Here is a 72,089-nt window from a genome sequence, read left to right as displayed (position 1 = left end):
AACCGTGGACATCTTCAAGAGGAAACTAGATTTATTCCTCCAATAGTTTTTTTTTTTATTATTATTATTTTCTACCACAGACGTAGCCACACATTTACAATGCTAACCAGCATATATACATTTTCTTCTGTCCTCCGTGGACAGGGTTAGAGAAGTGTTAAACATACAGTTCAAGGGTTTATTGAACACTCAACCACAGAAGGTGATTCGGTGCTTTTAAAATGCTAAGCTAACCTACATACGTAAATACATAGATACACAGATTTACGTATGTCCTACATAAAGTGTTAGATGTGTCTTTTACATAGTGTCATTAATGTACATTCACAAAGGTGAAATGTAATTCTGATCAGCTTCCATATATACTTTATACCCATACATATACATACACACACACACATACACATACATATATACACACACACATGCATTCACATACATTTGTCTCATTTACCCTGACAGGGTGAGGTAGCTGATAAAGAAACTAGTGCGCAATTAAGCACTTAATCACTGAAGGTGATGAAGGCTCTCCAAGGAGTGCCGGACCAACCGGGCTGTGGTGGGTATGTGGGCCTGCGGGCCGCTCCAAGCAACAGCCTGGTGGACCAAACTCTCACAAGTCAAGCCTGGCCTCGGGCCGGGCTTGGGGAGTAGAAGAACTCCCAGAACCCCATCAACCAGGTAATAAGGCTTAATCGAAATCCTCAGATTAGGCAAAATTGTAATTGATTTTGTCAATAAAGATGTTAATAATAATAATAACACGCTTCACAAGTACAACTGCTGAGGGCCTGATGCAGAACACCACCTCGTAAGAGTCAGTAAAGCTTCTGGCGAAGTGAACGACAGAGGTTGTGACTTCGAGATGTGTTGGTGGGACGACATATTTACTGACTGATAAATTTCCTACTCAAATTCGGCACATTTCTTTCTATTTAAGTATCAAATAAAGTACAGTGATTTAAAACATATCTGACAGTTTACATACAACATTTACGGATATTTTGCAACTCCAAAGGAAACACTGGCCTAAGATTGAATTAAATATATTTTTATTACCTGGTTGATACCTGGTTGATGGGGTTCTGGGAGTTCTTCTATTCCCCAAGCCCGGCCCGAGGCCAGGCTTGACTTGTAAGTTTGGTCCACGGCCCGCAGGCCCACCTACCCACCACAGCCCGGTTGGTCCGGCACTCCTTGGAAGAAACAATCTAGTTTCCTCTTGAAGATGTCCACGGTTGTTCCAACAATATTTCTTATGCTCGCTGGGAGGGTGTTGAACCGTGGACCTCTGATGTTTATACTGGTACAGTATATGGAATTAACTTTATAATTAAGCTAACAATGAAATATCAAGTTGCTCCTTGCAGATTCAGTATTTAAACTAATTTTCCATTGAAAACAGAGTTTAGGCTTCTCCAGGTGCAGATTCCATGCCAGTGCTACATATTCCAGCATTAATCAAATAATTAAGTGCAAATTTTGCAATTTTTGTTGGATTCGACTTTAAAAATAATCCATAATAATATGTCTTTTGCAACACATCTTTGTGAGGTATTATTTTCTCTATATACGGCAGCAAAAAAACTAAATCCAATATAGAAACAGGCTGAATGCATAAGACTCTGCACTTGCAATTAAATTACTCCAGATATTTATTAAACTAAGTAAGGAAAACAATTGTAACGAAGCATTTAACCATTAATTTTTTTTTAAATATTAATATTCTTCTATTTGTCGTATTTCAACAATTGTGAAAGTTAAAAAAAATAAATGATTACAAATAGCTTAGGGCTAGTGATCTGAATTTCCAATTTAGGTTTTCCATAAAGTTCATAAAATATGTAAATATAAACTACACTATCTATGAATTTCGTATTATTACCATCTGTCTTACAACCTTGAAGGATTCCGAGGCTTCAAAAATTTCGAAAACGTTTGGCCTAGACCAGCGATCCTGGCGATGGCTGATCGATAATGCTGATAGAAAACCCAAGTCGTGCCTTCTGATAGTCCTAGCTTCCTTGAGGGAGATATTTTCCTCATATACATATACTGTTTAGAAATGCAATACTGTACTGTATAGCAAAAATGATTGAACTGTGACGATGTGAAAGCATTCGGGATTTTACTCACAAAAAACGGTGATTCAAATAAGCTATAAATAGAAAATACCTAAAATCATGTTCATTAACTTGCACTATGTTGACCAAACCACACAACTAGAAAGAATTCTCATCGACTTGAGAACGGTGCAGAACGGACCGAAAACCCAATAAACTCGCCCCTCGCGGCAAAATTTAATCGGACCGAAACGTCGTCGTCCCTTCACTTTCTAGTGTGTGGTTTGGTCAACATATTTCAGCCACGTTATTGTGACTCCTCGTTTGCAACTTGCCCTATGCTTAATGAAGTGTCCATTGCCATTGACTATGAACCATTGATGTCTGGGGCTCATAACGTAATCATGATCTGAGTAAGATCAGTTAACTTCGGGGCTCAGTAATACTAAAGACGACTCAATGCGATCAATGTTACCTCTGTGGCTCACTCTAACACTAAAGATGATCTCAATGCAAAGTTGGTAATACGTTTTTTATTAGCATACTTATGTACCTGGTGATTTACACAGCTATTTGAAGCATTTATATAGATATTTGAAGTTATATAATCTGTATCAAGAGTGATACTAAGTGATACTAATGTACCTGATCATTTATACAGCTGCCCTAGACAATATGAAGGGTTACAGTGTGTCAAGAGCCAGCTGTGTGATACTAAGGTACCTGGACATTAATACAACTTCCCTAGACTATATGAAGGGTTACATGGTGTGTCAATACCTAGCTGTGTGATACTTCGGTACTTGGACATTTATACAGCTGCCCTAGACTATATGAAGGGTTACATAGTGTGAGTCAAGAGCTAGCTGTGTGATACTAAGGTACCTGGACATTAATACAACTTCCCTAGACTATATGAAGGGTTACATGGTGTGTCAATACCTAGCTGTGTGATACTTCGGTACTTGGACATTTATACAGCTGCCCTAGACTATATGAAGGGTTACATAGTGTGAGTCAAGAGCTAGCTGTGTGATACTAAGGTACCTGGACATTTATACAGCTACCCTAGACTATATGAAGGGTTACACAGTGTGTGTCAAGAGCCAGCTGTGTGATACTAAGGTACAGTACCTGGACATTTGTACAGCTTCCCTAGACTATACATGGTTGAGCCTGACCCCAGGCTGGGCTCGGGGAGTAGAATTCCCGAAACGCTCTCCGGGTATATGAAGGGTTACATAGTGTATGTCAAGAGCTAGGTGATTACTAAAAACTCTCGTGGTAATTTTCTGGTCTTTGCAGACACCATGATGGTAACCAAGAATTCCCACAACTCTTGCCTGCCTGCCTGCCTCCCTCTCTCTCTCTATACATACATATATACATACATATATATATATATATATATATATATATATATATATATATATATATATATATATATATATATATACATATATATATAAAATTCTTCAACTGTAAAACCAACACTGAAAACTTAAAATACAGCTGGAGCAGATGACGGAAAACCCAGCAGATATATTTTTTACTCGGATTCTTATGTGGATATGTTTAATTCCCTTATGACGTATATGGACTGGAAGGAGGAAAAGGGAGGGAGGGGAGGAGGGGGGAAGGAGGTAGGAGGGAGGAGAAAGAAGGAGGATGGAAGGAAGGAGGATGGAAGGAGGGAGGAGGAAGGAGGGAGGAAGAAGGAGGGAGGAGGAGGGTGGAAGGAGGGAGGAACAGGAGAAAGGAAGGAGGGAGGAACAGGAGAAAGGAAGGAGGGAGGAAGGGGAAGGAGTAATGAGGAATAGGAAGGAAGAGGAAGGAGGGAGGAGGAAGGTGAGAGGAGGAGGAAGAAGAGGAGGAGGAGGAAGGATAGAGGAAGAGGAGGGAGGGGTAGAGTGAAGGATAGAGGGAGGGAGGCAGAGTAAAAGATAGAGGGAGGGAGGATAGAGTGAGAGAATGGAAGGAGGGAGGAGAAAGAAGGAGGATGGAAGGAAGGAGAGAGGAGGGAGGAACAGGAGAAAGGAAAGAGGGAGGAAGGGGAAGGAGTAATGAGGAATAGGAAGGAGGGAGGAAGGAAGATGAAGGAGGGAGGAGGAAGGAGAGAGGAGGAGGAAGAAGAGGAGAAGGAGGAGGAAGAAGAGAAGGAGGAGGAGGAAGGATAGAGGAAGAGGAGGAAGGATAGAGGAAGAGGAGGGAGGGGTAGAGTGAAGGATAGAGGGAGGGAGGCAGAGTAAAAGATAGAGGGAGGGAGGATAGAGTGAGAGATATAGGGAGAGGTAGGGTAGAGTGAGGGATAGAGGGAGGGAGGTAGAGTGAGGGAGTGCGAGTCAAAGAGACTGAAGTATAAGACACCACAGCAGGATGAGGGAGGACACAGGTGCCAGAGGTGCCAGAGGTGCCACAGGTGGAGGCAGGACTCACCATCATGCCGACGAGAGGTGAAGGAGCAGCAGGAGGAGGTGCAGGAGGAGGAGGCTGTAGGTCCCGCAGGTCTGGTCGGCCACAAAACACTCCGGCCTCATCACTCCCCCTCTACCTCATCACACACTGATCACAACACACGCCACCACTAACAACCTCAGGGGTCACGCACGCTCGTAAAGGTGGTCTTAAGAGCTCCCGGGAGAGTGTACTGTGAGGTTAGAGGAGGACCGTGGAGGTTAGGAAACACTTAGAGTACGCGCGGAGTACACAGACACACACCCGCCCTCCACCACGGACTGTACAACACTACCCGTCGTCGCCGCTCCCGGGATGCGCCACCACACCCGAGTTGGATCTCCAACCCCGCTGCCGGACCTATGATGCGCACACGCCCAAACGTCTATTTGTAGAACCTAAATAAAACTTTTACGAAAAATGGATACTAATAGAAATTTTGTGCGTTGTTCCGCGGGCCAAGACTTGGCTAGAGAAGACAGTGGCGTGACAGTACTAGACGAGGGTTGATGGACACTGTACTCACACGACCAACACCTGAGCCGGCACGTGACAATGCTCACCTAGTTGTACTCACCTAGTTGAGCGTGCAGGATCCAGCCTCTGCTCTTAAGCCCCGCCTTTCGACCATCATTAGTTCAATGCAGTGACTCATTTCACTCGTTTTTCTTATCACATTTACATTTAAAGTGTATCAAACTGGCTTCGACAACTTGCTCATCTAGTCTGTTCCTCTTATTTACGACTGAGAATGAAAAAGGTTCTTTCTGACATTTCTTTGACTCATCTGTGTTTTCAGTTCCAGTTATGTCTTTTCTTTATACTGTTCTTTAATTGAACATTGTTTACATCTGTTTTGTCAATCCCCTTAGTATCATCCACGTCGTTATCATGTCTGCCTTATTCCTTCTTTCCTCCAGTGTAGTGAGATTCCTTCAGTCTGTCTTCACAGCTCAGTCCCCTTAGCTCAGGAATCACCTTTGTTGCATATTTTTGGACCCTATCTACTTTTTTTGTACTTCTTTATGTAGGGGTTCCACGCTAGGGCAGCATACTCAATAACAGACCTCTCAACGGATGTACACAGCACTAGAATGGGATTTTTGTCCAAGTTCCTGTATGATAATGGAACATTTGCTAGTATGGCGTATGCTGCCTTCATAATTCTGCCGATCAGAAAGAACTTTTTCCGTCTCAGAGTCGTAAATAACAGGAACGAACTAGACGAAGATGTCGAACTCAATTCTACACACAACTTTAAATGTAATTATGATAAGAAAAACAAGAGAAAAGAGCCACTGAACTGACCTAATGCTGTTCCAAAGGTGGGGCATACGAGCCCCGCCTTTTTTATGCTTTACGAGTTGCGACTTCCAGGCCGGTGCTACTTGCTCAATCCTGCAAGTCCAACGTGAGTACAAATAGTTCAACCCGTTCTCGCACTTGCGTATAGTCAATATTGGCTTATTTAATAAGTGCATATGTGACATACTAATTGATTGTGAATATTTTAGTTTACCTTGAAAAGCTTCATAGAAAACACCGACCTCACCTAACCTTCTTAGTATGTTAAGATAAACTTATTATTGCTTCTTATTTACAATTATTACTTAACCTATCAACGGTATAGGTTAAGTATTAATTGTAATTAAGAAGCAATAATATGCTTATCTTAACATACTAAGAAGGTTAGGTGAGGTCGGTGTTTCCTATGAAGCTTTTCAAGGTAAACTAAAATATTCACAATCAATTAGTATGTCACATATGCACTTATTAAATAAGCCAATATTGACTATACGCAAGTGCGAGAACAGGTTGAATAGTTTGGTATCTCGTGTGAGCACCTTGAGGCAGGGAGGGAGTGTCTTGGAGCCCATCAGTGCCAGGAAGAAGACACACGGTGTCAAGGTTGCCCATTAGCAAGGCACCAGGCCAACACCAGTGCCAATGCCATCTCATCAAATCATTAATAACTCCGCCCCCCAACGCCCCCCATCCAGGCCAAGCCGTCATCAACTACCCCCCCCCCCCCACAACCCCCTCCACGACCTCCACAACACGAACGGAGGAAATCACTCCCCCTCCCCCTACACCCTCCCTCTCATTGACGCGGCCATCACCAGCTTACGGGTTAACAGTTAATTGAATAATCTGTGCCTGGTCTATTACAAGTCCAAACCAACCATTCTTGCCTCTCATACTGGTCCTAACTAACCCTTCTTGCCCTTATACTGGTCCTAACTAACCCTTCTTGTCCTTATATTGGTGCTAACTAACCCTTCTTGCCCTTATATTGGTCCTAACTAACTCTTCTTGTCTTTAGACAGATCCTAACTAACCCTTCTTGTCCTTATACTTGTCCTAACTAACCCTTCTTGCCCTTATACTGGTTCTAACCAACCCTTCTTGCCCTTATATTGGTCCTACCTAACCCTTCTTACCCTTATACTGGTCCTAACTAACCCTTCTTGCCCTTATACTGGTCCTAACCAACCCTTCTTGCCCTTATACTGGTCCTACCCAACCCTTCTTGCCCTTATACTGGTCCTAACCAACCCTTCTTGCCCTTATACTGGTCCTACCCAACCCTTCTTGCCCTTATACTGGTCCTAACCAACCCTTCTTGTCCTTATATTGGTCCTACCCAACCCTTCTTGCCCTTATACTGGTCCTAACCAACCCTTCTTGCCCTTAAACTGGTCCTAACTAACCCTTCTTGTCCTTATACTGGTCCTAACCAACCCTTCTTGCCCTTATACTGGTCCTAACTAACCCTTCTTGTCCTTATACTGGTCCTAACCAACCCTTCTTGCCCTTATACTGGTCCTACCCAACCCTTCTTGCCCTTATACTGGTCCTAACCAACCCTTCTTGCCCCTCATACTGGTCCTAACTAACCCTACTTTCCCTTATACTTGTCCTAACTAACCTTTCTTGCCCTTATACTGGTCCTAACTTACCCTTCTTGCCCTCATACTGGTCCTAACTAACCCTTCTTGTCCTTATACTGGTCCTAACTAACCCTTCTTGCCCTTATACTGGTCCTAACTAACCTTTCTTGCCCTTATACTGGTCCTAACCAACCTTCTTGCCCTTATACGAGTCCTAACCCTTCTTGCCCTTATACTGGTTCTAACCAACCCTTCTTGCCCTTATATTGGTCCTACCTAACCCTTCTTACCCTTATACTGGTCCTAACTAACCCTTCTTGCCCTTATACTGGTCCTAACCAACCCTTCTTGCCCTTATACTGGTCCTACCCAACCCTTCTTGCCCTTATACTGGTCCTAACCAACCCTTCTTGCCCTTATACTGGTCCTACCCAACCCTTCTTGCCCTTATACTGGTCCTAACCAACCCTTCTTGTCCTTATATTGGTCCTACCCAACCCTTCTTGCCCTTATACTGGTCCTAACCAACCCTTCTTGCCCTTATACTGGTCCTAACTAACCCTTCTTGTCCTTATACTGGTCCTAACCAACCCTTCTTGCCCTTATACTGGTCCTAACTAACCCTTCTTGTCCTTATACTGGTCCTAACCAACCCTTCTTGCCCTTATACTGGTCCTACCCAACCCTTCTTGCCCTTATACTGGTCCTAACCAACCCTTCTTGCCCCTCATACTGGTCCTTACTAACCCTACTTTCCCTTATACTGGTCCTAACTGACCTTTCTTGCCCTTATACTGGTCCTAACTTACCCTTCTTGCCCTCATACTGGTCCTAACTAACCCTTCTTGTCCTTATACTGGTCCTAACTAACCCTTCTTGCCCTTATACTGGTCCTAACTAACCTTTCTTGCCCTTATACTGGTCCTAACCAACCTTCTTGCCCTTATACGAGTCCTAACCTTTCTTGCCCTTATACTGGTTTTAACCAACTCTTCTTGCCCTTATACTGGTCGCAACTAACCCTTCTTGCCCTTATACTGGTCATAACCAAATCTTCTTGTCCTTATACTGGTCCTAACTAGCCCTTCTTGTCCTTATACTGGTCCTAACTAACTCTTCTTGCCCTTATGATTGTCCTAACTAACCCTTCTTGTCCTTATACTGGTCCGAACTAACCCTTCTTATCCTTATACTGGCCCTACCCAACCCTTCATGCCCTTATACTGGTCCTAACCAACCCTTCTTGTCCTTATACTGGTCCTAACCAGCCCTTCTTGTCCTTATACCGGTCCTAACTAACCCTACTTGCCCTTATACTGGTCCTAACCAACCCTTCTTACCCTTATTCTGGTCCTAACTAACCCTTCTTGTCCTTATACTGGTCCTAACTAACCCTTCTTGTCCTTATACTGGTCCTAACTAACCTTTCTTGTCCTTATACTGGTCCTAACTAACCCTTCTTGCCCTTATACTGGTCCTAACTAACCTTTCTGGGTTATACTACTCCTAACTAACCCTTCTTGTCCTTACACTGGTCCTAACTAACCCTTCTTGTCCTTATACTGGTCCTAACTAACCTTTCTTGTCCTTATACTGGTCCTAACCAACCCTTCTTGTCCTTATACTGGTCTTAACCAACTCTTCTTGCCCTTATACTGGTCGCAACTAACCCTTCTTGCCCTTATACTGGTCCTAACCAAATCTTCTTGTCCTTATACTGGTCCTAACTAACCCTTCTTGTCCTTATACTGGTCCTAACTAACTCTTCTTGCCCTTATACTGGTCCTAACTAACCCTTCTTGTCCTTATACTGGTCCTAACTAACCCTTCTTGTCCTTATACTGGTCCTAACTAACCCCTCTTGTCCTTATACTGGTCCTAACTAACCCTTCTTGTCCTTATACTGGTCCTAACTAACCCTTCTTGTCCTTACACTGGTCCTAACTAACCCTTCTTGTCCTTATACTGGTCCTAACTAACCCCTCTTGTCCTTATACTGGTCCTAACTAACCCTTCTTGTCCTTATACTGGTCCTAACTAACCTTTCTTGTGTCCTTATACTGGTCCTAACTAACCCTTCTTGTCCTTATACTGATCCTAACTAACCCTTCTTGTCCTTATATTAGTTCTAACTAGCCCTTCTTATCCTTATACTGGTCCTAACTAACCCTTCTTATCCTTATACTGGTCCTAACTAACTCTTCTTGTCCTTATACTGGTCCTATCCCTTCTTGTCCTTATACTGGTCCTAACTAACCCTTCTTGCCCTTATACTGGTCCTAACTAACCCTTCTTGCCCTTATACTGGTCCTAACCAACCGTCTTGGCTCTGTACTGAATGAGGGACCTACCAACACCTGACGTCATTTTGGCCTAAGTCCTGTAACATACTGTCCCAAACAGCATTTGTGACATACTGGCGTAACTAACACGTGACATACTGGACTAACCAACACCTGTGCCATACTAGCATAACCAACACCTGTGCCATACTAGCATAACCAACACCTGTAACGTACTGGCCTAACCAACACCTGTGACATACTGGCCTAACCAAGACGTGACATACTGGGCTAACAAACACCTGTGACATACTGGCCTAACCAACACCTGTGACACACTGACCTAATCAACATCTGCTATGTACTGGCCTAACCAACACATGTGACATACTGTCCTAAACAACACCTGCAACATACTGGCCTAACCAACACCTGTGACGTACAGTCCTAACCAACACCTGTGACATTCAGGCCTAACCAACACCTGTGACATTCAGGCCTAACCAACACCTGTGACATTCAGGCCTAACCAACACCTGTGACATATAGGCCTAACCAACACACGTAAAATACTGACCTAACGAACGCATTTGTCATACTAGGCTAACCAACGCATGTTACATACTGGCCTAACCAACGCATGTTATATACTGGCCCAGCCAACACATGTTACTTACTGGCCTAACCAACGCATGTTACATACTGGCCCTAACCAACACACGTTATATACAGGCCTAACCAACACATGTTATATACTGGCCTAACCAACAACCATTAATCACATATAAGCACAGATAATTGAACACACGCATATGATAGGCTCTTAATATCACTTTACCTTAAATTTAATGGACTTGTCAAGAGATATATCAAGTGGAGTGTGTGTGTGGACTCACCTACTTGTGGCTGCAGGATTGAGCGTTGGTTCTTGGACCCCGCCTTTCTAGTCGCCGTTTGTCCAATGCAAGGACACCTGATTTATTTCCCTGTCAAATCTACTTTTAAAATCTATGACTGGAGTTTGCTGCTACAATCTGCTCCTTTAGTTCGTTCCATTGTCCTACTACGATTACGCTAAATTAAATCTTATTACGTCTTAGATAAACCTTATCTTTATGTCTCATCTGAGTCTCATGCTTTCATTCGTGTCCTCGTATTCTGTTGGTATTCATTGTGAATATTTCCTCTTTTTCCACTCTGTTAATCCCCGCTAAGTGTTTTATACGCCTCTACATCTCTATCATGTCTCTCCTCTCTCGCCTCTTTTTCTAGCGTCAAGTTTAGTTCCTTTAGTATTTCGTCATATCCCATCCCTCGCAATTCTGGGACGAGCCTCGTCGCAAACTTCTGAACCTTTTTGAGTTTCCTTGTGTGTGTATTTTTAGTATAGGGCAGCATACGCTAAAACTGGTCTGATGTAGGTGGTGTACAGGGAGATCTATATGCTTCCTTATTTAGGTGCTTGAATGATGTTCTAACATTTGCTAGTGTTGAGTATGCTGCTGACGTTATCCTATTTATATGGGCCTCCGGAGTAAGGTCTGGTGTTGTGTCCCAACGACACAAAGACTTCCAGGTCTTTTTCTCTAGTCGTTACTGGGAGGTAGTTCCCCTTTATTGTGTACTGTCCCTTTGGTCTTCTGTCACCTGTTCCCATTTCCACCACCTTACACTTGCTGGTGCTGAACTCCAGTGGCCATTTTTCAGACCAACTCTTCAGCTTATTTAAATCATCTTGGAGAATCTTACAAACCTCATCTGTCATAACTCTTCTCAATCATTTTGCATTATCTGCAAACACCAACATATAAGATTCCACTCCTATAGGTAGATAATTTACATAAATGAGAAATAGTATGGATCCAAACAATGATCCTTCATGTACTCGGCTTGTTTCCCTATGCCAGTCCCCATTCTCGCCCCTTACTGTTACTCTCTGACATGGTATACCAATCTGTTATATCACTCCTAATCCTTGTTAGCGCTTTTCCTTACTCCTGCCTGCCTATCGAGTTTGAACAATAATATCTTGTGAGATACTTTGCCAAAGGATTTTTGGCAGTCCAGAAATACACAATCTGTCCAACCTTTTCTTGCCTTATTTTCGTTACTTTATCACAGAACTCTAGTAGGTTCGTCATGCACGTTTTCCCTTCCCTAGTGTCTCTCTTCGTGTTTGTTTACATTCCTAATTCTCTCCAGGTGAGTAACTAGTCTTATTCTTATTCTTTCGAGTACTTTGCAGGGGGAATGCTTGTCAGTGCACAACCCGTTCTCGCAAATTTAATAAGTCAATATTGACTTATTAAATATGTGCATAGGTGACATACTTAACATAATAGATACCCTTAAAAAGATTCATAGAAAACACCGACCTTACCTAACCTTGTTAGTATCTTAAGATAAGCATCTTATTGCTTCGTAATTACAATTATTACCTAACCTATAATAGGTATAGGTTAAGTAATAATTGTAATTACGAAGCAATAAGATGCTTATCTTAAGATACTAACAAGGTTAGGTAAGGTCGGTGTTTTCTATGAATCTTTTTAAGGGTATCTATTATGTTTAGTATATCACCTATGCACGTAGTTAATAAGTCAATATTGACTTTACGAATTTGCGAGAACGGGTTGCAGTGCATACCCTTTCGTGTGTGTACTCACTTAGTTGTGCTTGCAGGGGTTGATCTTTAGCTCTTTGGTCCGGCATCTCAACTGTCAATCAACTAGTGTTCAGATACCTGAACCTACTGGGCAGTATTCACGTAGTTGTGCTTGCGGGAGTTGAGCTTCGGTTCTTTGGTCCCGTCTAACTGGTGTACAGATTCCTGAGCCTATTGGGCTATATCAAATCTATTTTTGAAACTGTGTATGGAGTTTGATTCCACCACATCACTGTCTAATGCATTCCATTTGTTAACTACTCTGACACTGAACAAATTCTTTCCAGTGTCTCTGTGGCTCATTTGAGTACTCAGTTTCCACCCGTGTCCCTTGTTCATGTTCCACCCATGTTAAATAGTTTATCTTTGTCCACCCTGTCAATTTCCCTGAGAATTTTGTAGGTGGTGATCATGTCTTCCCTTACTCTTCTGTCTTTCAGGGACGTAAGGGTTCGCTCCCTCTGCCTTTCATCGTAGATCATATCTCTCAGTTCCGGGACTAATCTGGTGGCATACCTCTGAATCTTCTCTAACTTTGTCTTGTGTTTAACTAGATATAGACTCCAGGCTGGAGCTGCATACTCCAGGTGTACTCACCTAGTTGTGCTTGCAGGGGGTTGAGCTCTGACTCTATGGTCTCGCCTCTCAACAGTCAATCAACTGGTGAACAGTTTCCTGAACCTACTGGGCTATCATATCTACATTTGAAACTGTGTATGGAGTCAGCCTCCACCACATCACTGCCTAATGCATTCCACCTGTTAACTACTCTGACATTGAAAAAGTTCTTTCTAGCGTCCCTGTGGCTCATGTGAGTACTCAGTCTCCACCTGTGTCCCCTTGTTCGAGTAACACCCGTGTTAAACAGTTTATTTTTATCTACCCTGTCAATTCCTCTGAGAATGTTGTAGGTAGTGATCATGTCTCCTCTTAGTCTTCTGTCTTCCAGTCTCGTGAGGTGCATTTCACGCAGCCTGTCCTCGTAACTCATGCCTCTTAGTTCTGGGACTAACCTAGTGGCATACCTCTGAACTTTTTCCAGCTGCGTCTTATGCTTGACAAGGTACGGGCTCCATGCTGGGGCCGCATACTCCAGGATTGGTCTTACATAATACACTTCTACCGTCCAGTACCCCTGTCCACTCGTACTGACAGACACTGGTGAATTCACCTTTTACGTGGGCCAGTCCACCAACACAGTATCACGATGTGCCTACACAACCCGTTCTCGCACTTGCTTATAGTCAATATTGGCTTATTTAATAAGTGCATATGAGACATACCAATTGATTGTGAATATTTTAGTTTACCTTGAAAAGCTTCATAGAAAACACGACCCCACCTAACCTTCTTAGTATGTTAAGATAAGCGTCTTATTGCTTCTTAATTACAATTATTACTTAACTTATACCGTTGATAGGTTAAGTAATAATTGTAAATAAGAAGCAATAAGATGCTTATCTTAACATACTAAGAAGGTTAGGTGAGGTCGGTGTTTTCTATGAAGCTTTTCAAGGTAAACTAAAATATTCACAATCAATTAGTATGTCACATATGCACTTATTAAATAAGCCAATATTGACAGTAAGCAAGTGCGAGAACGGGTTGGTCTACACCCCAACTTTGCTCTCCAGCTACCTACTGGCAGAGGGCTTCAGCAACACGCTGAGAGGGGGGTCTCATACAACCATATACAGGGGTAGCGAACACATTGGCAGAAGCCTTTAGCAGCACTTCACAATAGGCACATCACTGTCGTCCGCAACTGTTACAAGCCATTCCCGGGTACGCCGATCTACACCAACACTGCGTATATCAGCAGTTAACACACTGCTCAGATCGACGGCGGCTTACTTAGTCTTCTTGCAGGACCAAGCTACAGGTTCGTGGACTGCCCAAATTAAACAGTCTTCCTCAGTACAACCGCCTCCACATGTCATCTCTGTGGACACAAAGACGTCATTAATTAGATGGACAGTACACTGGTGAAACCATGAGGTAACACTCGTTCACCGGGGAGTTGACATTATGCTCTGTAGCTACAACCTAGATGGCGCTGATCGTGACACGCCACCCACCAGAGGTCGTTCACATCGACCTCTCTTTCTAACTAAGGCAGGAAACAGGAGCCATTCATCGCTGCCACGCAACCACCAACAGATGGCGTTGTCCACATAGCATCCAATATAAGGGGAGTCAGAGTGCAGACCCATAGATGGCGCTGAAATCGCCACTCCACACTTCAACGATGATGTTGATACCGTAACATAGCTACTCTTAACCCCCTTATAGATGACTGCGGCAGTTCTGTTATTAAAATAATCCCCTAATCCATTTCAACAAATCTCCCCTGACTCCAAAAAATGCTAGTTGCTCTAGGTTGAGTTCCCCATTAGCTGTGTCAAAAGCAGCTTGGAGGTCAAGAAAGGCTAAGTGTTTGGCTCCTGTTTGATGAAGTACTCAGCAAAGCAAGATTGTGTACTTCTCCTAGAGAGAAAGCCATGCAAGTTAGAAGTAAGCTGACTTTTGATTTTCAACATTAGCCTACTGAGAACAAGCCTCTCAAGGACCTTGTACGTGGAAGAAGTTAAAGATATCGGTCTAAATTTATTCAATGTTTGACTTAGGTACAGGGATTATGAGGCTCTTCGTCCAACGATCTGGTTGGACACCTTGGCGTAGACTTTGTCTGTACAGTTCTAGCAGCGGACTGTTAGGTATGTCGGCGAGAAGCCTCGTGGTACTGTCCGTTATGACATCGTCTCCAGGAGAAGTTACTCTGCTCTTCTCAAGTGCAGTTTCAAGCTCAAATAGAGAAATGTCATAAGTATCATCTGGACCCGTTTTATTACAGCCAATTTCAATATTAAAACCCCTATTAAAATTAGTATAGCAAGATGTTGTATATTTTGGAGCAGTGGTCTGAAAGGATGTTACGGTTTCAATAATAGTCTACATAAAATTGATAATTGAACCTTTATCGTATAGATTATTCTCAAGCTATAATTTTAATGTTATAGAAATTGTTAGTCTAAAATCTAAAAAGTGCGCTGAAAATATTTCCTTTGAGAAATTTTGTTTTCTGTAAACAGAATTCGAGGGCACACTGAAATAGTTTTCGAATTCTATATTTCACATTATCGTCAATAATACATATTATTAACGTAACCAAACGTAATGAAATCCAATCTAACCTAACCAAACCTTAACTTAACCTACCATGGGCAGAGAGTAGATAGCACAAATTATGTAGTCGTCCCCAATCTCTTCCCTTGAGCGGACACCCTGCAAAGTCGTTCTTGACCCAAGGTTATCATTGATATAAAACCCTAGCAGCGCGGAGCTCTTAAAATGTGTAAAAAATGCAAACTAAGCTGCGATGATCGAGGAAACATACACAGGTTTCGTAAGCGGTCACTTAAGTGCTTAGTGAATTCCACAATAACACAAGAATAACACTGGAACAAAGATGCGAATTACAATATTATTATACCCCAAGAGTGACCTACTGCAGGATAGGCGAACCACAAACAACGGAGACGGAGACGATTTGGTAAATTTCGTGCACCTAATACCTCTATTCATCCATCACAAAATAGACTCCCCCGGAATTAGACAATTGGGAGAGGACAGCCGCTAGTTTAGAGGGACTTCTATAAACGTATCCGATGCTGGGCGAGAAGACGTCCCCACCCTCTGGAAGACATCCCCACCCTCTGGAAGACGTCCCCACCCTCTGGAAGACATCGTACTGAGTGAGACAGGTGGGAGAAGACGTCCCCACCCTCTGGAAGACATCCTTCTGAGTGAGACAGGTGGGAGAAGACGTCCCCACCCTCTGGAAGACATCCTACTGAGTGAAACAGGTGGGAGAAGACGTCCCCACCCTCTGGAAGACATCCTACTGAGTGAGACAGGTGGGAGAAGACGTCCCCACCCTCTGGAAGACATCCTACTGAGTGAAACAGGTGGGAGAAGACGTCCCCACCCTCTGGAAGACATCCTACTGAGTGAGACAGGTGGGAGAAGACGTCCCCACCCTCTGGAAGACATCCTACTGAGTGAGGCAGGTGGGAGAAGACGTCCCCACCCTCTGGAAGACATCCTACTGAGTGAGACAGGTGGGAGAAGACGTCCCCACCCTCTGGAAGACATCCTACTGAGTGAGGCAGGTGGGAGAAGACGTCCCCACCCTCTGGAAGACATCCTACTGACTTGAGTATAAATATAGGTGAGTGTAGCGACGCCTCACAACGTGTCCACACACTTATCACCAGTCTATAAATATTGCTGGAGTGATAGGGTGGGAGGAGCCGGGTGGGAGGGGCTGGGTAGTAGTCGGTGGGAGGGGGGTGGGTGAGATGGAGGGAAGCAGAGAGAGAGAGAGAGAGAGAAAGAGACAGACGGTCACAGAAGCAATTGGCAGATGGAAGGGTATGACGGGCCTGAGGAAAGGGCAGATGGAAGTGACAGACGCAAGGGAGTGACGGACAGACGGGAGGGAGTAATGGATAGAAGGGAGGGAAAGACGAAAGGAGTGATGAACACAAGGAAGGGACAGACTGATGGGACGGGGGGGGGGGGGGAGTCAGGAGGAAGGCACAGACGAAATAGAGGGACACACGCAAAGGAGAAATCTATTTTTCAACCAAGAGCGAGAGAGCGTGCGTGTGTGAGTGGGCGTAAGGCAGGCAGCAGACACACACCATGTGAGGGTAGTAGCATTGAAAGGCTTAAGTGGCCAGACTGGCGAGTGTGTCAAGGGCTCGCGCATGCACGCACGCACACCCCGATGACAAATCCTTTATACAAATAACAATACTCACATGCACATTGTATATATATTTGTTCTATATATATAATTTCTCTCTCTCTCTCATATAATATATATATATATATATATATATATATATATATATATATATATATATATATATATATATATATATATAAAAGGCTATTTCCATCCCCCCCGCCGGCACTCGGTTGGTAATCTTGGGCATGGTATTTTATTAAATCACCTCATTCTTTGGGGGGAACACAAATAGTGCTCAGTTTTCAACGGAAAACTGAGCACCATGCACCTTAGCGTATCTAGTACTTTAACCGCTAGACCAGAACTAACTGTACACAAGTGTTGGAAGTCGTGAGATTTTTATCCAACTTTATATTTTTTAGTTACTGCGCCATCTGCTGCTGTTTCTTTGTTAGAAAATTTGATTAGACATGGCTGCAGCGTTGTTTCTGAGAGACGAAGCATCCATTAATTTTTTTTTTTACTGACGTGGCTGAAAAAGTCTTTTCACGCAAACAGGAAGTCAAAAAATATTGCCAACAATTTGGTAGCTTCATAACTCACGAGATGGATATTCCTTTTCGAGTGATGTCCACAATTGAGACAATGATTGCATTTTATGTTTGGACGTCAGTGACGTCACAAGATACACGATCAGTTTTTCTTCTTCACGAGGATCAGGAGCGCATGGTTTTATATCTTCCAGGAAGGGATTATTAACCCAGAGATTATCTTTACGAGGATCCTCATTTTCGGGGAAATAATTGTTCAACTTTTCAGCTAACGCCCTTAAATGTTGACTTATTATGTTAAATATGACTTTCTGGTCCACATCACCAGCAATCAAAAAATCTCTCAAAAGTGGAAATATTTCTATATCTCCCTCTTGTACGCGACTATCCCAAAGAGCTAGTTTTTGAACGCATTAATTATATTTCTTAGTGTACAAATATTTCTACAAGACCCGTTAAGAGAAATATTAAGTTCGTCAAGACGGCTAAATATGTCCTCCATATACGCAAGCCTAGCCATCCATTCCTCAGTCAACATTTTTTATTTTTTATTTTTTTATTAATACATGAGGTATATCTGCATTTGTGCAGCTACCCTAGACTATATGAAGTGGAGTACAGTGTGTCAAAAAAGCTAACTACGTGATGCTAAAAAATCCCCATCACACAGGATAGGTTAGTCATACAGAGGCATGTGATAGACAGTCTGCACTGACAGACTCCGGATGCATTTTGAGGATATCATCAACACAAGAGTGAATAAGGCAGCAGTGGTAATAAAAGTCCCCATCTCGCAGGATGGTTAGTCATACAGGGCCATATGTTTAGTAGCCTACACTGGCAAATTTTGGGTGCAATATGAGGATATCCTCAAGAATACGAGAGTGACTAAAGTAATTGCAAAACTCCAGGTACCTCATGCCAACTGGTCTGAAAGGTCTAATAACTGGGCATTCGGTGATGTAATGTGGGAGATCATGCCGTAGTTCCTGCTCACAGCGTTTGCAACTGGAGTGCTCAGGATTGGGAGACCCGTCACCTGTAGCCACCTGCCACAGGTAACGGTAACCCAACCTGATCCTGGCAACCACTGTGTCGCACAGTCTGATGGACGTTTTGTGCTGCCCATAGATATAGGTTTGAGATCTGAACAAATCATAGCTTTTAATACTAGTACTTTCAAGTCGTTGGGAGTCAGTAAGTTCTTTCCTATCAAACCTGAGTGTTTGAACCAATTCAGTTTTGACAGTAGAGATGGGGATACCTAGATCTAATTCAACTTCATCTTTGTTGCACGCTAATTTGGCTGCACTGTCTGTCTCATTATGATGGGTTATATTTATGTGTGAAGGTATCCATATAAAAGAGATTCGAGACCCTTTACTCTGTGCAGCAATTAGCTCAGTCAACAAAGGTTCTACTAGATCAGAGTCATGCAGAAACTGCTTTACTTCTTCCCTTAGTTGGAAAAGGCGTGCAAGAACCCTTCCTCTCGTTAACGACCTCACTTGTGCATGGAGATGTTAGTAGTGAGTCCATACTCCCGGTGTGGTGAGAGCATCACTACACCGCAACAATGTGGCGCCAGAACCATGTAGCGGAATCTTATGATTCCGGCGAAAGTTTTTGCGGACTAACAGGAAAGGGCGGTGGATTCTAACTCTAATCAATGATTCTAGCACGAATCTTCTCTATTTTTCTCATGTTTTTCTTTCTTTATCTCGTTAACATTATTAAAGTTCAAGTATGTTTATTGAGACAAGAAAGAAATACATCTCAAAGGAATAGAGTAGCTTAGGCTATTTCTACCCCCCCCCCTTAACAACAACAAGGCAGAATTTTAATGGTTTCAAGATGTTTATCAGCCGGATATATGTATATATTTTGTATACTTAGGCAGCAGGCCAGCAGGCCTTCCTGTAAACATATTTGGTTAAATATGACCGCATTACTGGTGGTGTTGATCTTATAGTGTAAGGTTTCTATACTTCTATTTTCTTACTATCAGTAGTACTAATAAGAACAATCACGTTAACAAACTTTATGGTAAAGAAAATCTAGTAATTATTGAAGGATTTATTTTCTACAACGTTTCGTTCCACTCTGAAACATCTTCAGGTAAAGAATGAATACATGAGATTGATGAAGATTAAGCCACCCAAGAGGTGGCACGGGCATGAATAGTCCGTGTTAAATTATCCCGCAATTTAACCAAAATTGGTTAAATATTCGCGAAAGAGTCGAAGAAGTAAGGGGGCCGAGGTGATGGGGGCAAATAAACAAGGTAAGGAGGTAGGGCCGATCAATCATTGGGTAAAACACAGGTACAGTGCTCTGGGTGGGTGTAGAGAAGTCATTATCTGGTGATGTTTGGCGAGACCTAGATCACAGTGTTGGCACAGAAGCAAAGTCGTTATTCTGTATATTTAAGAAGGGGTCTTTTCTTATAAGCATAGCTTCCAGGATTTGTAATCTTATTTGGTCAGTGGTAGATTCCAGGAAGTTTGTATTATCTACTAGCACCTTCCTAGTCAGTGTCGTGTTATGTTCACTTTGCGTATGTTTACTGGAGGCTCCTGATTGTAGATGGCAGGTCAGTCTTCTCAAAAGCTTTGTGGTGGTCATTCCAATATAGGTAGATCGAAGGTGAGATCCTTCACTGTGGCGTGTGAAGTGGTATACCACGTTTGCTTTTTGGAGAGGGTTGTATTGTTCATTATGGCTGTTCTTGAGTATCAAAGCTGCAGTTCTTTTTGTTTGGTAGTAGATAATGAAGTCCAAATCTTGGTCTGGGGCTGTGGGTTTCACTCTATTTTGAATTATATTTCTTTATGATTCCTTCTGGTTTATACTTTGAACTCATCGTGGATTTGTAATTGAGTTTTATGGGACGGGTTTATTACTGTTGTATTTATTGTTCTCTGTTGTACCCATTAATCTAAATATCTCCTGATATGGTTACTGACTTCTCTAATTCATTAATGAACCCATTGTTCATTAATACTTGAAGGTTCCTGTGCAATTCTTTATGCATGTTATGCCAATCAGAAATATAAGTGAGGGCTCTGCATATATATATACGAGTTTATCACACTAGTTTTATATCTGGGCATTCTTAGTGACCATTTACACACCATCCAGTGCTGGTGGGTTTAGTATGAACTTGTCTGGTGAAAGTGTTGTCTTTGATTATCGCGCAGACATCGAGGAAAGGGAGTGTACCATCAATGACTAGTTCATGAGTAAAGTTAAGCACTGAGTTTTGGGTAAGTACATCCTTTAATAATATTAACAATTCCTGGAGGTCTTTCTAAACAGGAGAATGGGTTGTGTGATAGTACTTTTGTAACAATGGGGACCATCCTACAGATATTGATGTAATGGACAGTTAGATCCAGAACAAAAAATAAAAACCATACTTAAATATTCCAAAGCTTAGTATAGCACATATATGCATTATATTATAGCTCATACAGCTGCTTAGAAATGTTAAATTAGGTTTTATTAGCAGCATTAATACAAAACCTTATCCGGTTTGTCCAAATTGAATAGTACCAAATTCTACTTTCTAATTGTTGATTACGAAATATATGTACGATAGTATGAGTACTATCTAAACAGGAGGATGGTTTGCTTTCACACATCGATGTACCTACAGTAGAAGCAAGGTTTCCCTTGTGGTTTTGAAGATGATGTCTTCTAGTATTCCCATACAGAAGTTAGCAAAGAGGACTCCTAGTGGGACCCCCGTGGCTACTCCGTCTATCTGGGTATACATGTCTCCCCAAGTGGTTGTGAATGGGGCCATTTTGGTGCAAATCTCCAGGAGATTACGGGGGTGCAGCTTTGGCGTAGAAATGTCACAGTAGATTCTGTCTAACATTAAATTGATGGTGATGTCCTCTGGAACGTTTGTAAACTAGACAGAATCTGTTGAGCGACAAAAAATCATTCCAAAACGAAGTCGACTCTGTAGCAACACTGCAGACCAGACATGACGGAGCGGATATCGAAACTTGGAAAATACTGAAAATTTGGAGGATACCGATCAAAACAACGTCTTTAAAAGGCCAGATGTAACACAAGCAAGGAGCAACGGTTTAAAGCTAAACAAGCCACAATGTAGGAGGACAGCAAATGGAGAAACATTTTCACACACAAGATTATAAACTCAAGGGCACCACCTACCCACAGAAGTCGCAAATGCAATGCAAAAAAAAAAAAGCTGAAATTCAAGATCAAGCTCAATAAAATCATAAGAACAAATATGGGGGGACGTTTGACAAGCTACCGGCTTCCTGTCATCGTTGAGGCCACTAGTAAGATAGTAGCCCCCAGGTAAAATTCAGGTAAATAACTAGAAGCTGCAGTTAAGACAAGAACCTGCAGCTGTAACAAGAGCCTGCAGCTGTATCACGAACCTGCAGCTGTAACAAGAACCTGCAGCTGTAGCAAGAACCTGCAGCTGTAACACGAACCTGCCACTATGATAACCTGCAGCTCTACTTCACAGCAACTCCCTTCAGATTGGGTCGTTCAAGATCGAAGAGGAAGCTGGGAACAGGAGCGTAGTACTTGTGAGCATCCACGGAGGAGAAGCCAGCTCTCTGGATGTTGGGCAGCATGTCACGGTTGAGACAGCAGCCGTCGAAGATGAAGGGCCACACCCTCAACCATGTGAAGACGTCTTGCAGCCGCCTCCTCAGACTGTGCCTCTCCAGATCAAATTCTGCGATGTGCTCCATGAAGTAGAACTTGCCGCCCTGCAGATAATAATAATAAGAGACAGATGACAAGGAATGGGTATCTGTGGAGCATCTCTTATTATAATTGCAGTTGTTGATAGCCTCTTAGCTCAAGCTACTGTCCGTTCTCAGGATGCAACCCATGACAGTTGCCTAGCTACGAGGTACTTATTTAGTGCTATGAAACATGCCCAACTTGTTTTTGTCCTGCGCTGGGATCGAACCTCAAATCCTCAGTTGGGAGTCGAGACGTAAAGTATTGTACTACAGGACTCTATCTGTAACATCGTGATGAACAAAAAGTTATAGGGTGACATCTCTGTTATGGTTCTGGCAGAACATTTGTTACGACACCAACAGGCCCGGATCTAACTGTTTTTGGCCGACCCCCCCCCTCCTTCAGGCCAAAACGGCTAAATGGGCCCCACCCTCTGGTCAGTGAGGCTGTTCAATAACTGAACCCACACTTGTAGACAGCTCATATCATAGTAATATGTAATGATTAATAACCAGTTATGTTAAACTTAGTTTTGCAGAAGAATACATTGAGGCCATATTCCTATACTTTTATAAGTTTCAATTCCTTTTTGTCCAGAAAATAACTATATACATAAAAAGTAAAAAATCATGACGGCTTTAAATAAAATATTAGTACGTATTGAAATATTTCACACAATATTTATCATACTTACATTATACATAATGCATACTTTTCCATCCAAATACTTAGTGGCCAGGAGTTATACAAGTTCTAATTCCTTCATCCAGAAAATAACATACGATGTTATATATACATACAGAACATAAATACACAAAAGTAATCAAATCTACTTAAAAAAAACACTAATACTTACTGAAATAATTAACACATTCACTGCATAAAAACTTTGACACACCAGTGATTACTCAAATCTGTGATGACTAAATATGAAGGTGGCACTTAGTTTAAAGAAAAGTAATACAAAATTAATTACAGGAAAGTATTTTCAATATATATGTACAAAAATGTTAGTATTAAGTAAGCACAACCCCCACATACACAGCTCAAACATATACTGAACTGACTGAAAATACCATAAAAAAGTACTTGACCAATTGGGTAGTGAAGCTCTGGACACCAGCATTGCATCCGGAGCTTGCAAAGACATTCATAATTGCAACTTCAGCCCTGCAAGCATTATGCTCTATCTTGCATGGGTTAATCATTCATTAAGGTGTCCAATAAATGAATATAAATGGAAATACTGTTGTTAAAAATAAAGTTAGCAGAATTAAATAAGGGTTTTATTTATGTTACAGACATGTAGAAAACAACACAGTACACTTAAATAATTGGCCAAACACATTTTAATATAGTTCTGTATTTATTTTAAAGATTACCAGAAAAAAATAAAAACATCTCAAACTTCCAATACACTTTCAACATTTACAAATCAAAGACACGTGCATTTTATAAAAAAACATAAGTTACTAAACATTTATCAATGATGAAAGCAATTTCCCTTTAATATACTTGAAATGAATGCAGTATACAGTAAATCATTTTTTACCTCAATTATTCAAAGTTTTGGCCGAAACACCTTTTGTAGTAGAGGCTTCATATTTATGTGTAACCTTATGAAAAAAGGTGCACATTCTAATAAATAAAATTGTTATTACTCTTATTATTGTTGTTGTAGACAGATTTACGAAAAGACCGGGTGGATAAGAAACCAATACTTCGGCCGTCATGCTCTATTTTAAGAGAGAATTCGCCAAAAAGAAATTGGCCAGTGTGATATTTTCAAACACCTATAATGTCTTTTCTTCGGATGATGGAGCCATCGTCTTTGTAGGTCCCTGAAACATGGCATCAGACACAAACACAATAAATTTATCATAACATGGCAGCTGTCAGGATATCTGGTTGGAAACTGTAGTGCAGAGGATTTCATTAAAAAAAAACAAAGAGTTGTGTGATGGTAGTGTGGTCATTGGTAACCTGCTTGCATACTAAGCTTTCGTCGTCTGGTCATTGGTGACCTTGACCAGACCACACACTAGAAGGTGAAGGGACGACGTTTCGGTCCGTCCTCGACCATTCTCAATCGAATTGAAAAACGTCGTCGTCCCTTCACCTTCTAGTGTGTGGTCTGGTCAAATTACTTCAGCCACGTTATTGTGACATATCGCCTGCATTGGTGACCTGCTTGCATATTAAGCTTTGGTGGTATGATAATTGGAGGCCTGGGTCCCGGTAGTGCAGTCTGATTCATTCTCGACTTACAATCGAGAAATCACAGTTCTAATTCCGGGTGGAACAGAAATGGTTGGCCACGTTTCGTATCACGTAATGTACCTGTTCACCAAGCAGTAAATAGGTACCCAAGAGCTAATCAGCTTGTTGTGGGGATGCATCCTGAGGATGGACAGGGGGGGGGGGTCAGTAATTCGACCTTGGGGAGGAGGGACTTTGATATAAGCCTAACATGTATATATACACTGGCTGCTTGTCCTCCAATGAATTTTAAACTATTAGCCCAAGCTATGGAAGTAGGGTTAATAAATGTGGGAAGAAATAACTCACCGGCGCCAGTACGCGAAGAACCTCACGAAGGATCTGGTCGGCGTTGTCCACACTGCAGAGGACGAGCGTCATCACCACCACGTCCACACTGTTGTCTCCGATCATCTCCATGTTGTCGCCTGAGGAAGTACATCACACTAGCATGATCAGGGTGTTGCACCAGTGTTACTGTGTGGAGTCTTGTCCCAGACTCCCAGTACTAGTAAGAGTGTGCAGTGAGGAGGGCGTTGCCCCCCGGTGTTGCTGTGACGGAAGGAACATACTGACCACATGACCTTGAAGAGGGGTTCGTAGAATTATCAAAATCTACCTAAAACATCTTGCATTTCCTTTATATTACCATAATCCTAGGATGTTTTCTGCTTATAATGTTGGTGTTGAATGTAACACGAGGAAAAACGCAGTTTTACTAGAAAATCTGTTAATTTAATAATGAAATAAGAGGGAAATGTGTGGCAGGCCGAGGCTTGCCATTCGCTTATCAAACAACATTACTGCATGTCCGACTGTAAGGGTCGTATGCTTGAGTGAAAATTGATTTTTTTTATATCTAAATGCGTTAAAATTGCTTTGAGGTATGGCAACAGTCTGATGCAAACCTTGTGTCTTTCTAATAAATACTAACGTAATTATGGATAAAATTCCAACCCGCCCCCCACCCCAAACCTACTAACCTCGGGTCAAGATGACTCTGGACATCATCTTGTTTGGATAATTTTTTTTTTATTATTTTCTACCACAAACATGGCCACACATTTACAATGCTAACCAGCATATATACATTTTCTTCTGTCCTCCATGGACAGGGTTAGAGATGTGTTAAATATATAGTTCAGGGGTTTGTTGAACAATCAACCACAGGTGATTCGGTGCTTTTAAAATGCTAAATGTTGGGGGTAATATGTAATTTTGTCCAAACATCCCATTTTTATGTAATAAATTATTTTCTTGTGTTTTATGTATATTTCTGGTGTTCACTATAACAACCCAATGGGCGTGAGAGTTGTCTTCAGTGTTGGCCAAGCGCCTGGAGGGGAAGGGCGTGCTATCGTATCGTGCCACATTTTATTGATGTTATTTATTCCTGCATACCTCGTTTGTTTATTTGAACTCTATTAACAATGACTGTGTATTGTAAATATGTACCGTGGAAGGTAAGCTCAACGTCACGTTAGCAGAGAAAGGTTTCCTGCTAACGTGATGATGAGCTCACCTTCCATATTTACAATATGGAATGTTTCAGAGACATTGTCTCTGAAACATTGTAAAATATTGTTTCTTGGAAACAACATTACTGATAAACCCATATCCCAACTGACGTAAATTGAGGGCCATAAACCTGCTCCGGCCCCGGCCATGGACCGGCTCTGGCCCCGGCCATGGACCGGCTCTGGCCCCGGCCATGGACCGGCTCTGGCCCCGGCCATGGACCGGCTCTGGCCCCGGCTACGGACCGGCTCTGGCCCCGGCCATGGACCGGCTCTGGCCCCGGTCACGGACCGGCTCTGTCCCCGGCCATGGACCGGCTCTGGCCCGGCCATGGACCGGCTCTGGCCCCGGCTACGGACCGGCTCTGCCCCCGGCCATGGACCGGCTCTGGCCCCGGCTACGGACCGGCTCTGTCCCCGGCCATGGACCGGCTCTGGCCCCGGCTACGGACCGGCTCTGTCCCCGGCCATGGACCGGCTCTGGCCCCGGCTACGGACCGGCTCTGGCCCCGGCTACGGACCGGCTCTGTCCCCGGCCATGGACCGGCTCTGGCCCCGGCTACGGACCGGCTCTGTCCCCGGCCATGGACCGGCTCTGGCCCCGGCCATGGACCGGCTCTGGCCCCGGCCACGGACCGGCTCTGGCCCCGGCCACGGACCGGCTCTGGCCCCGGCCACGGACCGGCTCTGGCCCCGGCCATGGACCGGCTCTGGCCCCGGTCACGGACCGACTCTGGCCCCGGTCACGGACCGACTCTGGCCCCGGCCATGGACCGGCTCTGTCCCCGGCCATGGACCGGCTCTGGCCCCGGCCATGGACCGGCTCTGGCCCCGGCCACGGACCGGCTCTGGCCCCGGCCATGGACCGGCTCTGGCCCCGGTCACGGACCGACTCTGGCCCCGGCCATGGACCGGCTCTGGCCCCGGCCATGGACCGGCTCTGGCCCCGGCCATGGACCGGCTCTGGCCCCGGCCACGGACCGGCTCTGGCCCCGGCCATGGACCGGCTCTGGCCCCGGTCACGGACCGGCTCTGGCCCCGGCCATGGACCAGCTCTGGCCCGGCCATGGACCGGCTCTGGCCCCGGCCACGGACCGGCTCTGGCCCCGGCCATGGACCGGCTCTGGCCCCGGTCACGGACCGACTCTGGCCCCGGCCATGGACCGGCTCTGTCCCCGGCCATGGACCAGCTCTGGCCCGGCCATGGACCGGCTCTGGCCCCGGCTACGGACCGGCTCTGGCCCCGGCCATGGACCGGCTCTGTCCCCGGCCATGGACCAGCTCTGGCCCGGCCATGGACCGGCTCTGGCCCCGGCTACGGACCTGTGGTACAGAGGTATTATGAATTCTAAACTAAATAATCACGCTTTGTAAGCAAACTAGATTTGTTGCTTGCTTCCAATGAAGTAATGTAATAAATTTGTATAAATTTTAACCTGTTTATTTTTTGTATTGGCCTCTTATGACCAGTTGTTTGGAATGCCTATTATATATACTTATGACATCTGGATTTTCAGTGTTGGAAGTATAATGAAATGATCAATGCCTTCCGTAAGCACATTGTATTCTGTAGTTCGTGGTGTAGTGTCCTTCAGAGAAGAATGTTACCTTTATGTATCACGTGAGAAGGCGGAAACACGTTCATGTATCACGTGAGAAAGCAGAAACACGTTCATGTATCACGTGAGAAAGCAGAAACACGCTCATGTATCACGTGAGAAAGCAGAAACACGCTCATGTATCACGTGAGAAGGCAGAAACACGCTCATGTATCATGTGAGAAGGCAGAAACACGCTCATGTATTACGTGAGAAAGCAGAAACACGCTCATGTATCACGTGAGAAGGCAGAAACTCGTTCATGTATCACGTGAGGAGGCAGAAATACATGACTGGCTCACTGTGTCGGGACTGGTCCCGTTATTTTAGCAGGGAAATACATTTTTTGATTGTTGGAAATGCCTGTGTTATATTTTGTATAATTTGTTTTAATGTACTTACGTATTTGTAAACGTTTACATCGTTTTGCAAATTGACAGATAAGCCCCATAACTTTAACTTTTTCAAAATCAAAAGATAAACCCATTTGTGGTTTTTGCAGTTGTTCGGATAATCAAGTTAATCAGGTTTGAATTGGTGAAGTCAATTATAATTGTTATTATAATACAAATTAATAAGAATAATACCAATTAGATTATATGATAACTTTGATACATTTCAGTATTAAGTGTGTTTGGCTAATTAATTCCGAGTCAGTTATATGTAATTTGTTAAAATTTTGAAAATGTTATATATTATATAATCCAAAGGTAGCTATATATATAACTGGGGTCCAAAATCCCATCTTTCATTGGATTTAAATAAAACCTTAGATATCTATGAGAAATAAATGCCAATAATATTTACATATAATAATTCTTGCACAGAAGTTTGGGGTTCGAATCCCAAAGGTATTTAGGTTACATTGAACTTGCAGTGATAAGTGGCATTCATTGTACTCTGAATAAATTTTGCTCATATTAAAATGAAGGCAGGTCAGCAGGCTTATACACATCCTATGCTTACCTGATGCTACTATAATCTCGTCAGAGTAAATGTTGGGGAATTTCTTTCTGTTAGCGTCAAAGTATGACTTGAAGTATGGGTTTGGATCCACCACCACCAGCCGGCTGCCGTCAGGGTAGTGGGCCAAGTTGACGCCTGTCAAAACATTAGGCTATCTAATATATTTAAGCAGCAAATAAAATGTGTAAATATACTAGGTACCTATATATATTGTCCACATGAAACCTCCCATTAACAGATCACTCTACTGAACAAACCAAATGAGTCCACTGGATCCTCCCTTCGAAATTTTCATAAAAAAAATATAAAATTTAGATTTAGGAGAGAAACGCAGTAAAAAAATCCTGATTTAAGTTCATCAAATAGAAACATTTGCAAAAATGTGTAAATATTATTTAAAATAATTAATTTATACATTAGAAATAATTTACTAAGTTTATGCTGTATTATAAAGTGTGCAAATGAGTTTTCTATTGGGCATTTTGGATTAGTTTTTCACCGTTTTGGAAATTTTAGTGAGTTTTGTGCTATTTGTCTCCATATTTGAGCGTGTTTCATGCTTTTTTCCACCACATTTCAGCGTGTGTTTTGTGCCATTTTTCCTCCATACTTGAGTGGGTTCTGTGTTATTTTCTCAAAATAGCACAAATAAAGCAACTGTATAGTGAAGTGACATTATATCTTCCGGTCAGCACCACAACACAGACGCCCGGGAGCATGCCATGCGCACACGCCCGGGAGCATGCCATGCGCACACGCCCACCACGACACACATTCCTTGTGTATGTAAGTAAATGGTTTCTGTGTCCGGATAAACATGACAAAACCCTATAGTATTCCATCCAGATATATATAAAGTTGTAAAGCGTCAGATCTAGCTAATAAAAGTGATAAAGATAAACTTATGAAAAATAACAAATAAAGCTGAATCAACATGTCAAATATATGGATATATGTTTGTGCTAGGTATATCTTCAACTGAAACTGAAAACTAAACAAAATCATAAATTAACCGCCATTTGACTGAAATCGTATATTTCAGTGGCAAATTTTATTTTAGTCATTTATAAGTACTATAAATTTCAAGTCGCTAAGATGAGGCATTCCCAGAATAACACAACAAAACACAGATTACATAAAAACCACGATAGAATCCTCAACAATACTTAATTATTTGCTCCAGCAAACATGGGAAAGCTGCTGTAGATATAAAATCACTAAGCTTTCTAATGTGATTATTTGACTACAATAAGACTTGATCAATTTCACCTACCAGTACCAACACCAATTTCGAGGATCTTTATGGCATTCTGTTTGCGAAGTTCTGGGTCGTGGGAGACGACGAAGGAGAGGCTTGCAAAATGGTCTTTCTTCACCTCCTCCAGTTGCACGAACACGTCCTTAGTACACATGTGCATCACGTACGCAAACCATCTGCAAGATCAGGAGGAGGTAGTAGATTCCATGTTGAGATCTCTGTTTACACGAAGAGTAGATTACAAAACGGATTGCAACTGTCGTTAAAAATAGGGAATAGGCTACAAACGAGTTTTTATTATTATTATTATTATTATTATTATTATTATTATTATTATTTTCTACCACAGACGTGGCCATACATTTTCAATGCTAACTAGCATATATACATTTTCTTCTGTCCTCCATGGACAGGGTGAGAGATTTGTCAAACATACAGTTCAGAGATTTATTGAACCCAACAACAGAAGGTGATTGTAGTGCTTTTAAAATGTTAGGCTAAGTTACATACGTAAATACATAGATACACACATTTATGAATGCATTAATGTGAATTCATAATGGTGAAATGTAATTCTGATCAGCTTCCACATATACTTTATACACATACACACACATACATACATACATACATTCATATATACATACACAAACATATATTTGTCTCTTTTACTCTGACAGGGTGAGATAGCTGACAGAGAAACTAGTGTGCAATTAAGAACTTAACCACTGAAGGTGATTAAGATGCTTTTACAAGCTCAGGTTATATAGTTACATTACATGGTTAATATAGGGTACAAGTCCAATATATCAAGTGTTCCAGTACTCGTATAGTAGTTACAGAGTTCAGCATACCTCAGCCCAGGAGGGCGAAAGTCAGCCAGTATCTCTTATCTTGTAGTTGAGATCTTCAACTACAAGAATGACCCTGGGGACCTCCTGAGGTTCGGCCATTGTAGTTTTTTTATTATTTTCTACTACAGATGTGACCACACATTTATAATGCTAACCAACATACATACATTTTCTTCTGTCCTACACAGACAGTGCTAGAGACCTGTTGAACATATAGTTCAGTGAGTTATTGAACAATCAACCATAGTTCAGTGATTTATTGAACAATCAACCACAGAAGGTGATTGCAGTGCTTATAAAATGCTAATCTAACCTACATACATAAATACACAGATTTACGTCTGCTCTACATATAGTGTTCGATATGTCTTTTTACAATGTGCGTTTAAAAAGGTGAAATGCAATTCTGACCAGCTTCCACATATCCTGTATACAAATACATACATACACACATACAAATATATACATACACACATACAAATATATACATATATACATATACACACACATTTATGTCTCTCCTACTTTGACAGGGTAAGGTAGCTGCTATATAAAACTAGTGTTATTTATCATTTAACCACTGAAGGTGATTAGGGTGCTTTTACAAGCTCAGGTTATAGTTATGTTACAAACATTGTATAACTGATGCATCACATTGTCTTTGGTACAAGTCCAATATATCATAAAGTGTTCCAGTATTCATACAGAGTTCAGCATACCTCAGCCCAGGATGGCGAAAGTCAGTCAATTTGGGACATTCTACAATACAATGTTCAAGGGAGTGCATGTTTTCTCTTTCACAAAGTTGACAAGTGGTGTATTCGACAGAAGTTCTTTCTAACGTTTCTGTGGCTCATTTGGGTACCAAGTTTCCACCTGTGTCCTCTTGTTCGCGTTCCACCCGTGCTGAACAGTTTATCTTTATCTTTATTTGTGTGTGTATATTTGCTGGTGGGCGACCACATTTGCAGGTATTGAATATGTATTCACACACACACACACACACACAGGAAGCAGCCCGTAGCAGCTGTCTAACTCCCAGATACCTGTTTACTGCTAGGTGAACAGGACCATCAAGGTGAAAGAAACTCTGCCCATTTGTTTCCGCCATCGCCGGGGATCGATCCCCGGTCCCTACGACTACGATTCCCGAATGCTGTCCACTCAGCCACCAACCCCCCCCCCCGATTTGAATTTCGAGGGAGTTTATATGTTCAACCCGTCCTGTTAATACAATGTCGCATTTGCACGGATACTCTAAGGGTCAAAATTGCCGTACTAGAAAATGGTAGCGGCTCGCGAAATTTACATACTGTGTCGTTTTCTGTTTTAGGGCCTCTGGTAGGTTAGGATAAGGGCACTTTAGTACAACAGGGTCTTGACGGTGAGGAACCTTATGAGGAAGGGCTGATATGTTTACAGGCGTCCGATCTTAGGTAAGTGTGCATACGTACGCATGTTCCTGGTTGTGGAAATGTCGTTTTCAAAAGTAATTATAAAGTCTGGGCAGAAAGTGCAGACTTGACATTAAAACAAATTACTATATTAATCATCCATGGCCTCTGCCGTCTAGAGTCAACAAGAGTGAATGGCTCGCCTAACCTGATTATTTACATCCTTTCCCCAGGTACATCAGTAAAATGGCCACCATGTATTCAGTACCATATTTTCACTTCCTTCAGCTCTTTTCAAACACACCTGCTACACACCTGTGAAACCTGGCTGTGTGCCAGATTTGTGTCCAAGAGGGCTGATGAGATGTGACAACATGGCAAGGCATGCGTGTTCATACACTGGGTGGAAGCGTAAGGACTGGGCAAAGTATTTACTCCTCAACTTCGTCACTATATAAACAAACCCAATTCCAACCCACAAATTCTAACAAAAAATAGGATATCAAATTTTATATATGGTGTGCACAGAAATCCTGAAATTCTACATAAACTTCAGGCCAAAGATCAAACAATTGAAATTAAACATTACTGTAGGCTAGGTAGGCTTCACAGTAAAATACATTGGCCAGCGAGTTATTTTCATGAACATCAATACGGTTAAATATATACTGGCAGAAAACAAGACAGCTGAGCAAACCACACACTAGAAGGTGAAGGGACGACGACGTTTCGGTCCGTCCTGGACCATTCTCAAGCCATTCTCACAATCGACTTGAGAATGGTCCAGGACGGACCGAAACGTCGTCGTCCCTTCACCTTCTTGTGTGTGGTTTGCTCAGCTGTCTTGTTTTCTGCCAGTATATATTTAACCGTATTGATGTTCATAAAAATAACTCGCTGGCCAATGTATTTTACTGTGAAGCCTACCTAGCCTACAGTAATGTTTAATTTCAATTGTTTGATCTTTGGCCTGAAGTTTATGTAGAATTTCAGGATTTCTGTGCACACCATATATAAAATTTGATCTACTATTTTTGTTAGATTTTGTGGGTTGGAATTGGGTTTGTTGAGATACGAAGGGACGTACACTGCAGTATTAATTAGACAGGATTTGTCTACGAAGGACAGGGAAGCAGCAAAGAGGTAAATGTGGATTCCCGAGAGTTATACGGTTTGTTATCTTTATTTTTCTTAATTATACATTTGTATTTGCATATAGTTAGGTTACTTTGTGATGGCGGTGTTTAGGTTTAGACGACCTCGATAACTTTCAAACTCTGCCAAAATGTGAACATTGATGCGTCACTGTGAGTGAGGCGTCTCCCAACATGACCACTCGTGCAGGCATCGGCAACACGAACCTTCAGCAACTGTACGCATCGCGAAGAAGGGATTTGAGCTGGTTTCAATTTTGCATCTGTAATTAAGCCGTTTGTTTTCAGAGCTGTGTTATTACTTGTCCAGTTTGTCATGCTTTCCTTGTATGTTAATGCCTTGTAAATGTTAAGTGTTTACCTTGCACCATTTTTATATGCAGGTGGCAGACTGTGCTAATGCTTTTGTGTGTATTACTGCCGTATTATTTTACTGCCATTGTTCTGTATATTGTGCTTCTGTACACTGAGCGGATACTGTGTGGTTATGGTGTTCATGTTTTTCAAATTTGAAGTACTCGCCTAGTTGTGCTTGCGGGGGTTCAGCTTGGGCTCTTTAGTCCCGCCTCTCAACTGTCAATCAACTTGTGTAGATTCCTGAGCCTATTGGGCTCTATCATAATTAATCTGAAACTGTATTGAGTCTGCCTCCACCACATCAGTGCCTAATGCATTCCATTTGTTAACTACTCTTACACTGAATTTTTTTTCTAATGTGTCTTTATAGCTCATTTAGGAATTCGGTTTCCACCTGTGTCCCCTTGTTCGTGTTCCACCGATGATAATTGCTTATCTTTGTCCACCCTGTCAATTCCTCTGAGAATTTTGTAGGTGACGATCATGTCTTCCAGGAACGTGAGGTTTAGTTCCCGTAGCCTTTGTTTGTAACTTTTACCTCTCAGTTCTGGGACTAGTCTGGTGGCATACCTCTAAATCTCTGTGCACTGTGTTTGAGTTTGGGTTTACTATGTTGATTTCTGATTCGTGGATTTTGTTTGTGTATACGATGTATTTTTTGTAAAAATTGTGCACAAAGACAAAACAGGAACATTAAAATTAGCTGTCATGTATTAATGCTAGTTTGTAGTAATGTGTTTTGTGATACTGTGTTGATTAATATGTTCTTTCATTGGCTTGTTCATTCAGGGGCTGCTTGTGTATTGTTCCCCTCGTATATGTTTCCATCTGTGTGTCTGGAATTGGTGATTCAGTTTATTTAATTTATTTGTAAATATATTGTGTGCTTTTAAAAATGCCGAAAATTTAATAAAGAATATTTGAATCAAATTACATATAACAGCGATCGACTCACATATCGAGGGACTTGGGTTCAATCCCCTAGGCAAGACAAACGTTTGGGCAAGTTTTCATTCACCTGATGCTTCTGTTCACCTAGAAATATATATGTTCTCAGAAGTTAAACAACTCCATCCTGGAGGTCAGCAGTTGGACTAGAGCCCTATACGGGGACTTCGATAATCCTAAGTACAGGCTTCCTGTCCCCGGCGAGGTTATCTTGAGATGATTTCGGGGCTTAGCGTCCCTGCGGCCCGGTCATCGACCAGGCCTCGTCTTTGTCACACACTCAAAGGTAGCAGCCCGTAGTAGCAGTCTAACTCCCAGGTACCTATTTACTGTTAGGTGAACACGGGCATCAGGGTGAAAGAAATTCTGCCCATTTGTTTCCGCTTCCACCGGGAATCGAACCCGGAACCTCAGGACTACGAATCCCGAGCGCTGTCCACTCGGCTGTCAGGCGACGGGAATTATACACAAACATCGGAGTGCTTGGTCACTGGTTTTATCAACATGAATTTATATTTATGCATCCATCAGTTGTAAAAAACATACATTTATACTACAGATGTCTGTCCAGAGAAGGCCAGATGCCCCGGGGCGCGCCACACACAGCTGGCACACAGGAATGACAGGGGGGGGGGGCCAGGCCGGCTACGGTCGGCCCAAGTCTCATACTTTAAGAAATATCTGCATCTTAAGCCTCCCCTCATCAATGTTCATGAAATCTGAAATATAATGGAAGGAGAGGGGGGGAGATGGAAGGAGAGGGGGGGGAGATGAGAGATGAGAAAGCGTAAATGGGGTACCCAGGTACATCCAGGTAACCCACCAATTATAAAATGCACATAAGATATATATCAACGAATTTAAGCGTTCGTTTAAAATAAATGTGAAAACTGAACCAGAAACAAATGTCAAGTACTTACACTAATACTAATTAACACGCACACACACATATGATTATATATATATATATATATATATTATATATATATATATATATATATATATATATATATATATATATATATATATATAAATAATAGGGGTGGTAGGAGAGGAAAAGATTAAAGTATTCAGTGAGAATCCACAAGATCTTCTCTGAACACTATTTATTTTCTTCTTCGAGGATGTGGGTCCCTTTAATTAAACCAGTGGTGGTACCCCTAAATATATTATATATATATTATATATATATATATATATATATATATATATATATATATATATATATATATATATATATATATATATATATATATAAACATTTTTCAAGACACTGTATGCACCACAACCTCCAACTAGTCGCATCAAAGGCCAGCAGTACTTGCGCAAGTCAACTCACCTGCGTTGTGTTCCGAAGATAATTTTCTTGAGAAGCCAGAGCACGGCGAGGATGGTGATGATGGTTGTGAGGTCATCACCACGCCACCACGTCAAGGTCAAGCGGTCGTTCTCGTCGTCGTCGCCTTCACTGAGGTCCTCCTCCTGAACCATGTTGATCTGTTCAGAAGCCGTCTCCATGCTCCTCTAACCTGTCTTACGGTGAAAGGTTCGTATTCTCTGATCACGGCGATGTCAAGACGTGCGCGTTGTGGTTATATATTCCAACAAACCACAAAATGTTCTTGAATAAAAGTCAGATGCAAGAAGGTTACGAGGCGAGTACACAGCACCACACACACAGCGCCCGGGCGTCGCAGCCACACTGTCGCTCATGTCACCGCCGGGCCTCCACCACCACCTTCATCACAGTTGCCATTTGCTCCATATACTACACTCATGTTTTTCCCGTTTAATTTAAATTTAATTAATTTTCCCCCGGGGGGAAGTTTATTGGGCAGCGCCACTCATCCTGTGAGTGGACACACGGACAAGGCAGCATGTACTACACTCCCCAATAGGAAGAAAACCCGCTGGGTTTGTTAATTTCTTGTTTCGTGTTGGGCTTAAGACCAATCAACTTTTTCCTTATTAAGTTATGTACAATACAATGTGATATATACAGTACATTATTTTCAACCTGTCCTCAGGCTAGGCATTTACAGCCTTGTGATTTGAAAAGTCGTCAGCGAAGCACTGCTTGAGAAGCATTAGTTTAGTTCATTTATTATGCACCTCATACCCATCATGTGAGCGGTAGTGGAAAGGGTTACAGAGGTACATAATGGGCTCAGGGACTGAACCCCGCAATTCTTTTAGCTAAGCAAGTTACAATCTTGATGAGCTAGTTACTAAATTCAGTATAAGTCGTCACATCAACAATGGGTTCGAGATCGACCACTCGAACGTTTTCATTTGTGAAGCAACCCATCCTTGACTCAAGTCCATTACATCCAGCGGTGGACCCCACAGACGCATTCATAAATTTGTACATGCTGTTCATTCAAAACAGGAATTTTCTCAAATATAAATTAATATTATAATATTTTCGCATATTGTGCATATATAGGCATAGGTTAGGTTAAGTGTTTAGGTTCTGTTGGTGATTATTTGTATTTGTAGAACGTGTGTGAAGCATTTACAGCGTTGTGGTTCGAACAAAATTCGTCAGTGAAGCACTTGTTCCGGATATGTTCGAACGTCAGCAGTTGTGAGTCGTGTGTAAACCGCTTTTCATTCATAAACAGGGGGTTTGGCGGGTGCATGGAATCACTTTTGGATCTTTGTTTGGAGGATGGGCTGTTTACAGCGTTGTAGTTCGAAAAAAATTCGTCTGTGAAGCACTTGTACCGGAAGTGTTCGAACGTCAGCAGTTGTGAGTCGTGCATAAACCGTTTTTCATTCATAAACAGGGGGTTTGGCGGGTGCATGGAATCACTCTTGGATCTTTGTTTGGAAGACGGGCTGGAGGATGGCCTGGTGGGTGAATCATTGTGGTTCGAACAAAAGTCGTCAGTGAAGCACTTGCTCGAACGTCGTAAATACTGAGTCGTGTGTAACAGCCCGTCCTCACATACAAATATCCAAGTTCGTTAATCCAGCCGCCAAACCCCCTGTTCATGAATGAAAAGCAGTTTACCCACGACTCACAACTGTTGACGTCCGAACACTTCCGGAACAAGTGCTTTGCTCACATACTCTGTTCGAACTACAATTCTATAAATGTTTCACCCACATACTTCAACAGCCCGTCCTCTAAACAAAGGCCCAAAGTCCATTCCCAGCCCGTCCTCCAAACAAAGACCCAAAAGTGATTCCATGCACCCGCCAACCCCTCTGTTTATGAATGAAAAATGGTTTACACACGACTCACAGCTCAAGACGTCCGAACACTTCCGGAACAAGCGCTTCGCTGACGACTTTTGTTCGAACTACAACGCTGTAAATGTTTCACCCACGAACTACACATACAAATAATAGCCAACAGAACCTACCTTGAGATGATTCCGGGGCTTAGCGTCCCCGCGGCCCGGTCCTCGACCAAGCCTCCTCATTGCTGGACTGGTGAACCAGGCTGTTAGTTCTCCCTCATATGGTGATTGGCTCCCTCTCACTGTGATGCCTCCACGCACTTAAATATTGATGGTATTAATAGCATGAAACCACAAGCGCGAGAGTGCTTTAAAATTTCCTGAATTTGCCTGAGAGCCACCATGTATAGTGACGGGGAACAGGAACCCGACATCTTGTCAAATGTCTCCATTATTCCTTAGTTCTTCCAGTTGAATTTTGATGGAATAATCTTGGTATTTACGGCTTCGGCGGGTAGGCGGTTCCAGGGGTTTATTACCCAATTAGTACTCACCTAGTTGTGCTTGCGGGGATTGAGCTTTGGCTCTTTGGTTCCACCTCTCGACTGTCAATCAACTGGTGTACAGATTCTGGAGCCTACTGCGCTCTATCAAATCCACATTTGAAACTATGTAAGAAGTTAGCCTCCACCACACTGCCAAATGCATTTCATTTGTTAACTACTCTGACACCGAAAAAATTATTTATAATGTCTCTGTGGCTCATTTTGGTACTAAGTTTCCACATGTGTTCCCTCGTTCCTGTTTTCTCCCTATGTTAAATAGTTTGTCTTTGTCCACCCCTGTCAATTCCACTGAGAATTTTGTAGGTGGTTATCATGTCTCCCCTTACTCTTCTGTCTTCCAGGGACTTGAGATTTAGCTACCGTAGCCTTTTCTCGTAGCTCATGCCTCTCAGTTCTGGGATTAATCTGGTGACATACCTCTGAATATTCTCTAACTTTGTCTTGTGTTTAACTAGGTATGGACTCCAGGTTGGAGTTGCATACTCTAGAATTGGTCTGACATAAGTGGTATATAGGGTCCAGAACGGTTTCTTACACAAGTTTCTAAATGCAGTGCTTATGTTTCCCAATCTAGCATATGCCACTGATGATATCGTTTTGATGTGGGCCTCTGGGGACAGGTTCGGTGTGATATCAACTCCAAGATCTTTCTCTCTATTTGACTCTTGCAGGATTTCACCTCCCTGATGGTATCCTGTGTTCAGCCTCCTGCTCCCTTCGCCTAATTTCATTATTTTATACTTTCCTGAGTTAAACTTTAGTAGCCATTTTCCAAACCATTCCTCCAGTTTGTCCAGGTCGTCCTGTAGTCTCTGTTTATCTTCATCTTTTTTTATTCTTCTCATAAGTTTTGCATCATCGGTCGTCTCAAAGGTTGGGGAAAATAATCTCCTGTTGTCTTTCATTGTTGAACTTGAAGCTGTTGCTTCTTGTGTGAGTTACATTGTATTTGTTAAGGAAGTGATCTGGCTTAATGTCTACCAATCTGTACAGTATGTTAAAGGTCTCGATGAGATCAACCGTGTCGTATCTGGTCTGCTCTGTTGACAGTCCTGAGGCCATCAACCTTTCCTGGTGAGTTGACCGGTCTGGGATGATTTGTGTCACTTTGCGTTTAACTTTTTACAAAGTAGATATGATCTTTTGTTTAAGTTTAGCTTCCAACACCACCACACAGCCGTACACCAGACCTTGGGAACCTGGAAGGAGCCTTAAGTGGAGCGCCTAACTCCCTCACACATTACGGGCTCACCATAGCCCGTGCTACATAGACACTTCGTTCTGAGTAGCTAAATCTAAAACAACAACATCCCTCACAGAAATCTTAGGTGAGGTTTAGGTGGAGCGCACCATAGACTTGTACAATTGTATAATCACTGTTTTACAGATAAAGGTTTGTTTGAGTATTCAACTTTCAATGATTGCTGGATTAAATAGGTCCTTTTCTTGATCAAAATGCTGCAATCCACAGTGCCTATGTACATGCGCTTTGTTTTATCTTGTCCTTAAAGGTCTATTACTTTCCATATGACTTCTCTCAGTTTAAAGTATACACACTTATGTGAGCGTCCACTAGCTATTTCAGGTGTGCAACTTATACAAATATATTTTGTTTATTTATTTATTTTTTATTCATATACAAGAAGGTACATTTGATTTATGAGAGTACAGAGCATTGAAGTTTCACATTCTTGTAAAGCCACTAGCACGCATAGCGTTTCGGGCAGATCCTTAATCTAACATAATTTTAAGAAAATAATTTCTAGCAAAATTATAAAAACATTTTTACAGGTACATTATAAGAAAGTATAAAAAAATACAATGTATAAGAAATTTGTCAGGAAAAAAGTAGGTACATTAAAGTAAATTTAAAGGTTATCCACAGGTACATTTTAGCATAACTTGAGGATTATTGCAAGATGTAATGTAGCAAATTATGTGTGTATAACATGATATAAGATAACAACAATGATTACAATGGGAAAATTGTATGGCATAGGTACATATATTGGGGAATAAGGTAGCACTAGATACAGTGCGAGTTTCAAGGAAAAGGTAGGAAACTATGAAGACGAAGTTAGGTAATTTTTGGTTTTATTTTTGAATAAGACAAAAGTGTGACAGCTTTTCAATTCGCTCTCCACATATGTCAGTTGCTTAATTTAGAACCTGTACTTGAGGTCGATCTCGAACCCATTGTTGATGTGACGACTTATATTGAATTTTGTAACTAGCTCATCAAGATTGTAACTTGCTTAGCTAAATGAATTGTGGGGTTCAGTCCCTGAGCCCATTATATGCCTCTGTAACCCTTTCCACTACCGCCCACAAGATGGGTATGGGGTGCATAATAAATGAACTAGACTAACTAAACTACCTTGCATGGAATAGAATTAGTCAGTTGTTGTGGGCTGCATCATGCGGAATGGCATAAGGGGCGCATCAGTACAGCCTAACAGTTTTCCTGTTCCAGAAAACGTAAAACCAAGCAAACCAAAAGTCCGAAATATTTAAGGACTTTTGGTCTTTGTGGTCTCTGTGGCGTAGTGGAAAGACGCTCGCCTAGCGTTCCGCGAGCGCTTTGTCCTGGGTTTGTATCCTGGCCAGGGAGGATTTACTGGACGCAAATCCTTAACTGTAGCCTGTGTTTAACTCAACAGTAAAATGGGCACTTGGTTGTAAAAGTTGTAAAAACGATTCTTCGTGGGGGTCGTATTCCAGGGACCAAAGGATTAAGGATTTGCCCGAAACGCAACGCGTACTAGTGGCTGTACAAGAATGTAAGAACTCTTGTATATATAAATAAAATAAATAAATAAATAAGTAAATAACAAGGTTTTTAGTGAATTATTTGAGTTACTCCAGGAACTGGCTGAGGAGTAACGACTCTCTTATGACTTAATCTTAGAAAACGGAAAAGTTTGGGAATAAGGGAAACTTGCATAAATTTCTTTTCTCATCACGGTTAACCTTAATAATTATAATAATTCATTGTGCCAGAGGACAGGAAGCCAGAGTGTATTCATACACGTTAGGCGTATATCAAGGTCTCCCCCCCCCCAAGGTCGAATTACTGACCCCGCCCAGGATGCAACCCCACAACAAGCTGACTAATTCCTGAGTACCTACTTACTACTAGGTGAACAGAAACATTAGGTGAAAGGGAATGTGCCCAACCATTTCTTTCCCGCCGGGATTTGAACCCGGAATTTTCGATTGTACGTCAAGAACGAACCCGACTGTACTGCCGGGACCCACCCAAGATCCCAATACTAATAAGAACCCAACCTTTAGAGTTGACCTGTGAGCCATTAACACTAGTGGCCTCGACTAGAACAAAAAGCCGGCGGCTTGTCGAAGGTCCCTCTATTTGCCTTAATGATCTTTTCCAGCTGTAATTTAAAAGTTAACAGAGCTTTGGCATTTACGGCTTCGGCGGGTATGAGGTACCATGGGTTTATAACCCCTGTGGGTGAAAAAGCATCTCCTGTTCTCAGTCCAACACTGTGGCTTGTTGAGCTTGAAACCGTTGCTCCTTGGTTGTGTTACACCTGACCTTTCGAAGAAGTTTTCCGGATAAACATCCTACAGTATTTTATTTCCTCCAAAATCAGCTCAGTATTTTAAAAGTTTCAATAAGATCTGCCCTGTAATGCCTGGTTTGTAGTGTTGTTAGCCCTGTGGCCCTCAACCGTTCATGATACGTGAGTTGACTTAGCTCTGGAATGATTTTTGTTGCCCGGTGTTGCTCTTTCTACAGAGCAGCTATATCATTCTGAAGATGAGGTATCCAAGTCATGCTTGGATTCAGTAATCTAATTGGGGGCGCACCAGCGATTTATACAATTGAATCACTACCTTCTTTTCCTTGAAATCGACGGTACGTTTGATTATTCCAAGTGTTTGGCTAGCTTTGTTGACTGCTGTTCCTACCTGCTGTGCAACTTTTATTGAGTGGTGGATATTGACTCCTTGGTCCTATTCTGCATCATTCTGCTGGAATGTAATGTTATTAATTTGGTAGTTGTGGCGTGGGTCGTTGGGCCCTACATGCAGGGTCTTGCTTTTGTCAATATGAAAAAGCATTTGCACAATTTGTGGAGTTCCTGCAGATCTATTTGTATGGATTCAACATCATTATCATTTCCCACTTGGTCATAAATCTGTCTCATCTGCAAATTTGATGGTGTGGTTTGAAACAGATGAACAAACAAAGCATTAGACAATTGGCCATGTCTTACGTATTAGTATTAGTTAGGAACAGCCCCCGTAGTGATAATTGTGTCATTTATAAAATACCTTGTAAAGACTGTAATAAGTTCTATGTTGGGTAAACATCTAAAGATTTGAAATGTAGAATTTCGCAACATAAATACTCTGTAAGACATGGCCAATTGTCTAATGCTTTGTTTGTTCATCTGTCAGAAGATGCTCACCAAATTGATTGGGAGATGGCTTCTTCAATAACAAATTGTAAAAACACTTATAACAGAAACATAATTGAATCTGCTTTAATACAGATCACAAAAGAAAGTAATTTGAACATTAGCAGTGGTTTATATAACTTAGATCCATTTTTGATAGATCAATTAAAGGGCGATTTAAGTAGGATCATTGGAACACATTTGTCTCACTAATTCATTGTAAATATTTATTATTTTATGCTATGATTATCCATGTGTGGGCCTGTGTGTGGTTATGTATGGGAGCTGCATCGGATGGGCCAATAGGCCCTCTGCAGCGTCCATTTATTGTACCTCACCTCACTCCACCAGTCTCTCCTGCCTATTTATGTCCAGTACTCGACCTGTAAAACCACTCCTTCTGAAGATGTATTAATATACGAAAGTACTTAAGGAAATTCCTGTTTCAATTTTCCTCCGTGGTCTGACACTGTTATATATATATATATATATATATATATATATATATATATATATATATATATATATATATATATATATATATATATATATATATATATATATATATATATATATATATCTTATCTCTGGTTGGTGGAGGTTATTTCGCACTTGGAAGAGTTCAGGGTGAGGCCTAGACTTGCTCCTTGCTCCTTAGTTATTCTTATGTCATCCAAGAGAGTACCATCGGCTGGGGAGCCAGCTAGAGTATCATCATCCAAAAACCAAATATTGAGCTCACTGGACAGGTTATCGGTGAGTTCCTTGATGACTAGGCAGAAAAGAAAAGGAGCAAGGGGGTCACCCTGTTGGACACCTTCTTGTGATTCAATTTCATGTTACCCAAAAAGCGAAGAGAGATTCTTGCTGTAGCATGAGTTTACAAACGGGTAGAGGGAAGGAAGAAGGCGATGAACCGCACTGAGTACTGCATCCCTTCTAACCAGATTGAAAGCATTTTTGAAGTCCAGTTTTATCAGGGCTTTTTCATCTGTGCTGCATACATATAAATTTTAATATACACCCCCCTTAAATGTGCAAGGAGTCGATTTGTGAGAATATTGCAGAAATAGTCTGCTAAACATCATACAAATTGCTATCGAAATATATAAATTAACGTAAATATAAACACTATAAATTCATGTAAATTAAATAAATATAAATTTCACAGGCCGGTTACCCCACAGTGTGTGTGTGTACTCACCTAGTAATGTGTGTGTGTGTGTGTGTGTACGCACGCCATGTAATATACTAAAATCCTTTCTCAAAAGTACCTAATTCATTCATGTATGAGTAATGGTAAGAGTTCCACGCTTGGTTAGATTTTGATGAGATGACATAAAGTATCATCGTATAATTAAAGTATCATTGGATAATTAAAAGTGGTCATGAAAGACACGATGAAACATTCTCTGGTCATAGCCTCATGATTATGACCTTAATGTAGCTGTCACTAGAGACGATGTGAACGGGGGTTTTATTACGTCGAACTATAATTTTATTTTCATTTCACAATGAAAATGTAATTAAAAGCAAATGCAAATACAGAGCAATCGCCAGTTAAGCGAATTAAATTATTTTTTAATTCAATGCATGATAAGGTTTCCTATTCTTGCTCATGTTACGATTAGCCGAGGCAACACTATGCATTTATTAGGTGTTTTATATATGTTTGTACGTATGTATTAGTGTATTTTGGTAGCAGTCTATCTTGTAGACATATTGAATATGTCAGAGAGCGCGAGATCAGTGATTCTAACGCGAATCTTCTCTATTTTTCTTGTTTTTCTTCACTTGAGAAGGAAGTTGAAAAATTAACTTTAAAGTTCATTTTACTATTTAATTTCACCTGACACTACGATATGCGTTTTGTTAACCCTTGTCAACATTATCAAAGTCAGAGTTTTAATGGTTACAAAGTGATTGATTGATGATGAAGATTAAGCCACCCAAGATGTGGCATGGGCATGAGTAGCCCGTAGGGCTACTAGTTTTTTGCTGTCTCATATGTAGCCGGGGATGAGGTTTGTTTGATGTATAATCTTCTGTTGTCGCTGTATTTGTCGATTATTTTGGTGTTGTTTGTAAGGATATCTGGTTATGTATAAGGACTATATATTCCTCGAGAGGGTATTGCTGTTTGTGCACTGTTAGACGCCTTGAAAGGGATATTGTTGTCTTGCCTATATATTGAGTTCGTTGGGGCTGACAGCTCTCAAGTGAAGGCACAAACGACATTCATCTCTTTCGATGGGTTTTGTTAGGTGTCAGGAGAGTTTGTCGTCAGCAAGTTAGCAATCTTCTTGATCTTATAGTATATTATTAGCTCAATCTTCTGGTTGGTGCTGATTGGGATCACATTTCTATCAATGATGCTTTTCAGGACTCCGTTTCTTCCATTTTGTGGGGCTCTGGAAAAGTTCCTGTATAATATATTAATAAGAACGGGTGGTGTCCTGCTATCTGAGGCAGCATGGCGACTTATTTTCCTTTTGATGACTTCTTCGACTTATCCGTTAGAGTATCCATAACTGATTGACGAGAGTTGACTGGGAAGAAGTGGAAAAGGGTAATGTGGAGTGTGTGTGTGTGTTGAAAGAGATGGGAAGGATGTATGAGAAAGGTGTGTGTGTATGTCTGCAAAAAAATGATAATATTACTTTATTAAAGATGATTGATGATTGCAATTATGGATAAAACTCCAGCGGAGAGCAGAGAATCACTAATAAATGCCTGCACATAAATTTCAAATGTCTTCAAACAAATTGTCCATGACACCCAGGTACAATCAGACTCGGCGCAGAGCGCGGTGTCGGCGGCGCTGGAGCAGAGCGCGGTCTCTAGTAAAGGGAAACAAACAAAACGAGGTGGTAGGTGTTGATACCCAAAACCTGTCGGTATTATAAATAGGGTACCTGTAAACAGGGGATATGAGGAAGAAAATTTGGAATATCTAAGTACGATCATCCTAGAAAGTGCAGAAACCTCTTAGTACTGGTAAATGTACCGAAAGCTGTGAATTGTTTACACCCAGAACTTTGCAAGAACTCTTTAGATAGGAAAGAATGCTTCAACACAGAATGTCCAGCTTTTCATATAAGAAGTACAAGGTGAATAAAACGACAGACCGCCACTATGAAAACAACCACAACTCTATTGACCAGGATGATTTTTTAGCAAGAGAAATGCTGTTATGCACCCTAAGTTTGCAAGTGCAGGCTACGAATCACATGTCTCTGTATGACTAACCATCCTGTGTCATAGGGATTTTAGCATCGTGTAACTAATTTTGTGACCACTCTGTACTCCCCTTCATGTAGTCTAGGGCAGCTGCACAAATGCAGATTTACCTGTGCTACAATTTTTTTTTCCGTGTTGAATTAACGTCGATAACGTTAATTCAACGTTATCGAAAATTCGACGCTCATTCAACGTTATTCGAGCATGTTTTCCCCACTGTGGGAATGAAAAGTAGACATAAAGGAAGAGAGAACGAGAAGGAGAATGGGACGGAGAACATAAGGAATGGAGGAGGAAGAAGAAGATAACTATTGAAATTGTCTACAGGTAAGCACTGTTTTGTTTCCTCAGCCGACATGCTTAAGGGAGGAACGCGGTCATCATTATGCAACAACTGATTTCAGTTGAAGTATACAAGTATTAAGACGTGACACAGGCCATCTGCTTTATACATTGCTCAAGGATATCCATACATACGCATGTTTTCACTTTGATACATAGTTGACCAGACCACACACTAGAAGGTGAAGGGACGACGACTTTTCGGTCCGTCCTGGACCATTCTCAAGTCGATTGTCTTACTTTCAACTTACTTTAGCCACGTTATTGTGACTCATCGCCTGCACTTTGATACAGTCTCCCCGGGTTGGCGCCTTCTTTTGATAATTACTTTTACTCTGATTCACAATGTGCTTCAGAAGTCGGTAAGGAGTTCGTGGACTCGGAGACGCGCTACACCTTGGTGGAGGGTGAGCAGCTGCTCTTCCAGCAGGTGGAGGGTCAGCAGCTGATCTTCCAGCAGGTGAAGGCTCAGCAGCTGCTCTTCCAGCAGGTGGAGGGTCAGCAGCTTCTCTTCCAGCAGGTGGAGGGTCAGCAGCTTCTCTTCCAGCAGGTGGAGGGTCAGCAGCTGCTCTTCCAGCAGGTGAAGGCTCAGCAGCTGCTCTTCCAGGAGGTGGAGGGTCAGCAGCTGCTGAAGAAGACAGGGGTAAAGGAAGCAGCACTCAGCCGCTCAACGTCCCCTGAATCTTCTTCAACGAGGTGAGTTGCCAGCACTCCTCGCTTCCAGCTGTGTTGTTCCAGGTCTCAATGACTCCCCAAGTGACCAGGAGAGTCTTGTTTTCTCGCCCTGTTTCTCTACGTGTTCTTTTAACTATTTACATTTTTGTTTCTCATTATTTTAACGTCTATGATCGCCTTAATAACTGTTAAATTGTTCCACTCGTAATATTTGATGCAGTGTTGTATGCATTTATTGTACAATATTTACAAATGACAAGCTATATTTATGTTGTTGATTTGGTGGGAAATGAGTCGTAAGAAAGACCATAAGTTTTGTTTAATGTGATAATACTTTTTTGCAATGTATCTTTTTACTCGACATTCTCTGTAGCCTCTCACCGGGGGGAATTTTTTTTCCATTTGGCATTTTCCTCCTATCCGGCGCTTCACTCACCACTGGCACTCATTAAAATACTCTCTTATTCACTGCCACTCAGTGAGTGACATCTTGTTATATGATTCTCGCCTAGTCCTTATTGTTGTTTTATTCCTCTTTATTTCCTTCGACCTTTTCCACTGGCGTATATGTTGCCGCGGAGCTTACGGCTCCGTCAACACTTGTGTGTCACAACAATAGGCTACTGCTGCTGCTGCTACTGCTGCTACTGCTTCTGCTTCACGTTAAGTGAGTTATGCCACCTACTAATTCTTCATTAATTCTGCAGAAGGTATCAAAAGCAGTCTGGTCACAGTCGAAAGGTCACAGGTTCGAGTCCCGTGGTAGTATAAGCGTCAAGGAAACGTTTATTTTCACCCGAGTTCTCGGTTTAATTAATTGAGAATAGGCTCCCTGGAGTTAGGCAACTGTTGTGGGCGACATCATGGAGGTCAGTTGTTGGCTTAGGTGGACCTTGATAAGCCTAACAAGCTTCCTCTCCACGACTATGAGGAACAAAACCATTATATCAGAAGGATAACGAAATATTCCGCATTGCTTGATATATTACGTTAAAAATATTACAATATTACATTATAAATATTACAATATAAATAAAAATATTACGTTAAAAATAAAAAATATTTAAATATAAAAAATAAATAAATTAGAGATATTACGTTAAAATATTACGTTAAAAATCGGTAATTTTATTGTGGTTAGTCACGTAGCAAAAACAAAACAACGTTGAATTAACATGGAACCAACGCCACTCTGATATTGGTGTTGCATTTATTAGGAATTATTAGATATTTATTTATTAGATATTATAGTGACAAGAGCGGAAGCTGCAACCTGAGCGAGACCAGGACACTGTATATATATATATATATATATATGTATGTATACGGGTAAAACACATTGAAGAAGAATTAGAGAATGCTGAACCCGTTTTCGGCTCAATTCGCCTTCATCAGAACAAGATTGAGTCCACTCTTTATCTTGCTTTTATAAAGGCGAATTGAGCCGAAAACACGTTCAGCATTCTCTTAAGTTTTCAAATGTGGTTTTTCTGCAGACTTAGATCAGTGTTTTTGTGATCGTTTTTACATATGTATGTATATATAGTGTATTTTGGTAACATTCTGTCTTGTGGTCATATGTTATTGAATTTGGCAGAAAGGTTGAGATCAATGATTCTAGTCCAAATCGTCTCAATTTTTCTTCACTTGAGAAGGAAATTGAAAAATAAACTCTACACAATTAATTTGTACGATTTTATTTGGCCTGACGGTAAGAGATGCGTATCGTTAACTATTGTTAACATTATCACAGGCAGAGTTTTAATGGTTACAAAGTGAGTGAGTGATGATGATGATTAACCACCCAAGATGTGGCACGGGCATGAGTAGCCCGTTAAGTGGTAGATGTTTGGAGTGAATGTGATCTTTAGTCGTTAAAGGCTATACTGTGTGCTAAGCGCGCATTTGAACTGCTAATCCTAACTATGTGGCTGCTATTGTGGGGGAATGGGGAATGATACTGCTTGACAATATTTATGAGGATGTCCAGCTGCTAGACACCTTTTTTGACACTAGAAAGTGGTTACACAGTAATTGATGACGATTAAGCCACCCAAGAGTTGGCACGGGTATGAATAACCCGTATGGTTACAAAGTTTCCTGCTGCTGGATATATAGCCGGAGATAAGGTGAAAGTGAAGCCCATCACTTATGGAGTAATAGGCGTATTGCCTCTTACCAATCTATTTCCATGATGGTTGGTACATGTGACGATATCGACGCCATCTGTTGAGCGCACCCGATCCCAATTCTTTTAGGAAGGGATGTTGTTGTTGTTGTTGTTTTAGTTTCAGCTACTTGGAACAATAAGTGCCAAGTATCACGGGCTATGGTGAGCCCGTAGTGGACTTTATTAGGAAGGGAGGTGTTACGCTGTCACCGCCATCTGTTGAGCGCACTCGACCCCATTTTCTGTTCCCGGTGCAAGGCTGTGATCTTTATTTGATTTCTGTGTAGTTTCTGTCTTACTAATCATATTTTTAGTTCGCAGAAGTGATGTGGGAGGTCCGACAGTAAAGCGACGGTCTCGCTTCTTGCAAGTCGGTGTTCAATCCTCGACCGTCCAAGTGGTTGGGCACCATTCCTTTCCCGCCGTCCCATCCCAAATCCTTATCCTGACCTCCTTCCAAGTGCTATAGAGTCGTAATGGCTTGGCGCTTCCCCATGGTAATTCCCTCGGCCACTTTGGCCCACTGGAACACGTCATGAGTCCAGGACTGTCCCGGGTAAACTGTTTCTTGTCCACCAAGATCAAGTGGCCGAGTCTGTGTGGACAGTGATTTGTCTCTAATACTTAGCCAAGTATTGGTGATTGGACCGACGTGTCCCGGGATGACCAAGTTGAGTTACGAGGTGGAAGTTTTGTCCGTCTGTTAGGGTTTGTTATAAGTCTGCCAGTGTGTTGCTGGAGACCCCTGCCAGTGTGTTGCTTGAGACCCCTGCCAGTGTGTTGCTGGAGACCCCTGCCAGTGTGTTGCTTGAGACCCCTGCTAGTGTGTTGCTGGAGACCCCTGCTAGTGTGTTGCCGGAGACCCCCTGCCAGTGTGTTGCTGGAGACCCCTGCCAGTGTGTTGCTGGAGACCCCTGCCAGTGTGTTGCTGGAGACCCCTGCCAGTGTGTTGCTGGAGACCCCTGCTAGTGTGTTGCTGGAGACCCCTGCTAGTGTGTTGCCGGAGACCCCCTGCCAGTGTGTTGCTGGAGACCCCTGCCAGTGTGTTGCTGGAGACCCCTGCCAGTGTGTTGCTGGAGACCCCTGCCAGTGTGTTGCTGGAGACCCCTGCCAGTGTGTTGCTGGAGACCCCTGCCAGTGTGTTGCTGGAGACCCCTGCCAGTGTGTTGTTGGAGACCCCTGCCAGTGTGTTGCTGGAGACCCCTGCCAGTGTGTTGCTGGAGACCCCTGCCAGTGTGTTGCTGGAGCCCCCTGCCAGTGTGTTGCTGGAGCCCCCTGCCAGTGTGTTGCTGGAGCCCCCTGCCAGTGTGTTGCTGGAGCCCCCTGCCAGTGTGTTGCTGGAGCCCCCTGCCAGTGTGTTGCTGTAGAGTAGAATTATTATTATTATTAACATCTTTATTGACAAAATTAATTACAATTTTGCCTAATCTGAGGATTTTGATAGTCGTATTAAAGTGAGGATGATGCTGGTATTCCCTGTCACGCAGGACAGAGGGTCATACATAAGACAATAGGTCTAAACTGTAGGCTAAACTACAGTTTAGCCTACAGAAGGCTAAACTTCAGCCTTCTGTAGACTGAAGTGGTGTTTTGACACCGTGACGATACTGTGTAGAACTGGCCCTTGATTTACTGGGAAAGGTGAACTCGCCGGCGTGAGGACCATAGCAGACTGACTCAGGGCGGGAACCTTAAGTGGTGTACCATAGAAGATAGATGTGGACTCGCCGGGAAAAAAGATTGCAGAAGTTCTATAGTGTCCTGTGTGAAAGTGACACCTCCAGTGTTGTGTTGTGTATGTCGGGAGAGAAATAAACACGGAAAAAGACTCACTGTTACTTCAAGACGATCTAAATAGGGTTTTGAAATGGTCAAAAGATTGGCGGATGCAGTTTAATGCTGATAAATGTAAAGTTCTGAGGTTAGGTAATGATGATAGAGTTACAAGATACGAGCTAGATGGTGTTGAGATTGCGAAGTCGGATTGCGAAAGGTATCTGGGAGTTATGATTAGTAAGAATTTAAAACAAAAGGATCAATGCATGAATGTTCGTGATAAGGCAAATAGGACACTGGGATTTATTAATCGAAGCGTTAGTAACAAGACACCTGGTGTGGTTCTTCAGCTATATCTTGCTCTGGTTAGGTCCCATTTAGATTATGCAGTTCAGTTTTGGTCGCCGTTCTATAGAATGAATATGAATTCACTTGAACGTGTCCAGCGTAGGATGACTAAGTTAATTCCCCAAATTGGAAACCTGTCATATGAAGAAAGATCAACAAAACTTAAGTTGCATTCACTGGAAAGACGAAGAGTTAGGGGTGACATGATAGAGGTTTACAAGTGGATGAATGGACATAACAAAGGAGATATTAATATGGTATTAAAAGTATCAACACGAGACAAAATACGAAACAATGGGTATAAATTGGAAGAGTTTAGATTTAGGAAAGACTTGGGTAAATACTGGTTCGGTAAAAGGGTTGTTAATTTGTGGAACTAATTACCGTGTAACGTGGTGGAGGTGGGATCCCTTGATTGTTTCAAGCGCGGGTTGGACGTGAATATGAGTGGGATTGGGGGGTTATAAAAAGGAGCTGCCTCGTATGGGCCAATAGGCCTTCTGCAGTTACCTGTATTCTTATGTTCTTATATATAGTCAAGAAGTACACTTGGTGATGGTTCTGTTTAGTGTTGTTTACCAACTGTTCCTTTCACGATTGATTATTACTGCCAGTTCTTAATAACTTACCTATGACTCGGCGTGGGATCAAGTAAGAAGAGGCGCTAAGGCCTCGTATACAGTTTGATGAGTAAAGCACCCGGTTACTGGCTAAGTGAGCAACCCGTCCACTTAAAAATAACGTCACTTTTGGCTCGTATGCGCGCTATGGCAAAATTTGGACGTAATTTGAAATGAAATCGACTCACAAAAGTGACGTACTGTTCCGTTTTCTGTTTGAATCGTCCGGCTTACTCAGCAAGCTTAGAAGAGGCAACTTTCAATTAAAGTTTTTCATAACGTTTTGAAACTTTATGAGATTTTCCTGCCCACTTAACCTATCAGAGGACCCTTAACTTACTGTTGTTGAAAAAAAAAAATCCCAAATTTATTTTCATTTTTTTTCATTTTCATATTACGTCTAAATTCGTCCATACTGGCAAACGGCCTGAAGCAACGTTCTTTTTAAGAGGACAGGTTCAGGCGGTAACAGTACAATATACTGTGTGTTTCATCGTGTTCTCGAAGATGGTAGTGTGTAATTTAGTGCTAGTTGGGGTGTTGATTGATGGCCTGCTTTCTTTGATGGTCTTCTGTTGTCTCTGTATTTGTCAATTATTTTGATGTTTGTCAGTATATCTGTAGTAAAGTTCTGGTTATATATAGAGACTATTTGTTTCTTGATACAAAGTTCATTCAAAGTACAAAGTGATCTACGATCACGGAGATCATCAGATATCTTCGGGAACAGCTATTTTTATATACTTAACATTTCGTAAAGCTTCAAGTTCTCAGCTTGAAGCTAAATGGACAAGTTGCCCAGCTCCATTTAAACGTAATTTTTCTAAATATTAAAAAAAAGCATCAGTATTTTGGTAAAAATAAAAACAATTAGTTTTCATAACATCTCTATCGCGTCAAGATAATAAAAAAAGCGTTAAGTGTTCAAAATATTATCACTCTTAGTGCCATGAACGCAGCAATAGACACAAAAGCCTAACATTGTGCACGCGGTTTGTCCTGCTGACAAGATCCTCTCCGTGATAGGCTTGGATCCCCTTCACACAAGGTGAAGTTCTTTGTGGGCGGCGGATAATCCATTTACCAGGAGATTACCCGACGCTGCCCCTCGCCTCCTTCAGCGCCTTGTTAGGTAAACACTCTCTCGCTAAAGTCTGTGTGCAGAGGAAGGATACCGTCAAATTATATAATTATGTTTCCAAGGAGTGATGGATTGTGTTATTATGATTTTTCAGATTATTTCAATTGCTTTTACCTTTTCTTGCAAAATATTTGGTAAAAGACTTACATAGTTATTGTGCTCTTATTTTCCTATATTTCACTTCAGTATTGAACATTATAAAATCATGAAAATCAATTTATTGTCTTTACCATATTGGGCTTTGGGGGTTTCAGTAATAAAATGTATAATTAATTAGTATAATTATAATTAAACTAATTAATTAAAAATAATATAAATAATATTATTCAATGATTAGAATAATATATGCATATTATTCCAATCATTTCATGGTCAGTAAGCGAGTTGTGTAAGAGTAGTGAATTGGCGCTTTCGTAATTTGTGTAACGATGTGAGTTGAGTGTGTATGAGGCTGTGGAGAATTATAAAGTTATGGTTTTAACTTGAGTAACTAAAAGTAGGTTGGTAATACAGATGGAAGAACCGCAGATGAATATTTAAAAATTTCGATCACAAAAATGCTCTAACCTAATACACTCACTCAGTATTGAATTATCAATATAAACCTACACTGCTTGATGTGAAATATTTGAACACTGAATAACACAGGACAACAAAATACCAATATTGATACTAATTGACTCTAAATCACAACAAAATCAAAGCAAATATTACGGTACTCAAAGCGAATTCTAACAGTTTAAATAAAATCAAAAGAAAACATCCTAACTACACCCAGAAATCATAATTGCGTGATGCATCAAATGAACAAGTTCACAAGGGCCGTGACGAGGATTCGAACCTGCGTCCGAGAGCATCCCACTGGGATGCTCTCGGACGCAGGTTCGAATCCTCGTCACGGCCCTTGTGGATTTGTTCATTAAAACTTCCTAAACTGACAAGGATGAATTGCGCTCTTTTTGCTTCCGCTTAGTTGATGAATTTATCCATATTGCTGTAGAAGTTATCCATTATGGATTTCATGATATATAAACTGCTATAACCATCACTCCATAGTTTGCGTAGTTACCTTGTTACATTCATAGATCCATATTTGACGTGGTTCAAATATACAAACAGTTCAACAACTCACTGCTGTTTGTGTAGGATGAAAGCACCATTGAGGTCACTTACGTCTGTACAGCCTGTTCTCTTGAGCGTTCACAACGTCACTAAACTGATGTACTAAAATGGACGAACCTAACCTAACAGAGGACCCACGAATAGAAAACGGGACATAACGTAGTTCTTGCGAGCCGCTATGATTTTTAATACATCAAATTTTGGCCTTAGGGGATTTATACATTAATATGCGATGTACAGTTCGGAAGAACGGGTTGTATATAACATATGTATATTATGTATATAACAGTAAGGTCTTACTGTTGCCTTATCAGGCCTTGGGCGCATAGTTTTCCGACCCCCCCCCCTTGAGTAAACCGTTTACCCGTTTGTATAATACTGCGATAGCTAGTTTATACCGTATTGCTCACAATTTACTGTGTTTATTAAGAAAAGATTATTTGTATTTGGTATTTATATAAATTTACGTACTAGAGAGAATATTGACACATCTTCGACACAGTTGGCCGGCCTAAATGTTCTTCGGTCATTAATAGGCCTTAAAAGTTTCCAAAGGGTTAACTGTCTTATAATTTCATATGTTAGTGTTAGCAGCCCTTTAGGTCAGATAAACTAAGGCCAATAATTCACTATAATATTAGGTAGTATATCTATATAAAATAGAATGTTTGTCCGAGGTGGGAGACCAGACGCATGTGGCTAGCCTCATCCAACTTTCCAAGAGGCAAGAATAATCACCAAAAAACATGTGATTCGGGAATACGTAAGTATCCACTTAGGAAAATGAAAGACAAATACCGTACGTTTTCGTGATTTAACACATTATCAAGGAATACAGGTTGTATTCTTGGAAGGAATACAAGAAATGATGTATTCCTTGATAATGTGCTAAAACAAAATCGTTCGGAATTTTCGTTTCATTTTCCTAAGTGGATACTTACGCAACTTTCTAAGATGAATCATGATGGGTAGGGTTGTTGTTGTTGTTTAAGATTCGTTACTTGGAACAAAAGTTCCAAGTAGCACGGCCTATGGTGAGCCCGTTGTGGACTTACCTGGCACAGGAGCGGGGCTGTAACTGATGGGTAGGGGAGTATGAAAGGCCAGTCAGTGTTGACAATGTGAAAATCGTTAAGAAATATCAGTATTTATAGAACCCCACTTCCCATGTGATTTTTATTGTCAAGTCTGAACTATTTGTTGTTTCCCATAGAGCTGTTCAGAAGTTACAGTACTTCGTAATCATTTATTTTCTGATGGAAAGGGGAGGGAACGCAGGCGGGAATTAGGTGGATGAAGAGGAAAGGGACCCGGGCACAGCCGGGAATCCTTTGCAATCCACTATATAAAGAAACAGTTGTTGGTAAATAATTGGCAAGGTGACTTGTTACTATAGAGGTCGATGGTTCGCAATGTCACATATTTTGGGGGGAAACAGCCAAACAGTTTAGCAAATACACCGAAAATCAAGATTTCGTTTGTTGTAATAAATATACAGTAATACAATGATTTAAATATGACTGCATGACAAAATGCATCGCTTCTCCGTAGCAGCGAGAAATAACAAATATTACAGATAGGCGAGAAGAAGTATGAAAGGGAAGAGAGCTTTAGGAAGGACAATTTGTAGGATGGGTGGATGAGGCTGAGCGACATGCCAGTGAGAGACGTATCTCACGACTCCCGGGGACCGTCTCCACACCTCCTCACATGTCTCAAGATTCTGCGTGAGTGACCCAGTACAATGCCGCAGGCTGGGTGGTGATATGAGACACGGAAGGAAAAAATACTGGAAGGACCAAGAGAAAGGGAGAGAGAGAGAGAGAGAGAGAGAGAGAGAGAGAGAGAGAGAGAGAGAGAGAGAGAGAGAGAGAGAGAGAGAGAGAGAGAGAGAGAGAGACAGACAGACAGACAGACAGACAGACAGACAGACAGACAGACAGACAGACAGACAGACAGACAGACAGACAGACAGACAGACAGACATAGGAAGGAATTAAAGAAAAATAACTTTTTGTGAAGACCAGTGATATTAACAGTGATATGATAATATACCACAGAGCAGTCATTCAACCAGCATCGCCAGTACCAGACAATAATGATAGAAATAACTTGTAGCCTAAACAATATATTCCACATTAAAATAGTCATTTTGCCACAGTGATATCACAATAACGTGATGAATCTCAGTGATACATCACAGTTTGAAGTGTATGTAGGTCCTGGTCTAGTATTGAGTTGTAAACATATGGAATAACTTACTTGAAATTAAATTGAGAATATTACAGGATTAGACTTAAAAAACTGGTTAGGTAAATACTTAAAAAAAATTGAGTTTTACATTGTTCTTCCGTTAGTCTTCTATTGACAAACAATCCTGTTTAAGACCAATAGCCAGTTACGTGGAAAAAAACTATTGACAATGTTTCTAATTCTTTGTATTATATTTTCCCATTTCATAAAACAATCTGTTAAATGTTATCTGAAAATACATCACATTTTAATAATATTTTAAAATGCTAAAAACTTATGTGAAAATTATTAATGCATTGTTACTAAAATAACTATTTTATAAAGATGCATTAGGCTTTTAGTCCCTTACTTCTATTTGCTATAATCTGAAGTCAGATTTTTTAATTTTCATATTGCTAAAAATTACTTTAGTAATGCTAAACACTGAGTTCAATATTTATTTTTTTTCAATTCACGAAATGAAAGATTATGTTACTTTAAACTTAAACAAAAGTGAAATTCTCACGTTCAAGACATTTTATTTCTCTTTGTTGATCAGTGTGAAAATGAGATGTTAGACGACAATAGATTCCTTGCTATTTTATCATTAAATTAATCTGAAATATGTATAATTAAACAAATGTCATATCGAGTCATATGTGCTTCCATTTTAGCGGAAAAAGCTTGCTTCGTTTCGCTGCCTGAAAAAAACAAGCTATTACATAAAAAATAAATAATTAAACAGATAGTTAAAATACAAAAGTAAATGAAAATATACAAATAAATTCAAATATACAAGTAATAAAAAATATTAGATTCAATAAATATAACGAAAATTTATATCACAAAATTAATGTTTATAAACATTATTATAATACAAAATGCCAACTACCGGTTAATTTTTTTGTTTATAATTATCTGAAACGTTGCATAAGTCGACCTTTAAAACTCATGATCGGTTATATTTTGCTCTTTCACCGAAAACGCTAAATATAGTTGGCATTAAAAATCAGGTGTAAATATAAGGAGGCGACGCCCGCAGTCGCCCCGTCGCGTGCTGCTGGAGACGGACGTCGTCGCCCTGTCAATGACACTTGATCAATGAACTACGTGTGTACGTTAAGTTTAAGGTTGAAATTGTGTATTAATGTGTGGTTACCGGGAAATTACATAGTGTACTGGAGGAGAAAGACACTTGAAACGTGTCATGGTGGTGAGTGGAGTGTAAACATGGCTACCGCCACTCTTGCTCCTCAGAACGGCGTTGGACTGCTGGTTCAACCTTGGCGAGACGGTTGTCTGGACACCTGCTCCGTCTGGAGGCCGTCTTAACACGTGACGCGAGTTTACCCTTTGAGTTTACTACCCCTGGGGGCTCACAGGTGGTAAGTGAGCCTGGCCGGTTGGTTCTTCGGGTGTAGAGCCGGTATGGTCCAGTTGGCGGGGTCTTGATGTGCCCTCAGGTCCTGGCTGGATCCTGGTGTGCCCTCAGGTCTTGGCGGGGTCCTGGTGTGCCCTCAGGTCTTGGCGGGGTCCTGGTGTGCCCTCAGGTCTTGGCGAGGTCCTGGTGTGCCCTCGGGTCCTGGCGGGGTCCTGGTGTGACCTCAGGTCTTGGCGGGGTCCTGGTGTGCCCTCAGGTCTTAACGGGGTCCTGGTGTGCCCTCAGGTCCTGGCGGGGTCTTGGTGTGCCCTCAGGTCTTGGCGGGGTCCTGGTGTGCCCTCAGGTCTTGACGGGGTCCTAGTGTGCCCTCAGGTCCTGGCGGGGTCCTGGTGTGCCCTCAGGTCCTGGCGGGGTCCTGGTGTGCCCTCAGGTCCTGGCGGGGTCCTGGTGTGCCCTCAGGTCTTGGCGGGGTCCTGGTGTGCCCTCAGGTCTTGGCGGGGTCCTGGTGTGCCCTCAGGTCTTGGCGGGGTCCTGGTGTGCCCTCAGGTCTTGGCGGGGTCCTGGTGTGCCCTCAGGTCCTGGCGGGGTCCTGGTATGCCCTCGGGTCTTGGCGGGGTCCTGGTGTGCCCTCAGGTCCTGGCGGGGTCCTGGTGTGCCCTCAGGTCCTGGCGGGGTCCTGGTGTGCCCTCAGGTCCTGGCGGGGTCCTGGTGTGCCCTCGGGTCTTGGCGGGGTCCTGGTGTGCCCTCAGGTCTTGGCGGGTGGCTGGCTTCTACCGGAGGGCACTGGAAGACGTTTTTGCCCATTTGGGTATGAGTTTAGGAGGAAAAAAGAAGCCATGTTTCTGGCTCGACTTTGTTTGGCTATCCATTGTTCTCAGTGTGGGGTGGAGGCCAGTGCTTGCCTCCCTGAGGGAGTCCTGGCGCTCTCCAAGCACCTGCCTGCCAGTGGGTTCATTCGCCACAAGAAGCGTTCGTTTCCGTGGACAGGCGACGCTAATATTGCCGTCAGACTGCGTGTTTTACCCTACCAGGGCACGCCGGGGCACAAGCGGCACCACCGCTGCAGCGACCCCTACAGCAGCAACACCTCTGCTGCAGCGACCCCTACAACAGCAACACTACTGTTGCAGCGACGCCTACAGCAGCAACACCACTGCTGCAGCGACGCCTACAACAGCAACACCACTGCTGCAGCGACCCCTACAACAGCAACACCACTGCTGCAGCGACGCCTACAACAGCAACACCACTGCTGCAGCGACGCCTACAACAGCAACACCACTGCTGCAGCGACCCCTACAACAGCAACACCACTGCTGCAGCGACGCCTACAACAGCAACACCACTGCTGCAGCGACGCCTACAACAGCAACACCACTGCTGCAGCGACCCCTACAACAGCAACACCACTGCTGCAGCGACCCCTACAACAGCAACACTACTGCTGCAGCGACCCCTACAACAGCAACACCACTGCTGCAGCGACCCCTACAACAGCAACACCACTGCTGCAGCGACGCCTACAACAGCAACACCACTGCTGCAGCGACGCCTACAACAGCAACACCACTGCTGCAGCGACCCCTACAACAGCAACACCACTGCTGCAGCGACCCCTACAACAGCAACACCACGTCATTGTGAGGTAAGAATCTAATACTTTTATGTTAGCCTGGAAACCCAAACCACATGTGCCAGTGTCGTAAAAGCTTTATTTACACTAGGACAATGTTTGGAATTTACGTATGTAAATTCCAAATTCTATCCGAAAAGGAGTATGATCAAATCGTACATAATACTGTTCAACAGAGATCGTCTTTCCGACTGTTAAAATAGTATATATTGTTCGGTTAGGATGATCTGATTTTAAAACATTAGTTTTAAAACCCGCTAATGGAACCATCTTGAATACCTTGTGATGTAAAGCCTACAATTTCCACATAGTTTATCGGAAAACTGAAAATTAATCAAACAAAGTGACAATTACAAGTCAAACAATTGACAAATTAATCATACAAAACGCTGACGATGTAATAGAAAATTAAAATGTACTTTTTTAAATATAAAATAATGTTTATGTTATTTAGAGATTTGATCATATATAAATTTAGAGATTTGATTATATATAATAACTATCAATTTATTGGAAAGTCTGCCTGTGTTCAGACTAGCAGAAGGGAGCTGAGCATTTTACTAATTTTCACAAGTAAGAGGGTAAGCCTAGCGTTAATTTATTGTATTAAACAATTCTGTAGAGTAGGCAGAGATTCCTTGAAAGCAAAACGCTTCCAATTGTTTGGGGCAGGAAGCCTGTTGGGTTTAGCAAGCAAGTCTCCCTAGCGGTCAAGAGTTGGGACTTCCCCAAGGTGAGTTGCATCTTGGGGAAGTCACAACTGTCTTCCCCAAGATGCAACTCACAAATTATCTAACTACTGGGTTAGTATTACTACTAGGTGAACAGAGACATCAGTTAGAAAGGAAGCGTGCCCAATATTTTCTGTCCTACTCAGAGACTGAAACTAGGATCGTCGATTGTGAGCCGAGGACGTAGACCACTGTGCTACAAGACCCATGTGCTTTATCATTGTAAATAATTTACTTGTATTAATCATTGTGAATGTTATGATTAGCAAATGAGGAGTAAGCTGTGGTTATTAATGTTAAAAATACAGTATCGCATTTAATCATGCATAGTTTTGTACTGTGTCACACTTTCCTGGTTACGATTCAACTTAATGACATATTGCTGAATACTCAACAACTTGGATTGGTCAGGAAAGCGACAACCTCGCATCTTGCAGGTCTACGTTCGATCCCCTAATGATCTGAGTAGTTGGGCTCCATAACATTCCACCATGTCCTATCCCAACTTAAGCCTGCCAAGCGCTGCATAGTTGTATACTGCCTTAGTGTTTTCTTCTGATAATTTTCTTACCTGAGTAGCATATGTCTACTACAATTTATTTAGCTAATTATTGAGCTGTTAAGAAGGTAATGGTTATTTAAAGGCAAGCAAGTTTTTAACAGAATGAGTGGATAATTAATATTTGCTTTACTTTGTCTGCCTTAGATTGCAGAGGATTTTAACTTTTTGTTGTTGGGGGGGCGGAGGCTCATGGATAAAAAAAGTTGTAGTCATAAGAGCTGAAGTAGAAAATACTGAAGTAGATCGGTTAGTGATTGGATTAACGCAGAAAATTGCAGAAAATGAGGCATTAAAAGTCTGGAATTCCATTCTGAAACTTTTGATTATCTGGAAAATCTTGTAATAATAGTGTTAACAGCATTCTTCTTCGGCATATTTATGTGAGTCATTGTTTTCAGTAACCACCTCTGTTAAGTATAATGACCATTGGAATAGTCTTTACTAATGAAATCAGTGTGTATACATTGCTCTCAAAACAACTAAATGCCAACATGATATATATATAAAATATGCCATCGTTAGTGATGGAGCAAAAGTCTCACTCAGAGTAAAAAAGGTTGTATTCTTTTTTGTTTATTCTTTGCTTTATAATATGAACCAAAGTTTATAATTTCACGTACACATTTATTGTCGCTTAAATGATAAAATACCATATATATATATATATATATATATATATATATATATATATATATATATACATATATATATATATATATATATATATATATATATATATATATATATAAAATACCTAGAAGGGGTACCACCTCTGGTGCAAGTGTAGGGACCCATAGCCTCGGAGCAGAAAATAAAGAGTACTCAGAGAAGACCTTGTGGATCCTCACTGAACACTTTGATATTTTCTTCTCCTTCCACCCCTATTCTTTTGGTATGTGTGTATATTTATCTAACTTTATTTGAAAATGTCATTACACAAAAAAAGTTACAATATTGATTACATGCTATATATATATAAAAAAATGTGTGAGGGTACCACCTCTGGTGCCAATGTGGGGACCCATAGCCTCGGAGAAGAAAATACAAAGTATTCAGAGGAGACCTTGTGGTCTCTCACTGAACACCAATATTATCTTCTCCTACCACCCCCATTCTTTTGTATGTACACATATATATTTGCTTTATTTGAACCTTGTTACAAAAAAGGAGTTACATATAGGTTACAAAGATCATAGGTTGTCGAGTTCCTCCAGCTCCTCAGATGGCGGGCAGGAATCCTGGATGCAGTGCGCATTTCCCCTCTGTATTGCTACGCTGTGGCGCTGGAAAAGAAAGCTGGCAGCTCTAGGGTCCCTTGTTGTTTCAATGAGCCTAGAACCCAGTTCCTTCAAAAAACTGGTAGCACTTTTACCCCAGGCGCCGAGTGTCTCAGAAGCAATGGGGACAAAATTGTAGTGGTGATCCATATATATATATATATATATATATATATATATATATATATATATATATATATATATATATATATATATATATACATATATATATATATATATATATATATATATATATATATATATATATAATATACTAATTATGTTTTTAAAACATTTATATTAATGCACAAATCATTAATGTTAATATTAATATTTTTTTTTAACAGGCTTTCTTAATAGCTTTCATATATTTCAATCTCCCTTTTTCTTAAAACTAATTATTATTGTTCCTAATTCATTAATGTTACGTCTTGGTTATTAACTAGTTATTAATAACTCATACAGAGTTCCTAAAGTGCTACGCCTTAAAAACTCATTAATAACACATACAGAATTCCTAAAGTGCTACGCGTTAAAAACAACTCAGAAGTGTTATATTGGTTGCCTACACAGACTTAAGAATACTTTCAAGAATTTAGTTATCTTCATAAAGAGATAATAAAATACAATATAATATCACATGATAACAATCCGCCACTCAATGTCTGCGAGACGTTCCAGCATCCATCTGTGTCTCATCCTCTGGCTACAAAATCTTCAGATTTTGCACTTGTTTAGTTTCTAGGATTGTCTTATAATTTAAGTAGCGAGAACGCCACGGCCGGGATGGTAAAGCACTGGGGCCAGATTCACGAAAGCACTTACGCAAGTACTTACGAACGTGTACATCTTTCCTCAATCTTTGACGGCTTTGGTTACATTTATTAAACAGTTTACAAGCATGACAACTTCCCATTCAACTGGTGTTATTGTTATAAACAGCCTCCTGGTGCTTCGGAGCTCATTAACTGTTTAATATTTGGAAACAAAGTTATCAAAGATTGATAAAAGATGTACAGGTTCGTAAGTGCTTGCGTAAGTGCTTTCGTGAATCTGGCCCCCTGGTCGCTGAGGGGAGATTCAGAGCGGCGCCTAACCATCTATAATTTCAGTATGGATGGCGGGGGGGGGGGGGGGACGTCAATTGGCCGAGATTCCCGCCAAACAGGCCAGTTCATTAGGCAGTGCAATTCAGGCTCGTCAATCAGGGTCAGTTGAAGCACTGTTTGCATCACAATGGAGAGAAGTGGGATTGTTTGCGTCACAGTGGAGAGACGTGTGTTTGCGTCACAGTGACGAAGGATTGCGTCACAGTGGAGAGACGTTTGATTGTTTGCGTCACAATAGAGATACTTGGATTGTTTACGTCACAATGGAGACGTGTTTTTGTTTGCATCACAGTGGAGAGACGTGCGATTGTTTGCGTTAGAAGACCTTATGTGTGTGTGTGTGTGTGTGTGTGTGTGTGTGTGTGTGTGTGTGTGTGTGTGTGTGTGTGTGTGTGTGTACTCGCGTATTTGAAGTCACCTATTTATGCCTGCAGGATCGAGCATTAGCTCTTGGACCCCCGCCTTTCCGGCCACTGGTTGTCTAACGCAATGGCTCCTGGCCCATTTCCCTATAATATCTACTTTTTAAATTATGAATGGAGTTTGGTTCTACATCCTAATCCGTTAGTTGATTCCATTTTCCCACTACTCTTACGCTAAATTAAAACTTTTTAACATCTCTGTGACTCACCGGAGTCTCAAGCTTCCACTCATGTCCCCCTTGTTTTATTGTTATTCATTGTGAACATTTCCTCTTTTTCCACTCTCAGTTCACCTAAGTATTTTATACGTCTCTATCATGTCTTCCCTCCTTTTTTCTAGCTTCGCCAGGTTTAATTCCTTAGGGTTACTCTTCATATCCCATCTTTTGCAAATCAGGGACGAGCCTCGTCGCAAACTTCTGAACCTTTTGAGTTTCCTTATGTGTTTTTTTTTTTTTGTGGAGGGGCTGTACGATGGGGCGGCATACTCAAAGACTGGTCTTACGTAGTCGTTGTACAGCGATCTAAATGCCTCCTTATTTAGGTTCTTGAAAGATGATCTGACTTTTGCTAGTGTTGAATATGCTGCTGACGTTATCTTGTTTATATGTGCCTCCGGAGTTTGGTTTGGTGTTGTGTCCACTCTCAGGTCATTCTCTCTAGTTGTTACCGGGAGGTAGTTTTCACTGTGTACTGTCAACAACCCGTCCTCTTGAGTTGGGAGACATTTATGCGTCAAAATCCGTCATCACGTTTTGATTCATAACTCCCCTAAGGCCAAAAACCGATGTACTAGAATCATAGTGGGTCGCAAAATTTACGTGATTATCTTATTTTCTATTCGTGGGTCCTTGGTTAGGTTAGGTTTAGTTAGTTTAGTACATCAGTTTAGTGACATTGGGAACGTCGGAGAGGACGGGGTGCTGTCCTTTTGGTATCCTGACACCTTTTTCCATTTCCATCACTTTACACTTGTTCGTGTTGAATTACAGTAGCCATTTCTCTGGCCATCTCTGCAACTTGTTAAAGTCTTCTTGGAGGTTCGTACAAAAATCTTGCAGGATCTGTCAAAACTAGTCTTATTAATTTTTCATCATCTGCAAACATCACCATATATGACTCAACTCCTGTTGATAGATCATTTACATATATGAGAAATAGTATTGGTCCCAGCACTGATCCTTGAGGTAGTCTTGCTTATTACTTTACGCCAGTCCGACTTCTCGCCCCCTTACTGTTACCTAACAGGAAGGAGCCAGTAAGTAGTTCCTCACCCCAGTTACGGATATTCCGCTTACTCCCGCTTGCTTCTCAGGTTTGTATAGCGATGTCGTCAAGTACTGCGTCAAAGGCTTTTTGGCTGTCCAGAAATACGCAATCTGCCCATTCTTTTGTCCTGGCTTTTTCTTGTTGCTTTCATATAACTCCAGAAGGTTTGTTAGGCAATATTTTCCCTTCCCTAGAGCCATATTGGTGTTTGTGTACATATCTAATTCTCTCTCTTGGCGTCCCAACCACTTGGGCTGGACGGTAGAGCGACGGTCTCGCTTCATGCAGATCGGCGTTCAATCCCCGACCGTCCAGGTGGTTGGGGCACCTTTCCTTTCCCCCGTCCCGTCCCATCCCAAATCCTTATCCTGACCTCTTCCCAGTGCTATATAGTCTTAATGGCTTGGCTCTTTCCCCTGATAATTCCTTCCTTCCTTTTCTCTTGGCGTGTAACTAGTATTATCCTGATTATTCTTTAGAGTACTTTGATAAGGATGCTTATCAGTGACACTGGTCTGTAGTTAAGTGTGTCTTCTCTGATTTCTGGAAAATTGGTACCACAAATACCTTCTTCCAGCAGCTGGGCAACTCTCCCTTTTTAAGTGACTCATTAAAGATATTTGCTAGAGGTACGTTGAGGGATAATAACATCTTTAAACATCCCTGGTGTTAGGTGTTTCTTTACTTCCTCTGCTCTCACCTCAGTATTTGACAGTCGCTCATCTAGGGTTAGCCCCTCTACTAACAATGGCAGCTGCTCAGGTTCGGTTGTGTACTCACCACGAGACTCGTGTTCAATACCTCTCAAATTTCCTTGTGACTTTCTGTATATTCCCCGCTCTCATTTTTCCTAGTCTTTGTCACTTTATCGTTCACTGTCAGTTTTCTTATACGATTATGTAGTCGTTTTGTTGCTTTGATAACAATATCACTCTTGTGCAGACGAGGAGTCACAATAACCTGGCTGAAATATGTTGACCAATCCACTCACTAGAAAGTGAAGGGACGACGACGTTTCGGTCCGTCCTGGACCATTCGCAAGTCGATTGTGTCGGTTACATCACTCTTGTAATTTCTTTGCGATTCCTTTTTACAACTTCCACTAATTTTGCTCCCCGCGTCTCTTCGCCACCATGAGGATTCCTCGGTACTCAGTCAATATCTCCGTGATTTAGGCAAGCAACTTGTCTTCTTAAAAAGAACATCGCTTTTGGCCGTTTGCCCGTATGGCCTAATTTGGACGTAATTTGAAAATGAAAAAAAATGAAAATAAATTTGGGATTTTTTTTTCAACAACAGTAAGTTAAGGGTCCTCTGATAGGTTAGGTGGGCAGGAAATTCTCATAAAGTTTCAAAACGTTATGAAAAACGTTAATTAAAAGTGTCCTCTTATAACCTCTGCCCGTACGCCGGACGACTCAATAGAAAACGGAACAGAACGTCACTTTTGTGAGTCGATTTCATTTCAAACTACGTCCAAATTTGGCCATAGTGCGCATACGAGCGAAAAGTGACGTTATTTTTAAGAGGACGGGTTGCCTCATGACCAGTAGTTTAGCTCTCATTCTGTGAGCTGTTGTTGCTGCTCTCTGCAGTTCATTTATGCATGCCGAGTTGTTTTCTTCATATTCCTGTTTTTGTATTTTGTTTGGTGGGGATTGTAGATTACCAGGACCCACTAAAATCTTCCCATCTGCTCTCAGAGTCCCAGTGGTGGAGCCAGTGTATCCATTTGTACTTTGGTCTTCCAGTTCTTCAAACTTCTACTTTGCTTTATTAGGAGTATCTCTCTCCTCCTTCCATGTTTCTGTATCCTTTATTTCTTTATTACTTGCTATCCCCCCTGGAAAAATTGCATCCGAGATCATATAATATATTTCAGTTTCCACTACTGCATTTATATCAGGCTCTTTTTCACTAAACACTTTTTTTTATTTCCTCTGTTTTCTGAGCCTCAAGATATGGTACATTTGTTTATTTATATATATATATATATATATATATATATATATATATATATATATATATATATATATATATATATATATATATATATATATATATATATACACAAGAAGGTACATTGGGATTATAGTAATTACAATCTTGTAAAGCCACTAGTACGCGCAGCGTTTCGGGCAGGTTCTTAATCTAAGAATATCATCAACATAGGAGGATCATATCTTAAGAATCTTCTTGGATACTCTGTTACCAGAATTAACAGAGCTCTTATGTCTATTTGTTTCAATTGGTGTCAGCAGAATGCTGGGACTCAAGATTAATAGAACAGGTATAAAACCAGTCTCCGTGGTGCAGTGGTAAGACACTCGCCTGGCGTTCCGCGAGCGCTTTGTCCTGGGTTCGTATCCTGGCCGGGGAGGATTTACTGGGCGCAAATCCTTAACTGTAGCCTCTGTTTAACTCAACAGTAAAATGGGTACTTGGTTGTAACAAGGATTCTTCGCGGCGGGGATCGTATTCCAGGGACCTGCCCGAAACGCTACGCGTACTAGTGGCTGGACAAGAATGTAACAACTCTTGTATATATCTCAAATATCTAAAAAAGTTCATATAAAGGAGAATAAACAAAGCAAAAATAGCCTAAGGAAAACTGAGGAGATTCCGAAGCCTTAGCAGGAATATACAGCTACACTTATATAAGGCTCTTGTCTGGCCACGTCTCGAATGTCCTCTAATACCCCTGCATACCTTAAAGAAAACTAGTATACAAAAAGCCACCAGGGTGTGAACACGATCGAAATGTTAGAAGACTCAGTGCTAGAAAAATTACTCCAAGATGAGACGCCACACTCACACAGCTGGTAGCCCCACAAGACATAATTTCTAGGTGAAATATTGATCAGAAACCCCCTCCCCCTCTCTTAAAAAATATTAGTAAATAAATAAATAATAAAATAAAGATCCTTAAGCAAAACATCAAAATGTACAAAAGCATTAATGTGTGTGTATATATGAATGCTAAACAGCATTCATCTATAGACATCCATATTTGCTGAAATACACGTGAAGAACCTTACACACACACACGCAGATCTGAGAGGTTGAGATCACACCGATCACACCAAAGATCTGGGGGTTGATATCACACCGAACCTGTCCCCAGAGGCCCACATCAAAAGGATATCATCAGCGGCATATGCTAGATTGGCCAACATAAGAACTGCCTTTAGAAACTTGTGTAAGGAATCGTTCAGGACCCTGTATACCACTTATGTCAGACCAATCCTGGAATATGCAGCTCCAACCTGGAGTCCATACCTAGTTAAACACAGGACAAAGTTAGAGAAGATTCAGCGGTATGCCACCAGGCTCGTCCCGGAACTGAGAGGATTGAGCTACGAGGAAAGTCTAAAGGAGCTGAACCTCACTTCCCTGGAAAACAGAAGAGTAAGGGGAGACATGATAACCACCTACAAAATTCTCAGAGGAATTGACAGGGTGGACAAAGACAAACTCTTCAGCACGGGTGGGACATGAACAAGGGGACACAGGTGGAAACTTAGTACCCAGATGAGCCACAGAGACGTTAGAAAGAATTTTTTCAGTGTCTAGAGTAGTTAATAAATGGAATGCATTAGGCAGTGATGTGGTGGAGGCTGACTCCATACACAGTTTCAAATGTAGATATGATAGAGCCCAGTAGGCTCAGGAACCTGTACACCAGTTGATTGACAAATGAGAGGCGGGACCAAAGAGACAAAGCTCAAACCCCGCAAACACAATTAGGTGAGTACGCAGCTCCTTGATTAAAAAAAAAAGCAAGCTTAGCTTAGCTGCTAAATACACATACATAATGTCAGCAAGACAGACAGCCTGCCTGCTATCATAACTCCTATTATATTTCCCATTCATTATAATGGGTTATAGGTATGGGTTATATAATAAAGAAAACAAGTTATGTGCCTGCAGGATTGAGCTGTTAGCTCTTGGACCCCGTTTTTCTATCAGTCGGTTGTCTAACGTACTGACTCCCGAACCCCATTCTCAGGGTAAAGTGGTTAAAATTGGACACTAAATCCCCCTCAAACCACCTGCATAGTTATTTAGATATTTGTGATGGTCTGAAAGCATATTACGGTTACAGTAATAGTCTACTTGTAAACTGGCAAGTGAAACTTTGTCCTAAATAGAAAATATTCTCGTTATAACTTGACTGTGTTATGAATAGTTGGTTAAAAGTATGGAGTCTATACTTAACTCGTTTTCTTTAAAAAGATCTGAAAATTTAGTTTTCTTTACATGAAATTCAAGGAGATACTCAAACAGTTTGATATATGTAAATGATCTCCCAGAGGGTGTAGAATCGTTCTTCTCATTGTTTGCTGATAATGCAAAAATTATGAGGAGGATTAAAACAGAGGATGATAGTAGGAGGCTACAAGATGACCTAGACAGGCTAAATGAATGGTCCAACAAATGGCTGTTGAAGTTCAACCCGAGTAAATGTTAAGTAATGAAACTAGGCAGTGGAAACAGGAGGCCAGACACAGGATACAGAATAGTAGGTGAAGTACTTAATGAAACGAACAGAGAGAAAGATCTAGGAGTTGATATCACACCAAACCTGTCTCCTGAAGCCCACATAAAGAGAATAACGTCTGCGGCATATGCGAGGCTGGCTAACATCAGAACAGCGTTCAGGAACCTGTGTAAGGAATCATTCAGAATCTTGTATACCACATATGTATGACCAATCCTGGAGTATGCGGCCCCAGCATGGAGCCCGTACCTTGTCAAGCACAAGACGAAGCTGGAAAAAGTTCAGAGGTATGCCACTTGCTAGTCCCAGAATTAAGAGGCATGAGTTACGAGGAAAGGCTGCGGGAGATGCGCCTTACGACACTGGAAGACAGAAGAGTAAGGGGAGACATGATCACTACCTATAAAATTCTCAGAGGAATTGACAGGGTAGATAAGGGAAAACATTTTAACACTGGTGGTACGCAAACAAGGGGACACAGGTGGAAACTGAGTACCCAAATGAGCCACAGAAACAGTAGAAAGAATTTTGTCAGTGTCAGAGTAGTTAACGGATGGAATGCATTAGGCAGTGATGTGGTGGAGGCTGACTCCATACACAGTTTCAAATGTAGATATGACAGAGCCCAGTAGGCTCAGGAACCTGTACACCACAGTTGAGAGGCGGGACCAAAGAGCCAGAGCTCAACCCCCCCCCCCGCAAGCACAACTAGGTGAGTACATCCCCCAGGAAGTAGCCCTTAACAGTTGTCTAACTCCCAGGTACTTATTTACTGCTAGGTGAACAGCGGCACCAGAGTGAAAGAAACTGCCCATTTTTTTCTGCCTCTGGGATCGAACCCGGCCCCCTTAGGACTACGACCCCAGAGTGCTGTCCACTCAGCCGCGAGCCCTCCCCCCTCCCTAGTGTACTCACCAACTAGGGGGTGTGGGGGGGGGACGAGGCTGATTAGTGTTTGGTTTCGGTTTGAGCGGTGTTGGAGGTGGGGATAAGAGGGTGTTGGTGACTGCTGCAGGACGAGGGGGGGATGAGAGGGTGTTGGTGTGTGTCTCCCGCAGGCAGCAGTGGCCACACTCCTACACAGCGGGGGCAAGAACGTTCATTATTTAGAACATTCACTGGAAAATTTAGACTCTAAACTAGTCCTGTTTTTGTTGTGTGACGGTAAAGCGTTGGTGTTCGGCTGTTTCAAAAGCTGGGGGCAGGGCCTCGTCACATCACAAAAAAACAAGAGAAAAGTTTGTCCTGTCGTCTGTGGTAAGGTAATAGGAAGACACACAAAACACAAGTATATAAACAATGAAATTTTAATTACTCTAGAAAACAAAACTTGAATAAAGGCAATCTCATAAAATGTAGGACAAGTCAACAAACAAAATAACATAAATAATAACTGGCAATGAAAAGTTACTCTAAGACCAGAATGCAAAAATAGTGATAGCAATATAAATTAAATAATGGGTGCTGGAATACTGGCTTCAAGCTGCCACCTCCCTTAGTACACGAAAGCCAAGGCTTAGTCTACTAGCGAGAGATGTCAACTTCATGGAGCACAAAGATATTCTGACGAGTCTGGCGTACTGCTGCCCAGACGTCGACTCTCGGTGGTGGTGGTGAGTGCAGGTGCGACGAGACACCAGCCAATCAGCAACAGGCAGGCAGAGGATAAGCAGTTTGCTGGTTACAGCGGCTGTAGCAGGTGTTGGGGTGTGCATGGTACGATTTGCTTCCTGGGCAAAACGTTTGGCGATACTGGTGGACGTATCTTCTATATAGTATCTTGTATGTTACGACGTAATGATGTACGGAAGAGCAGGCTCAATCTCTCTTGAAAGAGATTATCGTCACAGTTGACATATAATCCAAAAGGAATACAGAATAATTTTAGTTTTAAAAGAAATTTAGCTGGTTTACCTTAAAAGATTGACTTAAACTTTATATAGGCCTACCTACTGGTAAGAAGGAGCTTAGGGGGCCGTGTTTGTTGTAGAGGAATGTAAACAATGCCCCCGATGGGGACCAGGGGATAGGGGGGGGGGGGAGGGAGGGGACGGCGCCCCTGGAGACGAAATATTTCGCAGGGATGATAATATTACCCTAAATCATGTATACTTTGTGGGACGGACTGGATTTGTTTGGTGTGGACCTTAAGGCCTATCAACCAGTGTGGGGTTATTAAGGCCACCTCTAGAGGGTTATTAAGGCCACTTCTAGAGGGTTATTAAGGCCACCTCTAGAGGGTTATTAAGGCCACCTCTAGAGGTTTATTAAGGTCACCTCTAGAGGGTTATTAAGGTCACCTCTAGAGGGTTATTAAGGTCACCTCTAGAGGGTTATTAAGGTCACCTCTAGAGGGTTATTAAGGTCACCTCTAGAGGGTTATTAAGGCCACCTCTAGAGGGTTATTAAGGTCACCTCTAGAGGGTTATCAAGGTCACCTCTAGAGGGTTATTAAGGCCACCTCTAGAGGGTTATTAAGGCCACCTCTAGAGGGTTATTAAGGCCACCTCTAGAGGGTTATTAAGGCCACCTCTAGAGGGTTATTAAGGCCACCTCTAGAGGGTTATTAAGGCCACCTCTAGAGGGTTATTAAGGCCACCTCTAGAGGGTTATTAAGGTCACCTCTAGAGGGTTATTAAGGCCACCTCTA

The 72,089-nt window shown here is 41.8% G+C and overlaps 2 protein-coding genes across 9 annotated transcripts in view; both read right to left on the bottom strand.

Annotated features, from left to right (window-relative positions):
• Positions 1–4,818, bottom strand: part of Mical (Molecule interacting with CasL) — a 309,683-nt gene extending 304,865 nt beyond the window's left edge. For 4 of the 6 annotated variants that reach the window (XR_006772583.2, XR_006772585.2, XR_006772586.2 and 1 more), the window contains exon 1: positions 4,500–4,817. The gene's annotated coding sequence lies outside the window, so the exon portion shown is untranslated. Of the gene's footprint in view, positions 1–4,499 lie in introns of all 6 variants that reach the window. The other 2 variants (XM_045738829.2, XM_045738828.2) reach the window with 1 other exon arrangement.
• A 14,905-nt stretch (positions 4,819–19,723) lies between these two features.
• On the bottom strand, positions 19,724–36,428 carry LOC138350019 (thiol S-methyltransferase TMT1A-like). 3 transcript variants are annotated; one of them, XM_069300174.1, is made up of 5 exons: positions 36,050–36,427; positions 30,019–30,179; positions 28,746–28,880; positions 24,974–25,092; positions 19,724–22,425 (listed from the first exon to the last, which is right to left on the bottom strand). In XM_069300174.1, exons 1-5 carry the CDS (start codon positions 36,226–36,228, stop codon positions 22,165–22,167), a joined length of 855 nt encoding a protein of 284 aa, XP_069156275.1. In that variant the 5' UTR covers positions 36,229–36,427; the 3' UTR covers positions 19,724–22,164. The 3 variants fall into 3 exon arrangements, with proteins under 3 accessions (XP_069156275.1, XP_069156276.1, XP_069156277.1); XM_069300176.1 differs by lacking the exon at positions 19,724–22,425 and adding an exon at positions 22,440–24,246 and having other exon boundaries at positions 36,050–36,428; XM_069300175.1 differs by lacking the exon at positions 28,746–28,880 and having other exon boundaries at positions 36,050–36,428.
• Positions 36,429–72,089: the final 35,661 nt, after the last annotated feature.

The sequence above is a fragment of the Procambarus clarkii genome, chromosome 43 (genome assembly GCF_040958095.1).
Source record: "Procambarus clarkii isolate CNS0578487 chromosome 43, FALCON_Pclarkii_2.0, whole genome shotgun sequence".
Lineage (NCBI taxonomy): Eukaryota > Metazoa > Arthropoda > Malacostraca > Decapoda > Cambaridae > Procambarus > Procambarus clarkii.
Note: the sequence above shows the minus strand (reverse complement) of the source record. Positions and strands in the feature narration are given on the sequence as shown.

Excerpts from the sequence above, each read along its gene's own strand:
- LOC138350019 (XM_069300174.1), bottom strand. The coding sequence starts at position 36,228 with ATGGAGACGGCTTCTGAACAGATCAACATGGTTCAGGAGGAGGACCTC. Across the intron at positions 28,881-30,018 it reads CGAAATTGGTGTTGGTACTG|GCGTCAACTTGGCCCACTAC; the intron begins GTAGGTGAAATT and ends ATGTTTTGACAG. Across the intron at positions 22,426-24,973 it reads TTCTTCGCGTACTGGCGCCG|GGCGGCAAGTTCTACTTCAT; the intron begins GTGAGTTATTTC and ends TATTATCTGCAG.